Source organism: Pipra filicauda, unplaced genomic scaffold (assembly GCF_003945595.2).
Source record: "Pipra filicauda isolate LSUMZ 115617 unplaced genomic scaffold, ASM394559v2 scaffold174_size2080704_pilon, whole genome shotgun sequence".
NCBI classification, from domain to species: domain Eukaryota; kingdom Metazoa; phylum Chordata; class Aves; order Passeriformes; family Pipridae; genus Pipra; species Pipra filicauda.
The window spans coordinates 169,164-241,252 of record NW_024104262.1 but is presented as its reverse complement, the minus strand read 5'-3'; positions in this window follow the sequence as shown (position 1 = coordinate 241,252).

The following is a 72,089-nucleotide window of genomic DNA, read 5'->3' as shown; positions in this document are numbered from 1 at the left end:
TGCAGCACCTTCCTTACAAACACAGGCTGAGAAAGTTCAGATTGTTTAGCTTGAAGAAGAGAAGATTGTGTGGAAACCTCATAGCAACATTCCAGTATCTGAAGGGGGCCTACAAAGAAGCCAGAGAGGGACTCTTGGTCAGGCACTGTGGCAACAGGACAAGAAGTAATGGGTACAAATTGAATGAGTGGACGTTTAGGCTGGATATTAGGAAGAAATTTTTACTAGAACAGGTTGCCCAGGGAGGCTGTGGATGCTCCAACCCTGGCAGTGTTCAAGGCCAGGTTGGATAAAGCCTTGAGCAACCTGGTCTAGTAGGAGGTGCCCCTGCCCATGTCAGAGGGGGTTGGGACTAGATGATCTTTAAGGTCCCTTCCAACCCTTAACAGTCTATGATTCTATGATTCCTTCTTCATCATAGTGTGGGCAGCCATGTGTCACACCTGGAAGCACAAAAGTTTCACAGGTTTTGCTGCTGTTGGAATCACTTCAAAAACTCTGGTTAAGCTGAAGTTTTATACCTTCCATCTTGGAGGTTTGGTCTATACTGTTTCCACAAGTTAGTGGACTATGACTGCCAGACAATGAATGTGCAAAGATGATAGCTGCCAAAGAGAGGAATTTTACAAGAGACAATAGCTGCAAAATGGCTCTTTAGCTTTGTCTGGTTACCTGTCCCGTCTCTGAGATGCTGTAGTTTGACCTAGTGGTGCTGTTCCCAGGATACATCAGGCCTTAGCATGAGCTGAGCGTAAGAACTTTGCAATTGCTTGTCTCAAACACTGTTAAGACCACAGAAGGAGTTTGCCATGAGAAAAGCACAGAATGGAGAGGCAGGATGGCGCTGGCTCCAAGCCTGGCAAGGTCTGGCTAGCACATCCTGGGTAATTCATCCAGACAAGAATTCCCACTGTGTCAAACTGTGTGGAGCAGCAATTGCTTATTTGTGTATCACTGGTATTACCCCAAGTTATGGGACAGATGGCATCTATGACCACTGAAGTTCCCCATCCCATCACCTCAAAGATGCCTCTCTGGATTCCTGGAATTTGGACTGTAAGTTAAATCACCTGATGGGAGCTTGAGATAAGGTGGTACTATTGTCTGAGCATTATCTCAGGCCTAGGGGGAGCACTGATAATGGGCACAAGGAATCCACAAGGAAAGTCAGCTTTGCAACTCTGCTGAAATCAGCCCTGAGTAGGTAAAAGGTAACTCCAGCAGGGGGAGATAGCTCACAGCCCACTGAATGAAAGAAACCCACCGACTTAAGAGAAAGGCTGAGCTTGGGACTAACTAGCATTAGATGTGAGGGAATCGTTTAACCAATAGAATTAGAGAACCGTGTAGCCAATGAGCATTAAGTCCTTTGTTTGCTAAAATGTATAAATAGTGAAAAGTTTTAAACGACCTCAGGAACCCCACCACCAAGAAGCCCAAGGTGAAGAAGGACCAATAGGATTCTGCTGCATGCATGGGTGGTGACTATCTTCTGTTTAAACTGTCTCTCTCATCTCTTTTCTATTTCTTTCTATCTCTCTACCTCATATTTTACTATTAAATAAAATCTGTACTTGCTGACTTCAGCAAATGGTCTCTTTTGCACCTTAATTCGGGTAGAGGTATCTCTCAATAAATCAGATAATAACACTGAGTTAGCCAAAATCTGAGCATGAGTTAAACGAACAGTCATAAACAGAAACTCTAATGTGCCTCATGTTCCCTCTGGTCAGTCTGTTTCTTACCACCTGTTTCAAACACTAATTAATTACTACTTCATCTTCTCCCCTTCATCTTCGAATGTTGCAACTGAATGTGAAGAAGGTCACAGTTAAGAGTATTTTTGCTTAACTGTAAATCTATAGGACTTTTTGTCTCCTGGAAGGAGAATATTGAGGTTATTTACCTAATTTGCATACTTTTCTTAGAGAAATCTCTATTAGCTTTCTCCTATTTCCTGAGAACTGGAAAAGATTAATATTTTCTAGTTTTCTTCCATAAATAGAACAGAATTTACCTAAACATAACAATTAAAATACTTTTCTTGTCTTATTTACAGCCTGGTTGGAAACAGGAAGTACCAAGAATCTGACAAGGCTTCCTGATCTTCTGGCACTTTATTTGTAATTCTGAAAAGATAAAACATTCAGTTAATTCTGATAAACATAAGAAATTGTTTGCAGTAAGCTCATGAAAATCTGGAGAGTCACCCACTATTTCTCATAAATGACTTTGATTTGTATGTTTGAACAAAAATTAAAAGTAATGTATTTAAATTTTAAAAATGCTTTCACTTCAAAGTGATTGATGAATTTGCCACAAAATTCCTCTTCAGGTGTTCCAAAGATCTTATTTACATAAAACTGTACTGTCTATGACTTCTTAGGTACTGTAACTTTATTTTTTTAAAGTTCACTGTCAAAGACAGAAAAATAATAATAAACATGTGCATATTAAAAAGTGTATTCACTTGCCTTTGCAAGTGTAAGGTTCAGTTTACTTCATGCAGTTTAAATTACAAACAAACACAGATCAGAGGCAACCAGCACTGCCTGTGCGTTTTTCTTAGCATGAGCTTTAGATTATGAATTTGCTGTTGGCAGGGTGAAAAAAAGCTGAGCTAACAAACAGATGGGATACAAAAGTCTATAGTTTATTTTAATAATTGGTACTATGCAACGTAATGTAGGCAAACATACTTACTAAACTAAGATTTGCCTATCCATTTCTTTACAGCTTACCACGTCCATTTTGTGATTATGAGCTGCAGTTTGGCAGACATAGGTAAAAGAAGGTTTTAAGTTACTGTGAGAAACGTCCTCTGAATGTGGATACTGAAAGTCAGATACTTAGGAAATGAAAAGAGAATCCATCCAGACATTGCATTCATAATGTGGAGAGAGAGGAAAAGAAAAAAGGAGAGGACCAAGAAGAGATTATTATAGCTATCATTAGAGGATAGATAAAGGGGTGAGTGATACAGCTTTGTATAAGAGAAAAAGAGAAAGATCCAATAAAGCGACAATATGACTGGAAATCTTAACAGTCCTTGTAAACAGAGTGAGGGAATAGTCCTTGCAAATAGAGTGAGAGCACATAGACACAGATAATTAGAGAGAAACATTGAAAGAAACAGGGGTCGTTAGGTTAGAGAAACCAGCATAAGATACAAACCAGAACAAAGAGACATGTTTTATAATGAGGAATAGATAGTTGGCTACAAGGAGATAGAAATGACTGGGAGGCAGAGGGGATAGTTAGGGCATTAGTGGACACAGAGAAGGGAAGAGGAGTAATAGTAGGAAGCCAAATAAGAGTTAAAATACATGGCATTTCTCTTAAGCTTTTATACCATCTTAAATACTCTCATGCTGTTGCCGTGGGATTTATGGTGTTTCAAAAAAATCTCCCGGAGCAGTTAATTAGGGGTGAGATAAGGAAAGGATTTATTATGCCAAGGTAAAAGATGTTACAAGATGCGCGCGCCCCTGTGCCCGAAATGTTACATTTTATAATACCATCCATCCAATCCCAGATGTATCCACCCTGTGGCCTTTACTCTGGACCGCCCCGGGTCCACCCCTGAGAAATGGGTCTGGGGTGTATTTTGGGACCCTCTATTCATCCAATCTTCATCTTCTTCAGAGCATAAAGGGTACCTAGTCACCCAGTTCTTGACTTCATTTTGTTGTTCAGGCCCTGATATGGCTGTTCCCTAAACAGTCTAGGCCTTGTCTTGACAAAAGACTAAACATTTCTACTGGATTCGGGGGTAGGAGTGATATAGGGAGCATAGAATGGGGTAAGAGGGTTAAGGAATGTGTAAACAAGGGTGCTACAGGGAAAGGGATGTAAGGGATGCTGCTTTTAGAGTCTACTTATAAAACTTACAAGACTTACAAATATTAGAAAAATAAAAACCATTAGGGGCTTAAGGCATCATGCCTTACTTAACAGAAGAAAATATATTTTTTAATTAATTTAAACTTTTGTCATGGTTTGAGATAGCCCCAACATCTAATTCCCTAGCTCCATTCCCCCTCCCACATCTCAACCTAATGTGAGATGGGTTTTTCCAGACAAAACACACCAGACTCAAAGTGGGGAAAAGGGAATATATTACAATGACTGTACAAATAAATACCATATCACATTATACACATGATCACAAACTATCTCTACCATGACATATGTATTTACAATGGATCAGATCTCTTCTCCCCTCCAAATAAAAGTCCAGGAGGGAAAGAAGGACAGATCCCTTCCAGTCTCTTAACAGCAGCATCTTCTGAAGCAGCAGGTTTCTTCTTCTCATGCATGCAGCAGCTGTGGCTGGCTTTTCTGCCAGCATCCACGAGGGAGGTATTCAAGCCTCTCTCTCGGCCCCATCGCCTCACAACCGAGGGGTCTTCCGTGGCCTTCGTAACCCCAGACAAGGTCGTTTCACCACGTCATATCACGAAGACACAGGGGGGTCTTCGTGACGGTCTGGTATCTCTTGCAGGGCCTCTGTGCCCTGTCTCTCAGGCTGCCACCGTGGCAGCAGTGCGAGGGGGGGGGAAGCCAAGGTCAACTCCCCCTGCATTCCTCTCGGAGCTCTCTAGCTCCTTTCTACAGTGCATGTCGCACTTCAAGGCTCTTTCAAGTAAGAGTCCATCATCTTCCTCCTTCCAGGAGGTCTCAAAGGAGTTTTGGGGATCTGGTATCAGTCTTACCCCCAAGAACTCTGTAGCTCTCAGCTGCTGGCTCTCCTTTCCTCGACTCTCCTTCCAGGAGTCTCCTCTGCAGTGCTGCATGTTGCTTCTGCTGCTTCTTCAGTTCAGGTTCTTATCTCTGGCTCTCTGCCACTGTTTCTCTGGTCAGCGTCGGCTGCTGCTCTGTGCCCATGGAGAAAACATCTCCCGGCATACTACAGGCACCTAGCCCAGCTTTATGCTGTTCCAGGTCCCTGCAGCCCCCAGCCAGGGGCTGGGAGGGGGCCAGAGGCCCCCAGGGGCTCAGAGCCCCTTCCTCGTGGCTCTACAACATGGCCACCTCTCCTACAACAACCAAACTACAACTCTTCTTTTCCGGTCTGGTTGTGATATGTTTACATTTCTGCAGGAGCGCCCATTGGGCAGAACTTCAAAACTTCCAGGGGTTTCCACCCCTTGGGGTCTACCACTTCTCTTAGCCTCTGGGGAAAACAAGGTTCAAACCACTACAAGGTATGTAGTATTTTTTTGAGAAGTCAGGTAAAAACTTTCTGTGTTTTTGTTTACCTTTGCTAAAATGGTGACTAGTGGTCACCTACCTTCTAAGGCTGTTTTAGATCTACAATATTTCTTAGAGGTTTGAGTTAATTCTGCCCAACAAAAGTAACTGTAGGTTAGTGAAAAATTTGAGAAAGATTGACTTGCCTTCAGCTATAAATATTAATGTTTGACTGAAAATTACAGTCTTGTTAAATTATTTCAAATGCTATGACTACTTGTTACAAATGCTGAATTTACATTATTGTTGTTCTTCATTTCCTGACAGAAAAGCGAAAGTTTATCTACGCTGAATGTAAAAGTAACCTTTACCTAAGTGGCTCATGCAGTTTAATTCATTTGGAAGAATCTTTGACAGTATTACCTACAGAACATCCTTACTTAAATGTAACTACACATTAAACAAAGTGTACAAAGCAATCAAACTGACTAACTCTGGAACAAATTAATGTTACTGGGGTTACCTAGTCATCAGTACTCTTAGGGGCCAAGTAACATTACTTAATCTTTGTTTTCTAATGAGATAGATACAGTTATCATAGCTGGGCAAAAAGCTATAAGTCCCTAGGGTATGAATTTCTTGGAATGCATGGTAATAGGATTAAGAACAAATGAGTAATGATGAAATTAAATGAACAAGAAATTATTTTATATATGTCAAATTTTCTTCTCATTGTTCAGCCTAAGATATAATCCTTTGAAAAAATTAGTTTTCTGTAAGATCTGACTAAGAATTGAATTTTCTCATCACATTCACAGCATTCTCCACATTAGTAATTGCTTACATTTTAAAAAATATTTTGGGTTCCTTTGATATTGGTTCAATATAGCTTTAAGCTAATTGTTTTGTCTTCTAACTATAAAGCAGAAATACTTTGTCTTTTTTCCTCATATGAGAGCTGATGTAATCATAGGACTTCAGAAGACCAGCAGAAAGAACACTAGTGTCATGAACTTTAGGGACCATATTGTCCTTTTAAGCATCATGTAAATTTTCTTGTTCTGCAACTCCATCTGACATATTCTTTATATGATCTTTATTGTAGAAGTGGATAAAGGATAAGGACAGATAAAGGATAGAACAAGCTTAATTCTCTTTTATACTTTATCAGACAATGGTTTTACAGTTCTGTTACAGAACCTAATTCTAGACTTCAAATGATTCTATAATTTTAATGTGTTACTGTCATGGAGATTGAACTAAAGCTTCCATAGACTTCAGTATTAGCCACACAAACATCCCAGCTGATACTACAACTGAGTTTCATCTGGCTGTCTCTTTGCTGATACTTTGATCAGTCAGAAGTCATTAATGTAATTATAACTGAGAAATAAAAAAACAACTGGAAGTATTCATTACATTTTGGCGTTTATCTTTTCCAGACACTGCTGATAGAATACAAATGTCCCTCGCAAGAAATTGAAAACAATGCAAACACTGTTTTATAACCTTGTGTAGCCACTTAATGAGGAGTTGTTTGCAAAAAAATGTAGTGACAAATCTCAGTAATTTAAAAAATACTATTGTAGATCTGCTCTTGTTGTCAGATAATATCTCAAAGACTATAACACTTCAGAAAAGAAAAGAACATTTTTCTGTCATACTGGCTGACATTCTACATTGAATTAATGAAATTCTGAATTAGTTACAAGGTAAAGGAAATTTAACATCTAAGTATTTAAGAAAGCAAAGGTACTAGAATGCTTCAAGTATGTTGCTTTTAGTAAAAAAATCTGCTTTCAGTCTTGTAGCAAAGACCTGATCTTTGTGAACTCCAGAATTCACATTTAGGAATTTTCCTTCCCTTGTATTCCCACTATGCCCACAAATCATAAATGTTGAACTGTACATGACTTTTTCTTCCTTTTTTTTTTATTCTATTTTTTCTTGTTTCTTTTCTTCTTTCCTTCTCTTTTCTTTCATTTGCATTTTGTCTGTTTCCCTTTTTTCCTTTTGTCTTTTCATTTTTTTTCTTTGTATTTTAATTTTTTTCTTTTCTCCTCTCTCTCTCTTTTTTTTTTTTTTTTTTTTTTTTTAGATAGGTTTCTTTTACCTTTTCAAGCACAGGTAAAAGAGAATTTAAGTACAATAGTTCTCAGACTTTAATATTTTCTGAAGAAACTTAGAGGATTAGTTTAGATTTGATATATTATGGTGTCATAGGTTTGAAAAGAGATGAAATTTTTTCCCAATGTCACCGCCCCCCTCTTCTGTTTCTTCCGGCATGGGGGGGGGGACGGAGCGAAGCCACACGCGCTGGGCAGTGCGGGAGCGGGGGGAGGGTGGGCTTTCTCGGGAACCGCAGTTGCCGCAGGGACAGCTGGGGAGACTTTTGTTAGGGGGTTTTTGGGTTTGGTCCGCGGACCGGAGAGAGGGGCGAGCCCGGTTTTGGCCACCCCTTTTTCTTTTCCTGAGAGGCATTTCCCCCCACCCCCGGGACACCTCACGGAGGACGACTGAGAGACCGACCCATCTCAGAGCGAGGTATTCTGCTTTCGGGACTGCCTGTGGGGAAAAGGACTCCTTCATCGCTGGCTGTGAAGCCATCGCCTGCTGGCTGCTGCTGGCGCATGTGTCCGCGAGCAGCTGTTGAACTGCCGGAACAGTCCTGCCTTCCTCCCTCCTTTTTAGCCCACCTCCCCTTCTTCCCCCTCTCCTCCCCCGCCCCGGGTTGCCGCGGGTTTCTTCCACCCCCCACCTGGGGAATTGGGACTTTGTGTTGTTTCTTCTGAAAGTTTTTGATTGCACCATTTGTTGTTTATTCAGATTTTGTTAATAAAAAGCTGTTCTTTTCCATACTTCCACCTGAGGTTTCTAAGTTGTAATCTTGTTAAACTAAGACATAAGGGTAAAAAAACCAAGATAAAATATTGTATTTTAACACCAGTTCATTCTACTTAAAATATTTCCTGCTCCACACATCTCATATGATGCATGACCTTCTGCTTTGACTTTGGCCAAGCATGAGGAAAAAAAGTATTTCTTGGGACAACTATCTGGCTTTAGTATATACACTGATGTTTTACAAAGAAAGGACATGGGGACAAAGGACAAAATAAATGACCTTTACTTTTAGCACTGTAAGAGCAACATCTGAAAAGCATCTGATCTTCCTTTTTGTATAAACCACATGCAACTCCTATTAGCAAATGAAGTCTGAGAACATCTAAAAACATGTCCACATGATTGTCTTCTGGACAAGAGAAAATGAGACAAAAGCAAGTTGAATCAAACAATTGTTCCTTGGATTGCCAGAAAAAAAAAATCACTTGATTTTTAACTAATTTGCCATCATGCTTCTGAAGGCAACATTCTTGTTTCAGCTGCTAAGTTTATTAGTTGGATAATGATTTTTCTTTCTTGATTCATACTCATTGATGCACTCATTGACACTGACTAATTAAAGAGTTTCATCTCACTGATTGAGATAGTGTTCTGTGACTCATAGTACAAATGGATGTGTATCAGATGTATGGATATGCATCAGATGTATGGATGTGCATGTGTATCAGCCTTTGTACATACTTTTTCAATTCAGTGGACCCAATTCAGGTTCAAGACTTATACTTTATAAAATCATAGAATGGTTTGGGTTGGAAGGGCCCTTAAAGATTACCTAGTTCCAATCCTTTTAGCAGAAGAGACACCTTCTGCTAGACCAGATTGCTCAGAGCTCCATCCAACCTGGCCTTGAACACTTCTGGGGATGGGGCAGCCACAGCTTCTCTGGGTCTCACCACCCTCACGGTAATGAATTTCTTCATTAATATCTAATCTAAACCTAGTCTCAGCCATTCATCTTTGTCCTGTCATTACATACTCTTGTAAATAATCTCTCTCCATCTTTCTTGCAGGCCCTCTTCAGGTACTAGAAGGCTGCAATTAGGTCACCCCTAAGCCTTCCATTTTCCCAATTGGCTGAACAAACTTCTTCCAACCTATTCTGAGGTGCTCCATCCCTTTAATCAACTTGGTGGCCCTCCTCTGACTCGCTCCAGCAGGTCGATGTCTTTCCTGTGCTGGGAATCCCAGAGCTAGATGCAGTACTCCAGGTGGGTTCCCATCAGAGCAGAGTAGACGGGAAGAATCACCTTACTCGACCTGCTGGCCACTCTTCTTTTGGTATAGCCCAGAATACAATTGGCTTTCTGGGCTGTGAGCGCACATTGCTGGCTCATGTCCAGCCTCTCACCAGCACCCCCAAGTCCTTCTCGGCAGGGCTGCTCTCCATGTATTCATCCCCCAGCCTGTATTGATACCAGGAGTTGCCCTGATCCACATGTAGCATCTTGCACTTGGTCTTGTTAAACCTTATGAAGTTCCTGTGGGCCCACTTCTTGATTGGTCGTTTTGTATGACCGGGAAGGCCAATGAAGAGAAGTTTCTTCCCTTTCACAGAATCATAGAATCAATAAGGCTAGAAAAGACGTCCAAGATAACTGAGTCCAGCCTTTGACTGAACACTATCATGACAACTAAACCATAGCACTAACTGTCACATCCAGTAATTTGTTGAACACTTGCAGGGATGGCGACTCCACCACCTCTCTTGGGAGCCCATTCCAATGGTTAACCACCCTCTCAGTGTAAAAATTCTTCCTGATGTCCTACCTGAACCTTCCCTGGTGCAACTTGAGGCCATTTCCTCTTGTATTGTCACAAGCTGCCTAGGAGAAGAGGCTGACTCCCACTTTGCTACAACCTCCTTTCAGGTAGTTGTAGAGAGCCATAAGGTCTCCCCTGAGCCTCTTCTTCTCCAGACTAAACAATCACAGCTGCTGCAGCAGCTGCTCATATTACGTACTCTCTAGACCAAAAGCAAAAGTAGAATGGTGGTTGCAATTCCACCTTGAATCCCAAGAGGAATACTTCTAGTGGTGAAAAACATACCAAAGATAGTTGAAGTACTGAAAAATTTCATTGATGGAGAAAGTAGAAATGTTATATTCTTACAGATTTTCATATTTTTGGCAATATTTCATGTAGCTTTATGAATATGTTACATCTGTAGCCCAACTTCTGTCCCTCCCTAGCCTTAAATTGATATTTTAAAACATTTGGTAAAGTTTTAGGAAGTCAGGGTTGGTGCACATTCAAAACCTGGGATAACCACCATTTCAGCAAAGACTCTGAGGACAACTGCAGAGACAGAAGTGCTCTTGAGCCAAGAATCATGCAGGGGGAGTGAAGTGAGCTTTCCTACCGGCAAGAGCTCAAAACTAGAACAGAGTCCCAGTCCCCTCCTTCCAAGCAGGAAGCAGTGCAGCCATGACTCAGAGGCAGTTCTGACTCACTGTGGGCGGCACCAGGAGGGACAGCCCCATCCCCATCCGTAGATAAACTGCCCCCAGGGCGTGGCAGCCAGGGCGTGGCAGTTTGATTCTCATGGAAGTTTGAGCAGAAATGGGCACAGTTAGTCACTCGTCATCTCAAGAGGTGAGCTTAGCAATGATGTTTACTGGCCAAGGAGATGTATCCTTTGCACATGCCAGAAAGAATGTGGCAACACAAACTGACCTGCCAAGGATCCAGGTCTCAGGCTCCAGAAGTGCCAGAGCCTGTAACTGGTATCAGAAGGCAGAAGAGACAATACCTGTGTAAGCAGGTCAATGACCTGCTCAGCCTGGAGGTAAAACTTTAAAAGGAATGGGAAAAATTAAGCAGTATCAGGGTGTCTGAAGAGGAAATTGACTGACGGAACTGCCCTCTACCAACGCTGAGGCAGGGTACCAGCCAACTCCATCTCAGGAAACCAAGGATGCCCTACCCTCTCCCTAACATGCAGGGGGTAACCTAAGAGTCTGGGGGGGAAATGGAGTCAGGTCTCTGCTTGGGGTGGCTGGTGAATCTTCTCCTGGCCTTCCTCCCCTTCTCAGGGGCCCCTACAAAGCAGTTTGGAGGCTCTGGAAACTGAAGGCCAGGAAAATTATGAGGTAAATGAAGGACCATCCTTGGGGGTTGCCTAGGGTGAGTCAGCCAACTCCACTTACTAGAACTAGCTCCACAAAGTAAAAAAGAAGGTGACTCCCTTCTGAGGGGAACGGAGAGCCCAATATGCTGACTGGACCCATCCCACAAGGAAGTCTGCTGTCTGCCTGAGGCCCAGGTAAGGGACATTAACAGGAAACTCCCTGATCTGGTACAGCTCTCTGACTATTACCCTCTATTATTTGTCCAGGTTGATAGTGATGAAATTGAAGGAAGAAGTCCTAGGGCAATGAAAAGGGGCTTCAGGATACTGGGGCATTTGGTCAAGAGTCAGTTGCACAGGTTGTATTCTCCTCAATTCTTTCAGTACGAGGGACAAATACTGAAAGGAACAGGAAAACTAGCCTGATAATTACATGGCTTAGAGGCTAGTATCATAGGTGGAATTTTCTTTTTTTTTTTGACCATGGGGCAGTTTACATGCCGTTAGGCCTGCCGACAACAGGCCTGTTGGGGGTCCACCTATCAGAGGGATTATGGCCCATGAGGGATTATGGTCATTGAGAGAGTCCCTTAGGAGGCAGTCCTGAGGGCCAAAGGAGCCCAGGAACGCTGAATGTGCTTTAAGAAGGAAATCCCAAAGATACATTAGCAGGCTGTCCCCACCTGTTGTAAGACAAGCCGGTAGGGAAAAAAAACTGGTCTGGTTAAACAGGAAGCTTAGGCTGGAACTCAGGAAAAAAAAAGTTCCTTCCTTCCTCTGAAGGAGGAGCAGGTAAGTTGAGGGAACTACAGGGATGTTGTGAGGTTATGTAGGGAGAAAATAAGAAGGGCCAAAGCCAAACAAGGACTTAATTTGACCACTGTGCTTAAAGACAACAAAAAAGGTTTCTATAAATACATTGGCAGCAAAAGGAGGGCTAAGGACAGCCTCCATCCTTTGCAGGATGCAGGGGGTAGCATAGTGTTCAGGGATGAGGCTGTGGTACTCAATGCCTTCTTCGTCTCAGTTTTTAGTTGTCCTTAGGATACTCAGTTCCCAGTAGCTGGGAGCTGAGCAAAGCCCCCATAATCCAGGATATGTGGTTAATGACCTCACTATGCCAATTAGACATATAAAATGTAGGGGTCCATATGGGATTCACCTGACAATATTGAGGGAACTGGTAAAAGAGCTTGTCAAGCCACTTTCAATCATTTACCATCATTCCTGGTTAACTGGAAGAGTCCCAATTAGCTGTAGATTAGCAAAAGTGATGCTTATCTACAGGAAGGGTCAGAAGGATGATCAGGGGTACTACAGGCCTGTCAGCCTGACCTTGTATCGTGGTAAAGGAAGTTTTGTATTTTATACCCTTTTTCCAACATTGTTTTTGAGGAATTGTGTCTTTAAGAATGAACATAATACTCCCCCCACTGCCTTTGCCAGAGCCAGGGAGTGTTGAGAGGGGAACAGAAGAAGCGTGCTGGTAGTCCAGGCAGAAGTGGAACCACCTTCGTGTTTGACCGCATTTTTGGTTGGAGAAGCACACAGAGGGGTGGAAGCCACTGCCCTGCCCTCTCAGGGGTTGTGAGAGGTCATAACTGTTACTAAAACCAGCAAACTGTAACTGTTGCCAGATTTGTGAGAGGGTCTGAGCTGCCCAGGAAGCAGCTGCTGCACTTGGACCCACCAACTACAGTCGCTGCTTGTGGCAGGCTGCTCCAAGACTTCTACAGTCACTAACCACTTTTTGCTAGCTGCTGCTGGGTGCATGCAGTGCCATTTTCCACAGGAGCCAAATGGGGCCAAGTTGGAGCAGAGCCAAGCCAAGCTGGAATGGGGCTGAACCCAACCAAGCTGCAAGCTAACTTTCCTGGCTGCCACACTGGCTTTGCAGTCCCTGCCGCTGTCCTGTCTCCTTGAAGCTAAATGAGACCTGAGCCTAACTGGGTGATGTGAACTGAGAAGTTTAATAGTACAAATTAAAATTTTTGTGTGGACAAATGGTCTTTCCTAGGTTTTGCTTTTTGTCCCTGAAATTCTGGTCGGAGAAGGGAGAGAGACTAGAGGCAATCTCTGTCTGTTGTTGGTTTGAAATGTTCTGTTTGTATTGTTGTTGCTGCTGCTATATTTCTTGTGAGTAAACTGTTATTTTTTTCACTTATATCTCCTTGAATTTTGTAACTCTGTATTGGTGAAAACAGGAGGGAGTTCATTTGTTGGAATCTCTGCCCCAGCATTTGTCTTAAACCAAGACACCTCGATACCTGGGAAGGTTGGGGAGCAGATCATTTTGAGTACCAACACACGGCACATGCAGGACAACCAGGGAATAAGCCCCAGCCAACATGGATATACAAAAGGAAGGTCCTGCTTGACCAACCCAATCTCCTGTGACAAAGTGACTCACCTCATCCTTAGTGAATGAGGAAAAAGCTGCAGATATTGTCTACCTAGACTTCAGTAAAGCATTTTACACAGTCTCCCACAGTTTTACCTGATGTTGAAATTTTTACTACTAAGAATTTTTGATGACTGACCAAGGCAGTTGTTTATAGTGAAACAGCGTTATTAAGACTGGAAATCTCTGGGCCAGGAATTGATTTTTAATGAGAATTATAAGAGAGAGAAGTCTTTACTAATATATTTCACTAAAAGTAAGGAGAAAACTCCGCAAAGAAGCACAGTATAATATTTGACTGTGTCATACAGTGTATGAGCTCTACCAGCAAAACCTGTCTACATTGCTATTTTACTTCTCATGGCATGCCCTATATGTGCATTGGAGATCTTCATTGACACACATACCTGTGTGGCTATGGCACTGTAAATTTTGTTGCATAAACAAGGTAATAGGAGGCTTAAATCTCAGATTTTCTTGCACATACACACAGACACATTCACGGCAACATTGGAATGCCAATGACATGGATATTTTAAAAATTAACTGTCTTTGAATATTGATAGATTTTTAAACTTTGGATGTTTTAGTTTTAAACTGAATATTGTATTTAGTGCAGATGCTGCAATTACATCCACACTAAGATGCAAAGAAATCTGGCTAAAATCCAATAAAGCTTCCCTTCTGTCTGCTGCAGACTCATGGAGTCACAAAAAGCCTTTGGGATTGGGCCACAGGTGGAAAGAGAACCATTATCCAGTCTTTCCAACACTACATTTTAAAGGCTGATAACTCTCCTGTAAGTATAGAAGAATCTTTCCTGAAGATTTAATCTGAGGAGGCAAGAAATTTATGTCACTCAAGAAAGCTTTTGCTGCCTGGGAAAGAACATCTTCTCATAGACAGTGTGTTGATTTTTTTTCTCCTGCATTACAGAGAGTTTACCTCTCTGAAAAAATAAAATTCTTACAGACAACCTGTAGACACAAGGCAGGGTCAGGCAAGCCATTAAAGAGACCCAGAAAGGGAAAAGCAGCACATCTTTTTCATGCCCAGTGCTCAGTGCCATAAAGTTAGTGTTCTTGGCTTTCAGAAATAAATTTTCTTGATTCTTTCCACTACTTGGTATCTGGTGATGCCTGTGCGTAATTTTTCTTCACAACTCCTGATATCTAAAATCTTTATCTATGGTTGACTCCATTGTTGAAGACAAGTCTTTTACAGCACTGGAATTCTTACAAGAAAATTTAACAATTAAAGTTAAAATTTCTATAAGCTGAATATACTTATCCTGGTATGCTAAACATGTAATAAGCATGTATTTCGAAAACGTGATGTACTCTTGTTGAAGACTGCTAGATGACTGGCAAGATCATCTTTAGTTCTGAATATTCTTTCTTTAAGTTGCAAATAGTATTTGATTACACAAAAAAGTATTGTTTTCTTCAAAGTGTATCAGAATTAGTTACTAGGGATAACATTACCCAATTTTTTTGACTCATGCATTATTGCTTATTTTTTAATCTTCTCAGCAGTTCTGTTTTTAAAATATCTTATGGACAGCTGAAAGTTTAGTTTCTTTCAAAATTTCACTTACCTACTCATTATTCTCCATCATTCACTCAAATAACAAAATAGCAGTATATGTTTTGGATTTTCATTGATAATGTTAAATTGATATCTTTAGAAATCCAGCAATTGTTTTTGTATAGGTACACTCAAAGTTGCACAAAATTCTTGTCAGAACACTTAAAGTGGGCTACATGATGCAATGCATGTTTAATGAAAAAAAGTATTAAAAAAATATACTCAAGAGGCCTAATTAATTTCTTGAAAGACTTAATTTATTGGAAAGTATAGTCTTAATATATTAAGGAACATACACATTTCATTGACATGTTACCCAGATTGAAAAAGATGAATAAATGCAATCAGCATATTTTCTTTCAGTAAGAGTTCAGTTGACAGACCATTTAAGAAAGGACATATTCACACACTACAAAAATGGAGAAAATAATGGAAGCTATGTCAAAGCGATTCAGGTACCTGGCAATACAATACCAGGATGACACTGCATTAAGAAGGAAAGTTTAGTAACCCTTTTCACTGCCCTGATGGGGCTATACTACGCTCAAGATTAAGCTGAGAGCTTTCCACAGCATTTGAATGCAGTTGCATACTCAAGACTGAGTGGTTCTAACACGTGTGGTCTATGATTTATAGTACAATGAAATACACACTCCCTCCTTCCCACAAGACAAAGTCAATTATTTAAATTAACATCTGGCTACAATTTCATACTTCCTCTGTCACAGGGCAGCTGAACTTAGAGGGGCTTTTCTCTCTCCCCCTTTCCCTTTTTCTGTATTACTTCCTGACCCTGAAACTTCAGCAGGGGTTCAGCCACTCACAGAAATGACAGATTTGCATCCAAATCTTGAATCTCCGAGGGTCTATTTCTCAGTAAAATAAATGTTTGCAACAGCCTTCCTAAACAACACAAACCTTTTTTAGACTTTGTTGGAAACAGTTCTCATCTCGTCATTAATCCTTCTGTTTCAGATGGAAAGGAGCTGAGGATTAGGTACATCTGGATCTGACTCTATTAAAGAAGTTTGTCACTTGTCAGTTGGTTTAACAAGCAGTGAAAAGACTGAGCAGCTAAGCAAGTTCATTGGATCGATTTGTTTGTCAGCAGTGAATGAGAAGGAAGAAATAAGAGAAACCAGTCCCTGTGATTATTTTTCAATGTTAAAAGAATTTTAAAGAGTAAAAGGCTGAAGACAGGATAAGTTCTCAGAGTTGCGTTGAGCTCAAAAATGTTTAAGTTTGTCATCAACTCACATTCCTGTGGTCTAGAAGGGATTAATTATTTTAAGAATGGAAAGTATTTAAGTGATCGCTTAAATTACCAAACACTTCTGCAATCTTATCACATTAATAAACACACAGTCTCAGACCTTCTGCTGATATAGAAATATATATATGCTTAATAGTATTACATTCCCTAGTGCATTTATGTTGTTATTTAGATAAATAAATTTTTATAAGTGGCTTGAAGACCTTTGGGTTTTTATTAGAAAGGATTTTGCAAAAATAAGAAGATTCATCTAGTCTCTTTTTTTTATGCTTAAAAGCAACTAAGACACTTTAGAAATTTCCCTAATCAGCTATTATTATTTTCTCTCTATTCTAATAACACCAAGGTTATGTGTTCGGTCCCTGTATGGGCCATTCACTTAAGAGTTGGACTCGATGATTCTTGTCGGTCCCTTTCAACTAAGAATATTCTGTGAAATATTCTGCAAAATATTTGTGAAACAGTTTATTTTATTTTATATTTGGTTGCTATTATACATATTTTACATCAGCTATTATTATATTATCAGTGTAGTACTGGTCCTAATGAATACTGAAGTCAAGCCACTCTCCTCCTTCGGCTTTCTAACTGTAAGAACGAAAAAATCATAGGGTTTTTTTTTGTAAATACACTGTTTTTTTTAAACTACAAATTATCAGTGAGGTACAAAGTTAAAGCTTTAATATTTCATGGAGATCTATATAATTGCACATACAGAAACTGTGCATGTAGCACACTGTACTGGGAAAACAGAGGTGGGGCAGGATGGGCATGCTGAGAAAGAAAAAAATGGCAAGAAGGGAGGGCAGATGGGAAACCCCTTTGTAGGGCAAAGGAGTGATAGGCAGCAAGGCCCCAAATGAGAATGGTCAGAGCGAATCACGCACTCCAAAGGATTTGTGAAAACACTCCTCAATTTGGAAGTTAGTGACTGTTTCTGAGTTTAATGACTGAGACCAAAATATCCCAAGACACAATGGATAGGCATAAGATTTGAACCAAATTCAGATGTTATGTTTAGCTTAGCATTCTGTTCCTGCTAGTAGCCAATACTTAGAGACAGCATGTAGAGAATAGAGAATTTTCACAGTATTGATCATAGAAACAAATCCCAATCCTATATTCTGGTAGTTAACTGTTTGTTACATTGACTTTTTTACATACCGTCCTCAGGTTGGATACTGAAATATGTTCATGTTTCACAGGCAAGAAGTGTTCAGGAGAGATACTGTGTGCAAAAAGTAACAAAACTAAAACGAGATATTCAGTGATCTGCTTTCGGTGCAAACCCAGACATACACTGAACAACAAACAAATCTTTTATTTATCATTAGTACTTTTTAAATCTTACTCGAAGTTGGAAGTTGCCTCAGGTAACCTAAAGATAAGAATGCAGTGTTACTGAAGGCTTCTCCTAATCTGCTGACCACCAACATGAAGTTGTCCATAAGAAAATACATTTACCATTTTGCTTTTCATCATCTTGCTAAATGGAAGGTGGAATGATGTATCTAAGAGAACCAACACTCTGTCTGTACATTAAGGTCATTATTGAAACTTTTCCATTATGCTGATATTTTACTTGACATAAACTGAAATTGACTTTTTAAAAGGTTTATTTTTTCTCTTTTGTTCTCAGAGCCATAAAACCAAAGTACGGTTTTAAGAGTATTTTTTGTCTCTCAAAATTGCTGTTGTCATGCTAGTAATAATGAAGGAATAATGTCAGAGTCTAACATTTAATATTATTGGACTTGAAACTCTCTGTTAAAATATTGACTTATGATATACAGTATAATGGTTTTATATCATTGGGCAATTATTAACACTAAGCAAAACATGTGATATCAGCTACTTTGGGCCTCTGATTATAGCAGCATATAGGTAAACTATAATGAATTTGCTCCCTGTTTGAAGGATAAAATGAAACAATTCTCCATGTATCCTTCTCTTGAATTATGGTTTCTTACATGCTATGAAAAATCTCCCTGAGTATATATTTGGGTTTATATTAAACCTACACGTAAAATTGTTTCTTAATCAACAAAAAAGCCAATCTTCTAGATGTACATTTTGTTTTCTTCTTTCTCTGAAAAACATGTAATCAATACACTGATCCTGTCAGAACACAAAATGACAAAAGGGACTGATGGGAAAGTGCATATAGGGACAAAAATGCAGAGCATATCGCAAAGGCTGCGAAGTTAATACCTATTTCAGTGTTTAAAAACTACCAATTGCCAAGTTGAATGAATCATCGTTTCTGTTGATCTATTTCTGTTTTCACATTAAGTCGCATAAGCCCAGTAGTTACAGTATTTCAGTTCTTTCCCTCTTGCTTGAATCTTCTAGTGATATTCTGTTAGCAGAACAAACGCATCCAGTTGTTCTATTTCATGCCCAAAGAAAACTATCTGGAATTCTGATCATACAAGCTGAGGGAGAGCATATTACATATGTTCTTGCTTATTTGGTTTCTTAAAGAGTTAGGAATCTGATGAGGAAATCCACTGCTTTCTGGCAAAGCTTTTAAGACTAATTTCTCTTTCCATTTTTGGTATAGAAATTATAAAGCTTCTCCATTTCAAATACTTTTATTGTGAAGAAGTTTTGGTATTTTGAAAATATGCAATTGAACTTATGAAGAATTTATGGCAACTTGGAGACAACTGATTTTTTTCATATTTAACAAATTATGTGTTCACCTCTGAAGGCCTCCTTCATTTAAAATTGTGGTTGTTTACTTTGGCTGAACACCAGGTATCTAAGGAGACTGCGCCCAGTTCCCCAGAGAGAAGAGGAAGGGGGGGGGAAGGGAAAACGAGGAAAAGAAAAACAAAAAACTACTCTGGGGCTGCTAAGAAAAATTATTTATATTTACACAAAGATAGGAAAAAAAACTATAAGCAATATGTGTACAAAGAAGAACTAAAAATAAAGATACTTCCCACACAACCAACACTTTTCTTCCCCCCAAAGGAACTGACCCGAAGCCGCTTTCCTCAGTGCCCAGAAGAGAAGAGAGAGAGCTCTCTTCCTTTCATCTGTTTATATGTCTGGGCTGACATAACGTGGTATGGAATATCCTGTTCCTCCCGGGAAAAGGAAGTGTCATTTAGCTACACAAAACCACTACAAAAGTGGACATTTTTTTGACAAAAACTTCTTTCCCGTCCCATTGTCAGTAGAAATGTTTTTCAAGCAAGGTTCATATATGTTAGTTTCTTTCAATAGGGAAGAGACAGTGTTAGAACTGAGAAGAGCAAATAGCAAGACTGTGGTTGGAACAACTTATGCAGCCCAGATCACTTTTCTAATCAGACTAAACCTTGAAATTTAGATGAGGTTCCTAAATACCAAATTATAGATTCAATTTCAAATGGGCCATATTTCTGTGATATGCAGTCCTGAGATCAAATCCCTGAAATAAACACAGTGATTTTCTTCTTAAAATGTGATTTTTCTTAAACTGATTTTTCTTTTGCTGCTCCAGTCCCATAACTAAACTAAATGACATTGTAAAGACAGCTGCCCTTGGGCCTTGCCTGGACTGAAAACTCAGCTTGTGTACGTTACATATGAGTTAATCAAAGAAAGCAAAAATATGCTTACTCATCACTGTTAAGCCTTGATCAAGGTGTGTACTGAATTTTTAAATTAGTTGAAAATGTCCTAACATGGTCTAGGAATCCCAAACTCACAGCTCTGGCAGACGTGAACTGACAAGCATGAAGGAATCTTGTCCTCAGTATTGGGATTCAACAGGCTTGGAGAATCTCTTCCTATGTCAGTAGCACTTTCCTGTGGTAATTTCCTGCAGTAATTTCCTGCTCCTTCAAGTCACCTAAAATGTATGAACTACAGGAGTATTAGAAAAATTCCTGGGGCATATAGCAAGTTTTTTACATGACATGATTATCCAAGTGATAGAAACTTGATTGCCTTTCAGACTTTTTAGGTTCTATCTCCCCTTTTAGGTTCTTCTTCCCTTGTGTTCTTACGACACTACATACAAGTCATCACCATCATGGCTGGGCTTTGCGAACGAAGATTTGGGAAGGGCTCTACCCACGTTTGTTGCAAACGCGTTGGTGGGTAAAAAGGCCACTACAAGATAGGCATGTCCGGTTGCAAAAGGCACAGCAGAAAGACTCTTTAGGAGGTATATTCTGCAAGGCACGATTCTTTCTGCGTTGTCTTTTCTCCTCAAGAGTGATCCTGCATGATTTCTCAAAAGCATCAGCAGCGTTATAGATGGTGTGTCTCCAGACCTCCCGATTAGAGGCCAGAGTAGACCAGTTATGGTGGTCAATATGGCCAAGGCTGAGATGTTGTTTCAGGGAGTCCTTGTATCTTCTCTTCGGGGCTCCTCTCTTGCAGCAGCCAGTGGCAAGTTCACCATAAAGCAAGATCTTAGGGAGGCGGTGGTCCTTCATCCTGGAGATGTGCCCTGCCCAACACAGCTGTGTTCTCAGCAACATGGCCTCAATACTTGTGACTGCTGCTTGTTCTAGAACAGATGTATTGGTCACATAATCTGACCAGTGGATGTTTAGGATTGAACAGAGGCAGTGTTGATGGAAGCATTCTATGAGTCGCAGGTGGTGGCGGTAGATGACCCATGATTCAGATCCGTATAAGAGAGTAGACAGCACTATGACTCTGTAAACACTGATCTTGGTACTTTTCTTCAAGTGTTTATTACGCCATACTCTTTTATGGAGTTTTCCGAAAGCACTACACGCCTTTGCTAACCTGTTGTCTATCTCTCCGTCAATCTTACCATCCGAGGAGATGAGGCTGCCTAGGTAATTAAACTGCTGGACTGATTTGAGCTCTGATTGGCCATTGGTGATGTGGGGATAATGGAAAACTTCCTGAGGTGCAAGTTGATAGAGAACCTCTGTCTTCTTTAAGCTGACTTCCAACCCAAAGAGCTCAGCAGCATCTACAAAGCAGGATGTTAAACGCTGCAGAGCTGCTTCTGTGTGGGCAACAAGGGCGACGTCATCAGCATAAAGCAGCTCCCGGACATGATGGTTTAAGGTCTTGGTGTGGGCCTTCAGTCACCTTAGGTTGAAAAGGCTTCCCATCAGTATGATATCGAATGTAGATACCATCCTGATCATCAAGGTCTGCCATGACCCTTTGAAGCACCATGCTGAAAACGTCTGTGAATAGGGTAGGAGCGAGAATACAGCCTTGTTTCACACCATTCTTTATTAGAAAGGGCTCAGAAAGTGTGTTGCTATATCTGACTTGGCTGTGCTGATCCTCATGGAGTGAGATGATCATTTTAAGGACTTGGGGGGACAACCTATGCGTTCCAAAATCTGCCACAGACCTTTTCTGCTCACAGTATCAAAAGCCTTGGTGAGGTCGACAAAGGTTACATAGAGACCTTTGTTCTGTTCCCTACACTTCTCTTGCAGTTGTCTGAGAACAAATACCATGTCTGTGGTACTCCTGTTGGCTCTGAAACCACATACAAGTAAGCATATATAGAATTGCAGTTTGATGAACAGGTTTCTTACAGAATGTCCTTCACAGATTTTTAAATTATTTTTAATAATTTTCTGCTCTGAAATTCTCTTATTTCTGTTGCTGCAATGTTAAAAGATTTCATCCTTATCCTCCATCTGGCGTTTTTTGTGTATATTTGGCAGTAGCTTGTTTACATTCTTTCACCTAAATAGTTACTCAGATTTCCACTTCCTTTTTGTATAATTTGTTCTTTTGTCTGACATGCTAATAAGAAAATTTAATTCTAAAAATATGTAGGGACTAACCAGGGGTAGGCACAGCATATATTTCAGTAATACAAAACCCACTTAGACATTGAAAAATACTTTTTCTCATACTCTTTGATGTATTAATTTACCAAGATGTTTTTTCTGCTCTTCTCAGAGTATTTCTACATGATCTAAATTAATATTGCTTGAAAGTCATCATCTTTTCTTTACCTTCCTTAGACTGTGTAGCAGTGGTATGATGCAGCAGTTGAAACCAAGACACTTTAAGCTGTTACTGTTTTGTTCTAGAGGCCATGTGAATGGGTCAATGCAGTTCACATTTGAATTGGTTCTGTTGTAGGTTGCATTTGTTAGTAAGAGCAGTTGTAATAGGACTTCTATGCGACACTAATATTGCCATGACATAATGAAGAATGTCCTGTAATTTAAATGTGGAAATATTCAATAATGTGAATCTCAAAAGCAGAAAAGGTCTACTTTTAGTTTTCAGGACTGTAGAGTTCATTCCTCTAGATGTGAAGAAAGAATCATGTAAACAAAGATCTTTCAAGCAGTTAGGGGCCCCTGCTACACACTGAGTCGATGATTACCACCAACTGATCTGTGGTTCCGCCCAAACAAGCGAATATGATAATATATTATTGAACACTTATGTTTCATGTAAACCTCCATAAAACAAATAGATGTATTAAAAGAACAAACAATACCATTTTCTGTGTTGCAAATTAAAACAGAAAAGAGATATAATGACAGAAAGTTTTAAGGGAAAGAAGTTTGAACAGCAGAGAAACTCAAGGAATATTTGCTTGAGATATTAATAATTTCTGAGATATTCTTATTCTTGTCTCAAAATTTCTATCCAAAATTAATTTCAAAGTGTGACGGTTGACCCCTGCCCAGCCACCTTCTCAATACTCCCTTTCAGTGAGATTGGAGGAAAAAATAAGACAAAAAATTTTGTGGGTTGGAGTAGAAACAGGGATATCACTTACCAATTACCATCATGGGCAAACCAAACTCAGTTTGGGGAATATTAATTTAATTTGGGGAATATTAATTTAATTTATTTCCTATTAAAATAGATCTGGATGGTGAAAAACAAAAACTAAAACACTTTCCTCCCATCCACTCCCCATCTTTTCCTCAGCCTCATCCCTCTTTCATTCTCAAGTTTTGTACCTCCTCTCCACCTCTGCCCCAAGCAGCCCAAGGGGATGGGAGCTGGAGGGCCAGGGGGTGGTGTGTGGAGGGGGTTGATTTGTGGAGGGGGGCGGGTGGTGCTGTGCTCAGTCTGTAATCACGCTGGGAGCCCCTCCTGAACCTCCCCTCAGGGCTGGCAGTGCCTTTTTTACCCCCTTATCTGCTCACACCGGGTCCCCTGGTGGTCTAGTGGTTAGGATGCGGCGCTCTCACTGCCGTGGCCCGGGTTTGATTCCCGGTCAGGGACCCCGGAGATGGAGCTCGTCAGCCCTGTAAGGCCATCCATCTAAGAGAAAGTCACTCTAAACAAACCTACGTCCCGAGGACCTCGCTGCTACTGTCCGAGCTTCACTCGGCCCCGGTAGTTGAACCTCAGGATTAAAGGGTGGGCTCAGTTCAGCGCACACTGTGTCTCACCTAAAAAAAATCCACTGCGCAGGCTCGAAAGGTAATGACCTTTCCCAAATCTTCATTCGCGAAGACTGACCATACATACATCTGCTCACACCTCCCTGCTGAGCAGCTGCTCTGCCCTTTCCCAGTTGGGCTTCTCCCTGCCGGGGCTCCAGGGCTGAGGGTCTGTAGGGCTGTGGGGCTGAGGGGCAGTGATACTGAGGGGCAATGATGCTGAGGGGCAGTGGGGTTAAGGGGCACTGGGGTTGAGGTTCAGTGGGGCTAGGGGGCATTGGGGCTGAGGGGCTGTGGGACTGAGGGGCTAAAGAGCAGTGGGGCTGCACTGTGCTCACATGCTGGAGCCATCCAGAACCACCTGTGCCCCGCTCAGGCTGGACTGAGCCTCTTTCTTCACAGACACCGCAGAGGCAGCAGATCCCTGCCAGAGGCTGGTACAACAAAGAACAGTAGATGAACTTAGAATAATAATAAAAGTGGTTACAAATCCAACTGTTAAATGTTTCATACCTTTGCTTTTGTTTTTTATTTATGAAACTGCAATGAATATTAATTGAAATTTAATCATTAGTCAGTCACTGGTAATCTACCAAAAGTTGAAGATAAGTGGTAAGAAAAAATAGCTGAATTAAAATGTGTGTTTAATTTCTGATGGTGCTGTATTTCCCAACATACTTTTCCATCAGAAAATGCTCATTTGATGTATTTTTTCCCCAGTAAATATTACTGAATACTTTTGACAGTGTTTTATTTAGTACGAATTTGAAATCTTGTCTGGTTTTAATGTTATTTTACTTTTGCATTCCTGAAATAATTGTTTCTGATTTGTGAAATACCTTGGTTTTGCCTTTAGACTAAAAAAAAATATTAGAAGAGAAATTCTGAGTTTCACTTACCTCTAACTTTCAGTGTCAGTCCGTGGGTAAATCAGGACATGCAGCTCCAGGTTCACAAGAGGCCCAGGATGTCCTGACCTAATTGTAATCAATTGACACAGCTTTGTCATTCATCCTCATAATCTGTGTAAAATGAAGTACTCTGACTCTGAAATCCACCAGTTTCTCTGAGTGAACATCTGCATGCTCTGTGCAAACCCAGCAGATTGGTCCCACTGTAGATTAACACCCTTTTTTTTTTTTCCCAAGAGAATTCCTCAGAGGCACAACTTTGGTATATAGAGTCCTGCTCTACTCTGCACTGCAGTTTTGGTCACTGCAATATAAGAAAGACACTAAGCTGTTAGAGAGTGTCCAAAGGAGAGCAACGAAGATGGTGAAGGGACTTGAGGGGAAGCCATATGAGGAGAAGCTGAGGGCACTTGGTCTGTTCAGCCTGGACAAGAGGAGACTGAGGGGAGATCTCATTGCAGTCTACAACTTCCTCTAGGGAAGAGGAGGGACAGGCACTGGATCTCTTCTCTGTGGTGACCACTGACAGGACCCAAGGGAATGGCTTGAAGTTGTGTCAGGGGAGGTTTAGGTTAGATATTAGAAAAACGTTCTTCACTCAGGGGGTGGTTGGGCATTGGAACAGGCTCCCCAGGAAAGTCGTCCCAGCACCAAGCCTCCCAGAATTCAAGAAGCATTTGGACAATGCTCTCAGGAATATAGTGTGACTCTTGCAGATGGTCCTGTGTATGGCTAAGAGTTGGATCCAATGATGCCTATGGGTCCCTTCCAACTCAGCATATTCTGTGATGCTGTGATATATGGATAGCTTGTATTCACAACTACGTACACTCTAGGTTAATCTTAGTTCATGGTGGTAGAACATGAAGCCTGTTTGCTTCTGTGTGTTTTATTCAGATAAAAGACATTCCTTTTCACGCTGTGTTCAGTTAGATACTTAATATTAGGCACCCAATTAAATCACTAGGTAAATTAGAAGTAGAAATGTAATTTATAACTGCTAATTCAAACATAATTACTTTACATGAACACTAATGAATCACATCATTTTAGTCTCATTTTTTGTAGTACCATGTCATCTACTGTGAAGAAAATGTGATTGAAGTCTTGGTATAATTCTAGAATACTATAACGTTAAAAATCTCATGTAAAAATAATTTTGCTAAAGAGATCTTCAAAACTGTAGAGAAAAGCTTAAAAATATATGTTTCAATGGAGATGGGCATGGAATTAATTCTTAACAATAACCACAACTTTAAGGAAATAATTTTCTCATCCTAAAATTTACATTTTCCAGCGCTATTATAATAGTGCCCAGAAACAGTACTTTTGTCTAGAATTCTGTTCATATATATAGACATAGACCTTGACCACTTCTCTCCTTTGAGAACTACTGCAAGGCATATGGAAAACAGATGTCTAAATGTTAGGGATTACAACGGAAAGCAAATCAAGGCATTCCAGTGTAATACTATAAACCAAATACTGAAACTGGCAAGAAAAAAAACTGTACTAAAGGATCTTCCAAGATAGGATAGTTTTGTTCTATAATAATCTGTTTCTATTTATAGTATCACATTGACCTTCCAGGAAATTTTGATAGCATTGGCCAAACTTGAAAATTCATCGCATTTTTTTCAACTAACCATGATAAATCTGATATCACAAGGCTTCAAAGGAACCACAATTTGCTGTTATGTAAGAGAGTAATTTTTAGAAGTGGGAGTGTGCATCAGCTCCCAGCTACTTCATTTTGGGAAGTTTATATTTTTGCATGTTGTTTTGGCTATTGATTTCTCGCAGTACTTCAGTTAATCAGTTTACCCTTTAACAATTCCACCGTATAGCTGCACAACTGAGATATAATAAGCCTTGCAAACCTAATTCTTGTATGGAAAATTTGTCTGTTAGACATTTCTTGTAGAATAAATTTTTGCAGATAGTACGTACTACAAGAAGAAATAAGAGAAAAAGACGTGGTGCAAAGAAGAGAAGGGAATGTGGACCAAAGATCTGAGAGGAATGGCAGAACTTCTAACAGCTGCTATACAACAAGGGTCCATTGCAGCATTGTGGTCTGCGTATATTAAAGGCATGGCCATGATGCCATGAAATTAATCCTGTAACTCATTTGCATTCATTGGTTACTTTTATTTATATTTATATTTAGTAAATTAAAGTTGAGTGGACTGTTTTCTGACATGGGGGCCCATGTCTATATTGTAAGAACTCTTAGCTTCCAAAACAGGCTGGCTATATGCAAACTAGCGATTTGGAATACTTCATATCTGCCACATGACTGCTTGCATTTTTTTGGAAAAATGCTAGTTGGCACAAAATCATGCAAGGGATTGTTCATACAATAAATGACCAAGAAGATATTAATTCATAATTAACAGCCTGTCTAGATGATTTTTTTGTAGAGATTTAGTAAGTTTGAATGATGTTTGAATTAGTAGACTGCAGAAACTTATGTAATAAGAAATATGTACTGCACATTAGACAAGGCCAAGGACGGCTGTCTTCAAATGGACTAGGTTCCTAGATACCACTTTTAAGTACAGTTCAACACCTGCTCAGCTCAGCTACAGTTTAACAAGTTGAGTCAACTAGGCATCCTGATTTCAGCTTTGAGTAAATTGAGAACCACCAAATTGGTCAGTGGAGGTGCAAATTGCTTCACATAAAAAGAAGACATCAAATTTGTGTTTTGACATCCCTGTACTGTACCTTTTTTAAAAAAGTCTGGACCTTGAGAGTCCCAGGGGAATACTCTAGCAGCTAGGTCATGCATTCATTTTAATTCCTTTTATAAATTAGGAAATATGCCATTATTTTATACAAAATTGAATTTCCTCAGTAACAAGACTGTTTATAAAAGACCCATGATTCTCACGTTTGTGACCAACAAACATTAAAGAAGACAGAAGAAGGATTTTAGATCTTATATATCATATTTCATGCACACAGTATGCGAAGCACACTGACACTGAGTGTAAAGTGGGACTAAATAAAGAGCACCGGTTTCTCTCTTCAGGTTGTTTGTTTTCTTGAACTAGGGTAAATATAATTTTAATACATGTTTAAGATTGTGTATTCTGCAGGTATGAAGGTGGAGTGGTTGTCAGAAGTTGCTGGCTACTTCAGCTATAGACTTTGCACGCAGCGTAACTGGACTTTGTGAATTCCATTCTCTGACTCCCAGCTGATCTTTCATATTTTGTAAAGAATCCAGACACCTGACTTTGGGCTTTATTTTCCAGTACAACAAATTGGTTACAAGTTAGGTGTTCCAATACTCTACATAATTCCTATTTTATTGATTTAATCTTAGATCACTAAAAATAATGTTTTCAAATTTTGTACAACTTAGTATAAATGATTCATATTTGCACATAACCTTCCTCATATTTACCCATTATTGTAATCACCTTGAACCTTATTCATAGACTTATCTAGCAGTTTCTAATGCTGAAGAGGTTTGATGCTGAACTAGAACAGAAATTAACGTGAGTATACTCTAAGTGAAGCTGTAGACTTATTTAAAAATACCCCTTAATACTAATTTTGCAAGATTACAACACTGTCATTTTATTGATACATTTTATGTGTCTAGAAGACCTATCTTTATGAAATTGATTGCAAGCTTCTTTCAGGTACTGGAACATCTGACTTAATTAATAAAACATGTGAAGAAAGTAGATGGTAGAATTATTTTAAGAACAGCATACCCTTAGCACTTAGATAATGACCTCCTAAGCTTTGTGTGCTTACAGAAAAGTTAAATGGAAGCATAAAATTGTAGATACTGAGGATATAATTTTATTTATTCCATCCTTTTTTTTCTTACGGGAAATTACAATTTTCAGTCTTGTAACTTCACCTTGTAATTATTACACATACAAGGACATACAAATGTATTATGAATGCAGTAAATAAGACAAAAATAGTAAACTCATGTGTGTTCACTCTGAGTAAGCAATCATAATAATGTGAATTTAATACAAGGTTTAATTTTAAATTATTTGAATACCACTATGGTGAATGTGTGGTAGATATGCTGAGCTCTGTTGGGAATGCGTGTACAAAAATTCTGGCTGCAGACAGACTTTATTGGACTTTGGGACAAGGATTTTTTTTTTTCTTAGAAGGTTTTGGAAACAGAAATCATTTAGCATGACGGCAGCTTTATTATTATTCTGGCATAATTCAAAATATGTGTATTTTGCTAGTTTTTAAATAGAAGTAGCACAGATTTCTATAGGAAGTTGTGGACTCTGAAGTGTTTATTCATTGATCAAAATGCATATTTAGCTGATCACTTTTCCCCTAGATATGGTAATGATCCATTTCATATCTGCCTACTCTAGGGTAATATTTGATTATCAGTTTTCAAAGACCACAGTAGATACTATTTTTGTTTTCTCTGTAGGCTGCTTGATGACTGCAGCTTAGAAGGTTTTTCTCAGACACCACTGCTAGATCAAGTGGTAGATACATACAAGGATTAAAGATCCTCAAATGTTTTCTCAAAGTTTTTGGAACTCCTCTCATAAACGGAGTAATGCAGAGAATAGAAAATTCTTCTGGTTTGTTCCAAACATCATAAAATTCCTTACTTATTCAGCCACGGCAGATGTTCTTTTAGAGAAGAATGCTTGAGTAATACTCCATCACTGGTGCTCTCTGACCTTTCTTGAGCGTGGATAAATGGTAACTGATATTAAGCTGTTCTAAATATGTCATAAAAAATAGTAAGATTTCAAAATTTAGATTCCAGCAGTCCCCATCCAGATTTCTGAGCATCTTTGAAATAAATTGCAAGAAGGAATGCTAGTAAAAGCAATAAAAATAGTTGTGGGGGGTTTTTTCTGCTGTTTTAATGTTTGAATCTAATCCATCATCCCAGTAGTACCAACTTAATATAATCTGAAAACTGTCATTTAATGTTATCTTCTAATATAATGTTAATCTAACTGCATCAGTGTGTCTTCACAATGTGGAGACACTGGGACACAACGGAAGTGTAACAAAATAAAACCATAATGAAATAAATCATTAAGTTTCAACACCAAGATTAAATGTTTGACTGGGCAGGGAATTTAGTTGCTAAAACAGTTGTTTGTGAAAGAATTAACTGAGCAATACCCAGCATCCAAGCAGCTCTCTTTTAAGAGAGAACAGGAATGCAATAAGAGATTTTATTATTTCTTCTGGCACGTTTCTTGTCTCATTGCAATGAACTGTTTGTCAGTACATGCTCTAACACTACATCTTGTTATGAAGATCTATACCACAAAGCATGATCAGTCTGGTTTTCACCATAGGCACACGACTATTTAGATCATGGTCTTACAATGACATAGATTCACACTACGGTGCCTAGATGCTTACAATAGATTTAAACAGACCCATTAATATACTGAAAAAGACTAGCCTAGGTGTGCTGTGTTTGTTAATGGTTTTCTTTTGAGAAACACGTCAACATCCCACAACATCATACTAAGTCACCCAAGCTGCTTTCTTACGTTGTCTCAGATAGCCTTATATTTACAACACAGTTCTGTCTAGCTGTATCTCCTGGTTGTTACTTGGAGTGCTATGGTTAATGAGTTTTTATTTAATCTATTTTCACCATTGAGAACTCACACTAGTCATTCTTTTTTTCTTTTTTTTTTAATAATTCTCTCCTATTCTAATTTCTTCATACCTTGAAACTTTCTCTACACACAGTAATATTCCATTAATATTCAGTAGATTTTTCTTTAGGTGTGTTGGCCTAGATCTAACCTGTGGACCAGTTTTGATATACTGTTTTCAGTAATGGGATTACAGTTGGCCTTGTCTGTACTCTGATCTATGACTCACAGCACTGAAAGTGTTGGCTCATATTGGTGATCTCATTGTAGGACTGTGCAGTCAATGTGAGACAGGCTTTGACAGGGAGGAGCAATTGTTTTTGCAAGTAAAGCTTGTGACCTGAGGCTTCTAGAAGACACTGCTCTCTTCTCTGGAGTCCTGTGACATTGTGTACTTTGTCATGCATGCTTACGCTAAATAAAACAAATTAATGACATTGATTTAATACTATTTCAGATCTTTTGTGATTTTTCCAGTTGTTTCTGACATTTTGTTAGTTTGTTCCAAATATGGGGAAATCTGCTTGCACATGCTGGGATAATCATGAATTTCTCTCCAAGATTAAGTGTATTTTGGTCTATTAAGGAAAGCTGTCTCTTGTAATAATGGGTGTGTCTTCCATTTATGCTATCCTTAAAACCAGATATTCCCAGATATGTTTCTAATTTACATTTGTCTGCTTTTCCCTCCTGACTTCCCAGAATGATCTCACTGGGTGGTCTCATCAGCTCAAAGCAATTGTTAATGGGGAAAGGAAAAACATAGTATAGCCATACAAATTATCCTGGTTTGTGGATATTTATTTTAGTTTTTATGTTAAATTATTAGCTATCTTCAGCAGTTCCTGGGCAAGCCCGCAAAAACATCTTTGTTGATCATTTTGTTGACCAAAAATAAGCATGTAAAACTGTAAGTGCTTTATTCTGAAATTTGCAATATAATATTATTACTGTGATTTTTTCCCTGTATCTGGATAGAGGTTTCAGTTACAGTGTTTAAAGTAGATACATATTTAAAGATTATTTAGTTCTTTTCCATTATCTTTGGAAAGGAATATATGGGAATGATTTAACTGATTTTTAAATTAAAAGGTTGAGGACAGCATCTCTAGAGAAATATATCTGTTTATTCTCTGTGGGAGTCAGATGCCTAACTTATGGAAATTAACAGTGAAATGCTGCATATTTACACCATCTAAGAACATGTCTTTTTACTTTCTGTAGACCACAAATAATGCCCAAATAGCCCAATTAAGCCACTTAGTTTACAGAATATAGTCTCTGTACTGTATTGATCATGATCTTAAGTACTGTTTCCGTTGTACTAAATACTTCATTTTCATTATTTTGGTGCTTTTTACAACCTGCCAAACTCTACTAAATAAACATTTCTTATGATCCTGAAATGCAACTACTTTTGCCAAGAAAACCTAAAAGTACGTTTCCTCTTATCTCGGTTTTTTTAACTAGGAGACTCCTATTTATAGAGACAATTTTTTGCTTTTCTAATTAATGGATACTTTATTTTAGTTACAGAATTAATTTTTAATTCTGTTTCTAGACATTCTCAAATATCAGCCTGTATTCCAGGTTTTTCTATTCTTTTTATTTTGAAAAAAAAAATCTTGCAACAGTGTCTGTTATTTGTTATATGTGAAACCTTGTATACACCCATAAACTGAAGGGGATTTTCATTAGGAAATAATAATATTTTTCTAATCATATGCATTATGTACCTAATTTTAATCAAGGCCATATATGACTACTGAAAGTATCTTTCAGACTATTTGCAGAAGAAAATGTTAGACATTCTCTCCAGCATTGTAAAAGGAAAAAAAGAGGTGTAGAATTTGAGTCTGAACTTTGGTGAACCATGCAAGTACAGGTTGTGAAGGGATTGGAAGAAGTCTGAGCTAGCAGATATGCTAAAGTGAACAAATCTCTTTGATTAAAAAGTAAAATATTTGGGAGTGTTATTAATAAAGGTGGAAATGTTTAATTTATGGAAGATCGTTCACCATCAATAAGACAAAGTACCCACAGCGTATTACAAGTTATGCCTTTAAGAAACTTAGAATGTGTTGAAAACCAATTTCTAATCTTGCTTACTATGTAAGGTTATCAAGAAGCTGACTTGAAAAACATTTTTTACTTCCTACAGCAACTCTTATGCCTTTTCACTTAATTTCAGACTTGTTCATACTGTGGGAGGCAGCAACCATGGAGCTGATGGACAGCAAGCTGCTGAGAGAGTTCAGATTAGGATATTAATACTGTTACATCCATCTGTAAACACTCTGCAGCCTTTGCATTCATTGACTATGATGCTGTTAAGACTTCAGAGAAAAGCTGATCGCTTAATATTTGCATAGTTAAAGAAAATAATTTACATTAAATAAACTCCCTTTTGAAGGTACTTTGAAAATAAATAGTTACTTTTACAAAGTTATTGTCAAGCTATGGCTGTACTTTTAGTATCAGTGGAATATTAGAACAAATAAATATTTATTTCAGAATTATCTTGCTGGCCTTAGAACAGAAAACAGTATGTAGTTCTCCTTGAAATAAGTATCTAGATGACAGAGATATCCAGTTGTTATTATGACATGGACATAGCGTTGTAGAAATGTGACTAAAGAGGTACCTCTTGTTTCAAATAAGAGGAGACACAGACCAAAATTTCCACAAACATTGAACAAAATTCTTTTCTGAGAGCCAAAAACTTACACATTTATAATTTTTTTCAGTGTCATTGCACCTTATTGACATATGGAGCTGGTAGAGAAAATGTGTGAAGAAAGTAAAAATATGTGTGTTTTACTTGTATGTTATCCAAAGTTTATTTTTCTATTACTTTTTTCTAGTTTTTGTAGAAAGCCAGTTGGGACAAATTCTGACTACTAAGTTGAACTACTACTGTGATCTTTTTAAGGTCTGTCTACCACAAATTTTGTTTCAAGACTGCTTGAAAGGTGTGTATATTTAAGCATGTAGGTTTTTATAAACTCATTCTAATGGTTTTGATGCTATTTCCATGACTTTCAGAGTGGTTATAGAGTCATAGAATAATTTATATTGGAAAAGACCTCTAATACCCTCACATCTAACCATTAATCTAACATTGTCAATTCCACCACTAAACCATGACCCTAAACACTACATCTACACATCTTTTAAATATCTTCAGAGATAGTGACCCAACCAGTTCACTGGGCAGCCTGTTCCAATGCTTGATAACCCTTTCTGTGAAGGGATTTTTACTAATATACAGTCTAAACCTCCCCTGGTGCAACGTGATGCCATTTCCTCTTGTTCTGTGGCTTGTTATTGCGAGAAGAGACTGACATCCTCCTCACTACAACTTCCTTCCAGATAGTTGTAGAGAGTGATAAGTCCCTCTGAGGCTCCTTTTGTCCAGGCTAAAAACTCTCAGTTGCTCCTCATCAGACTTGTGCTCCAGACCCTTCATCAACTTTGTTGGCTTCTCTGGACAACTTGAGCACCTCAATATATTTCTTATAGTGAAGGGCTCAAAACTGAACACAGGATTGAAGGTGCAGCAACACCAGGGACGATTACAGAGGGACAATCACTTCCCTGGTCCTGCTGGCCACTCTGTTTCTGATACAGGCCAGGATGCCATTGGCCCTCTTGGCCACCTGGGCACACTCTTGGCTTGCATTCAGCTGGCTGCTGACCAACATCCTCAGGTCTTTTCCAACCAGGCAGTTTCCAGCCGTTCTGTCCCAAGTCTGTAGTGCTGCAAGAGGTTGTTGTGAGGCAAGTGCAAGACCCAGCACTTGGCCTTGTTGACCCTCATACAATTGGCCTTGGCCCATGGATCCTGCCTGTCCAAATCCCTCTGCAGAGCCTTCCTGCTCTCAAGTGTATCAACAGTCCTACCCAACTAGTTGTTGTCTGCAAACTGACTGAGGCTGCAGTCAATCCTCTCATCCAGATCACCGATAAAGCTATTAAACAGGCCTGGCTCCAATACTGAGTCCTGGGGAACACCATTTGTGACTGGCTGCCAGTTGGATTCAACTCCATTCACTACCACTCTCTGGGCATGGCCATCCGTCCATTTTTTTACCCAGTGAACAATGTACCTATCAAAGTCATGAGCAGCCAGTTTCTCCAGGAGAATGGTGGGGGAGACTGTGTCAAATGCTTTACTAAAGCATCTGTCTAGATAGACAACATCCACAGCCTTTCCCTCATCTGTAAGTGGGACGTCTTGTCATAGAGGAAGATCAGCTTGGTCAAGCAGGATCTGCTGTCTAGGCCTGACACCCTGGTTGTTCTGTACATGTCATGTAATGGCACTCAAAATGATCCACTCCATAACCTTCCCTGGCACCAAGGTCAGGCTGACAGGCCTGTAGTTACCTGGATCATCCTTCTGACCTTTCTTGTAGATGGACATCACACTGGTAAACTTCCAGTCAATGGAGATCCCCCCGGTTTGCCAATACTGCTGGTAAACGATTGAAAGTGGTTTGGTGAAGTCTTCTGACAGTTTCCTCAGTGCCCTTCCATGGATCCCATCTGACCCCATATACTCATATATGTCTAAGTGGTGTAACAGGCTGCTGACCATTTCCACTTGGGTTATGAGGGTTTTATTCTGCTCTCCATCCCTGTCTTCAAGTTCAGTACATTGTACTTAAATCTGTAGGTATAGAACAGTTGTTGAGGAGAGGGCATCATTAATGCAAGAGTGATGAAGATTATTTTAATTATTTACTTATTTTAAACTGAAAAAATGACCCATTGTTGTGTTAAAATATTATGTTACATGGAGGGAAAGGAAAACCACACAGCTTTAACTTTGTTTAATATTCAAGATTGAACAGTTTAAAATAATTATTTCAGGAACCTCAGACCCTGAGACTAGATAGTTGATTAGAGCACAGTGCTAATAATGTCAAGGTTCTAGGTTTGATCCCCATAGGGACCATTTGCTTACAAGTTGGATCTGATGATCCTTGTGGGTCCCTTCGAACTCAGAGTATTCTGTGATTCTATGAATTATGTTTAGGATTAGGGTTCAGACCCCTTTACAAATTTTGCAATAAAACCTACTAATGGGTACATCTAACAGTGAATGTTCAAGGAATTTATCTCTAGATGTTGCAACCTTCTGTACATAAAATTTAATTCTTATTTTTCTCTTTTTTTTTTGTATAATTCTTCTCTCCAGCTGCAGGAGGAGTGTGTAGTTTGGAGTTTCCTTGGGAGCACTAAATTGGGGAATGCCATTCCTGAACAATGACATGCACTTTCATGGAATAAATGGTAACCATTAGTACATCAATTTTGTAATGTTAGTTGCTGTAGATCCTAGTACGTTTTAGAAAAATATTAGAAAAATATTGCCACCTTTTATTTGTGAAATATGACAGCTGAAACACAAACAGAACAAGAAACTCTACTGTCCAAGTTAGAACCACCTATGATGTACTACTGAGAAATAAGTAAACAGTATCAAAGGGTTCTTTAGCAATTAATTCTTCCAGTCTCTGGATTACTTTTACAGTGTAAGACTTTTCTTCCAGTTATTTTATCACAAGAGAAACTATCTTTAGTGTGCTAATGTATCTATGTATGCATTTTTGTTTGCTTGTTTTTAGCAGAGCTGACTTGTGAAGATATGCTCAGCTTGGGCAGTCTAATATAAACTATGGAAAATAGTTCATGTATGTCTGTTGTAGGATTCTGTTTGGATACTCCTATGGTATCTACGTAAAAGTATAAAATTAACACCACTGTTTGCAGAATTTATACTGTGAATGGTTTACTATGTCATTTTCAAAAAAGGAAACTTCTTGTTATAATTTATCACTAGGCATCAGAATAAAAAAGGGAACTATGGATATCTCCACTTTGGATATGTAATTTCAGCTTTCTTGAATAGTCTGCTTTGCTCAGAAAGGCGTAATTGACCTTCTACTAGTGCAAATTCCTTTGTTGATATTCTAAATTGAGCACCAGAATGTTAAGAAAATACATGCTTCTAATCAGTTTTAAAAATCCTGATCCAAATAATTTGTTTGATGATACAGGGTTTGAGTTTTTTTGTCATGATCATAACATACATATTCCCATAATGTAAGGAAAAAAATTAGTAATCTATGTAAACCAAATGTAAACAAGTAGTTAGACAGACAAAAATACAAACTTTAACACTTAGAATGCATAAAATAAATTTTTAAAAAATTAGATAACCCAGTAAACTGGACCCACATGCACAGTGGAACCAAGAGAATTTTCAAAGCCAGGTCCAAGGTGAGACGTTTCTGTGTTAATGAGAAGAAAGGAAAGTAATGCTAAAAATTTCATGAGGAATTCTGTATGAAACTCTGTTGAATTTCTGGAGTTAAGAAAGAATATGTGTAGAGTAGAAGACAACAAGTTAACAACACATGCAACATGTTCATGGTTGAGGGGAGAAGTCTGAGGATAACACAGAGAAGAATGTAACATAAACAAATGTGATACTCCATCATAAGGTTAACACAACATGATGCAAAAAGGTATAGAAATGAAGATTTCACTTTTGGGTGTTTATAGAGCTTATATACTGTAGTGTACTACACTATAGTGTAGTATGACTGTCAAGTGAACAGATAGATGTGAACAAGTTTGGAAATAGTTAGCTACACTGATATGATACAGCCTTTCTACTTAGCTACAAGAACTGTAACCCTCGAATAGATTTTAGTGCTGTTGGAAGGTTTCCCCTGGTATGCCTATCTAGTCTGAATTGTGCTTTTGAGTTACAGCAAAAGATGCCACTCTTGGTTATAACTTAGACCATGACATACTGATATGTGCACACACTGAGAAAGGTGGCAAATGTCTTGTTCTAAACTTGAGCCACAATCTTCTTTGCCTTTCTGTGACATGGCAAAGGACTTTGGGTTTTTTGATTTGTTCTGTAGTGTAGGGAAAAACACCATTAAGGTCAGATTGATTTAACTATCATTTTTTTGTGATCTCCAACTGTATAAATATTGGATAAGTTTAATTACAATGAGAGACTTCACTGCATTTCCACCATTCATTTTCATTTGCATATGTTTTATGTTTTAACGAACCCTGTTACCACTTCAGAAATATGGCAGAGTAAATAGCAAGCAAACATGTTCAAAGAACATTCCACCACTGGTGGAATTTCATTTTTTCTGACCATGGGGCAAATTCCATTGTACCTAGTCTCTTCAAATCAGATAGGCTTCATCTATCTAGGAAGGCCAAAAGGACTCTAGCCCATAAGTTGGCGGGGCTGATCAGGAGGGGTCTAAACTAGGTTCGAAGGGGGAAGGGATTGAAATGGGGTTCTCCGGAGAGGAACGTAAGGGTGGAAAGCCCAAGTTAAGGGTGAAATCAGCAGCCCAGCTGAAATGCATGTACACCAATGCACGCAGGAGGGGTGACAAACGAGAGGAACTGGAAGCCATCATGCAGCAGGAAAACTATGATGTAGTCACCATCACAGAAACATGGTGGGATGACTCGCATGACTGGAGTGCTACCATGGGTGGCTACAAGCTCTTCAGAAGGGACAGGCAAGGTAGGAGAGGTGGAGGGGTGGCTCTATATGTTAGAGAGTCTCTTGACTCTGTAGAACTTGAAGTCAGTAAAAATAAGGTTGAGTGCCTATGAATCAAAATCAGGGGGAAGGCCAACAAGGCTGACATCCTGGTGGGAGTCTGTTACAGACCACCCAATCAGGATGATGAGGGTGATGAATTATTCTACAAGCAGCTGGCAGATGTCTCAAAATTGCCAGCCCTTTTTCTTCTGGGTGACTTTAATCTGCTGAATGTCTACTGGGAGCTCTACACAGCAGAGAAGAGGCAGTCTAGGAGATTCCTAGAGTGTATAGAGGATAATTTCCTGCTCCAGCTGGTAAATGAGCCTACCAGGGATGGAGCCCCGCTAGACCTGCTGTTCACAAACAGAGAGGGGTTGGTGGGAGATGTGGTGGTCAGAGGCCGTCTGGGGCACAGTGACCATGAAATAATAGAGTTTTCAATACTCAGGGGTGCAAGGAGGGCCATCAATAAAACCTCTACGCTGGACTTCCGGAGGGCAGATTTTGGCCTATTCAGAAGACTGGTTCAGAAGGTACCTTGGGAAAAAGCCCTTGAAAACAAAGGGGTCCAGCAGGGATGGACACCCTTCAAGAAGGACATCTTGAAAGCACAGGAGCAGGCTGTCCCAGTGTGCCGAAAGGCCAGCCGGCGAGGAAGACGACCAGTCTGGCTGAACAGGGAGATTTTGAAGGAAATTAGGGTAAAAAAGAGATCCTACTGATTATGGAAAAAAGGCTGGCTACTCACAAAGAGTTTAGGAATATAGTTAGGTCATGTAGGAAGAAAATTAGAGACACAGAGGCACAACTTGAACTTAATCTCACCACTTCTGTGAAGGATAACAAAAAGTCCTTCTACAGATACATCAATAGCAAAAGAAGGGGCAAGGAAAACCTCCATTCTTTGTTGGACATGGGGGGGAACATAGTCATCAAAGATGAGGAAAAGGCTGAGGTATTTAACACCTTCTTTGCCTCAGTTTTCAACAGGAAGACAGGTTGTCTTGAGGACAGTTGGCTTCTGGAGCTTGTAGACAGAGATAAGAATCTGAACAGCCCTTCTGTAATCCAGAAGGAAACAGTTAGTGACCTGCTGAGCCACTTGGATCCTCAGAAGTCTTTGGGACCAGATGGGATCCACCCAAGGGCGATGAGGGAGCTGGTGGAAGAGCTGACCAACCCACTCTCCATCATCTACCAACAGTCCTGGCTCACTGGGGAGGTCCCAGATGATTGGAAGTTGGCAAATGTCACGCCAATCCACAAAAGGACCGGAAGGAGGACCCAGGAAACTACAGGCCCATCAGCCTGACCTCAGTGCCTGGCAAGGTTATGGAGCAGATCATCCTAAGTGCAATCACACAGCATCTACAGGATGGACAAGGGATCGGACCCAGCCAGCACGGGTTTAGGAAGGGCAGGTCCTGTCTGACCAACCTGATTTCCTTTTATGTCCAGGTGACCCACCTGGTGGATGAGGGGAAGGCTGTGGATGTGGTCTACCTGGACTTCAGCAAAGCCTTTGACACCATCTCCCGCAGCATTCTCCTGAAAAAGCTGTCAACCCACGGCTTGGACAGGGGCACTCTGTGCTGGGTTAGGAACTGGCTGGATGGTCAGGCCCAGAGAGTGGTGGTGAACGGTCCTGCATCCAGTTGGCGGCCGGTCATTAGTGGTGTCCCCCAGGGATCAGTGTTGGGCCCAGTTCTGTTTAATAGCTTTATTGATGATTTAGATGAGGGGATTGAGTCCACCATCAGCAAATTTGCAGATGACACTAAGCTGGGGGGAGTGTCAATCAGCTGGAAGGCAGGAGGGCTCTGCAGAGGGACCTAGACAGGCTGGAGAGTTGGGCTGATTCCAGCGGGATGAGGTTCAACAGGGCCAAGTGCCAGGTCCTGCACTTTGGCCACAACAACCCCAGGCAGGGCTACAGGCTGGGCACAGAGTGGCTGGAGAGCAGCCAGGCAGAAAGGGACCTGGGAGTTTGGATTGACAAGAAGCTGAACATGAGCCAGCAGTGTGCCCAGGTGGCCAAGAAGGCCAGTGGCATCCTGGCCTGGATCAGGAACAGTGTGGCCAGCAGGACCAGGGCAGTGATTCTTCCCCTGTACTCAGCACTGGTGAGGCCACACTTGGAGTGCTGTGTCCAGTTCTGGGCCCCTCAGTTCAGGAAGGACATTGAGGTGCTGGAGCAGGTCCAGAGGAGGGCAACAAGGCTGGTGAAGGGACTCAAACACAAGTCCTATGAGGAGAGGCTGAAGGAGCTGGAGTTGTTCAACCTGGAGAAGAGGAGGCTCAGGGGAGACCTCATCACTCTCCACAACTCCCTGAAAGGAGGCTGTAGCCAGGTGGGGGTTGGTCTCTTTTCCCAGGCAACTAGCAGCAAGACAAGAGGGCATGGTCTCAAGTTGTGCCAGGGGAGGTTTAGGTTAGACATTAGAAAGAATTTCTTTACAGAGAGGGTGGTCAGACATTGGAATGGGCTGCCTAGGGAAGTGGTGGATTCTCCGTCCCTGGAGATTTTTAAAAAGAGACTGAATGCGGCACTTAGTGCCATGGTCTAGTAACCACAGCAGTAGTGGATCAAGGGTTGGACTTGATGATCTCAGATTTCTTTTCCAACGCAGCTGAATCTATGATTCTATGATTCTATGAACTCATACTGGATTCTAAAGGGGTTTGCGGTTTGGTTGTGCTTGGGGTTTTCTCCATTAAACCCAGATGGCCTAGAGAAGATCTTTAGAATGAGCTCTAGGCTCAGGTTTTTGAAAAGTACAGGCATAGCTTTTAATGAGTCAAATGGTGTTCTTATTTCTACTGCTAATGAACAGATGCTTCAAAATACCTGGTGGAATAACTTATGGAATTGACTGCTTGTAAAAGAGAAAAGGGATATGCAGTTCAGTGCTTTACAAGTAGTCTCAATGGTTATTGTTTCTGTGCTACTAAGCTCCAGGGACCCCAGAAGCCCCCGTGGCACGCCTGTGGAGCTCTGGGGACCCCAGCCCCCAGGTGTGGTCATGATCGACCCCTGCTCTGGCCCCGGCAGGAGAAAGGAGAGAGAGGGGGAGCCTCACCGGTGGGTACTGCGCCCCCGTGGAAAAGGAGAGGGGAGCTTCGGAGCACACAGAGGTTTGCTGTTCCAGGTTTGGGGGAGGGGAAGGGTGTCCAGCGGGCCATGGGGGTCCTCAGACTGGCGGGAGGGCAAGCAGAGCAATCCTGTACAAAATGTGGCAGGTGAGCAGTGCACCTGAAGATATGTGGTAACACAGTGGGGGAAGGATAAGGTCAGGGTGGATAGTGGGTTCTCTTAGAGTGATGGGGGTCACGGCCTGGCAGGGGCCTTGAAAGGCACCGCAGCCTCGAATGGGTACGGGGACCAGAACAGTTTGTCTGTTTTTGGCTCACCTGCAGCTACTGCCCAGGTTCAGTATGTTCTAGATATATTTGCTTTGCTTTGTTACATCCTGAAAGGGTGGTCAGGACAAAGGGGTGTTCCTGGGTATGTCCTTGAGATTGTATATAGATAGGTGATAGTAAAGTAAAGTGGGAAATGAAAGACTTGCCCAAAACATTCTAATAGGAATGAAGCCTGTGTGCCCCTATGTCGTTGTGAGCTATGCTGGCGATAGTACATGCCTTCAGTAGGGTTGCCAATGCCAGACAGGTCAAAACCATAGGGCCAGATACACTACATTCTTGGGCAGGAGGAGCTCGTTAGCCTTCTGACAGTCATCCTAGGAGAAGGACAACTCTAATCCCAAACCCGGGCAGATGGAGCTCGCTTAGCCCTGTAAGGCCATCCATCTAAGAGAAGGTCATTCTAATTAGACCTGTGTACTGAGGATCTTGCTGCCACCGTCCAAACTTGCTCGGCCCTGGCAAATGAACCTTAGGATTAAAGGGTGGGTTCAGTTCTGTGCATACTGCATCTCACCTTAAAAAAATCCACTGCGCAGGCTTGAAGGCTTTACCCACATTCACAAAGCCCTGTAGTGATGAGCGAGGGTCAAAATGGCAGGTGAAAGGTGCACTGGAAGCCACAGACCCAACCCTGCATACAGGCGGTTCAGGATATTGGTCATTTGAGACTGACTGGAGATGACAGTCTCTTGGGGCAGCACCCTGAACGACCAAGTAGCCTTTTCAAGGACAGCACTGCTTGCTCCACTTGGAGAGGGGACTAGAAAAGGTGGCCTAAACAAAGCTCATCTCCACCTTCACCCGGTTGGTTAACTGCAGGCCAACGGGCATCTTCTTCCAATGTGGTCGCACAAAGATCAAAAGACAAAGGTATGCACCTGCCTCCAAAGGTGTACCTAAATTAACTCTAGCATGTTGGAATATCAGAACCACGCTCGATTCTGCGGATAGCGGATGTCCTTAGCATTGTTCTGCCCTAATTGCCCATGAACTGGCTCGTCTCAACATCGACATTGCTGCTCTCAGTGAAGTTCACCTTCACGAGGAAGGCAGCCTCAGAGAACATGGTGATGGTTACACACTCTTTTGGTCAGGTAAGCCCAGAACTAAAAAACATCTCTCAGGAGTCAGCTTCATGATCAAAAACTCTATTGCTCCTAAACTCGAAAATCTGCCGGCAGATCACTCTGACCGCATTATCTCCCTATGTCTTCCACTACACAACAAGCAACACGTTGTCCTCTTTAGTATATATGCCCCAACTCTCCAAGCTGACCCTGCTGAAAAAGATAAATTTTACACTGACCTGCGCCGCCTTACCCAAAAGGTGCCTGCAGATGATAAGATCATTATCCTTGGTGATTTCAACGCCAGAGTAGGTAAGAATTTTGAAGCCTGGAAAGGAATATTAGGCAAGCATGGTGTTGGAAACTGCAACGATAATGGTCGACTTCTGCTAGAATTCTGTGCGGAGCAACAACTCACCATCACTAATACTATCTTTCAGTAGAAAAATAGTCTGAAGACAACCTGGATGCATCCCAGATATAAGCATTGGCACCTCCATCGATTATGTCTTGCAACGGAGAAATGTCTGAGATGTCCACCATACTCGCGTGATACCCAGTGCAGAATGCCAAACAGACCATCGGCTTGTGCGCTGCAAACTTAACTTCAGTCTTAAATTCAAACCTAAAAGGGGCAGTATCCCAAGGAGAAGACTCCAAGTTAACAATCTCCAATCAGCCACAGTGAGAGACAGATTCCAGGCAAATCTTCAAACTAGGCTCAGAAACCATTCCATAGATTCTACAGATTCCTCTCCTGAAACAATTTGGCAGCATATTAAAAAGACCATCCTGCAGTCCTCTGAAGAATCTTTAGGGTTCTCCTTCAAGAAGAACAAGGACTGGTTTGATGAAAACAAACAAGAGATCCAAGAATTTTTGGGGAAGAAGAGAACCGCTCACCAAACACACCTTGCACTGCCATCCTGTCACGCAAGAAAAACAGCCTTTCGTCTTGCATGCAGCAAGCTCCAACAGAAACTCTGTGACATCCAGAACAAGTGGTGGATCGATCTAGCTGAAAAAACTCAATTATGCGCAGATACGCATGATCATAAAGTATTCTATGAGGCCTTGAAAACAGCATATGGGCCTACATACCAAGTCCAAAGCCCTCTACTCAGCGCTGATGGTCAAACGCTTCTAACAGATAAAACCTTCATTCTGAATCGATGGTCTGAACACTTTCAGACTCTTTTGAGTACCAACCGTGTAGTCCAAGACTCAACAATTCAGTCCATCACACAACAACCAGTGAAGTATGAATTGGATGCTGCCCCCAGTTTGGGAGAAATCCTCAAGGCCATACAGCAGGTGAAAATTGGCAAGGCAGCTGGGGTTGATGGAATTCCACCTGAAATCTGGAAACATGGGGGCCTTGCACTCCATGCTAAATTTCACGAGTTTGTGGTGCGCTGTTGGGAACTGGGCGAACTATCATCTGACCTTCATGATGCAGTCAACATCACTTTGTACAGGAAAAAAGGAATTAAATCAGACTGCTCAAATTACCGTGGTATTACTCTGCTCTCCATTGCTGGCAAAATCCTGGCAAGAATACTTTAAAACAGACTAATACCCACTATAGCAGAAGGAATTCTACCTGAAAGTCAGTGTGGTTTCAGAGCAACAGGAGCACCACAGACATATTTGTTCTCAGACAACTGCAAGAGAAGTGTAGGGAACAGAACAAAGGTCCCTATGTAACCTTTGTCGACCTCACCAAGGCTTTTGATACTGTGAGCAGAAAAGGTCTGTGGCAGATTTTGGAACGCATAGGTTGTCCCCCCAAGTTCCTTAAAATGATCATCTCACTCCATGAGGATCAGCACAGCCAAGTCAGATATGGCAACACGCTTTCTGAGTCCTTTCTAATAAAGAATGGTATGAAACAAGGCTGTATTCTTGCTCCTACCCTATTCACAGACGTTTTCAGCATGGTGCTTCAAAGGGTCATGGCAGACCTTGATGATCAGGATGGTATCTACATTCGATATCATACTGATGGGAAGTCTTTTCAACCTAAGGCAACTGAAGGCCCACACTAAGACCTTAAACCATCATGTCCGGGAGCTGCTTTATGCTGATGACGTCGCCCTTGTTGCCCACACAGAAGCAGCTCTGCAGCGTTTAACATCCTGCTTTGTAGATGCTGCTGAGCTCTTTGGGTTGGAAGTCAGCTTAAAGAAGACAGAGGTTCTCTATCAACTTGCACCTCAGGAAGTTTTCCATTATCCCCACATCACCAATGGCCAATCAGAGCTCAAATCAGTCCAGCAGTTTAATTACCTAGGCAGCCTCATCTCCTCGGATGGTAAGATTGACGGAGAGATAGACAACAGGTTAGCAAAGGCGTGTAGTGCTTTCGGAAAACTCCATAAAAGAGTATGGCATAATAAACACTTGAAGAAAAGTACCAAGATCAGTGTTTACAGAGTCATAGTGCTGTCTACTCTCTTATACGGATCTGAATCATGGGTCATCTACCGCCACCACCTGCGACTCATAGAATGCTTCCATCAACGCTGTCTCCGCACAATCCTAAACATCCACTGGTCAGATTATGTGACCAATACATCTGTTCTAGAACAAGCAGCAGTCACAAGTATTGAGGCCATGTTGCTGAGAACACAGCTGCGTTGGGCAGGGCACATCTCCAGGATGAAGGACCACCGCCTCCCTAAGATCTTGCTTTATGGTGAACTTGTCACTGGCTGCTGCAAGAGAGGAGCCCCGAAGAGAAGATACAACATCTCAGCCTTGGCCATATTGACCACCATAACTGGTCTACTCTGGCCTCCAATCAGGAGGTCTGGAGACACACTATCTTCAATGCTGCTGATGCTTTTGAGAAATCATGCAGGATCACTCTTGAGGAGAAAAGACAACGCAGAAAGGATCGTGCCTTGCAGAATATACCTCCTAAAGAGTCTTCCTGTTGTGCCTTTTGCAACCGGACATGCCTATCTCGTAGTGGCCTTTTTAGCCACTAACGCTCTTGCAACAAACGTGGGTAGTGCTCTTCCCAAACCTTCATTCGCGAAGCCTAGCCATGATGGTGATGACTAAGCAATCTGTTAAAATAAGTTTCATTGACCCATAATTCTGATAATCAGCCTAGATTTCTTGTAGGTTTATGTCTGAAATGTTGGGGTTTGGGATATTTTACTGGAATTATTTATGTTAATTTTGCTTCGCAGTTGAAGTTTCATACACTATAAATTAATATTTCTAGGAGAGTTTGGCCTGTAGTAACCAGAAAATATCTTTTTCCTAGTTGTTTGTCTAAACATGAGGCAGTAGTAAGCCTCAGTAAATGAACTGTCAATAAATTGTATGATTTACTGAGAGCAACCATCCAGCCTAATCGCTATGGTAAATTAACCAAACTCGGTGCTTTTTTTCTGTGCAGACACTAAACATGACAGAAGGAAAATAATAAAACCTCTTCACACTGAGTTAGTGGGCTGTGTATCAGTACACCAAAGAAATATGCTAGTGACCCTCATGATCCCAAGTGAGGTTGATCATGTCTTATGTGAAACCTCTTAGCACCAAGGAAAGCAGCACTTGATTGCAAACTGCCTTTTGACTGGCTAGCTTTTTGTTTCAGAAGGCTGTGGAAAGGGAAGGCAAGGAAAAATGACATTGAGGTTAGAACTCTACAAAAGATCCCTTTTTAAAATGGCAGTAAATTAGTCACTCTTTGAATTTAAAGCTTAATGTGACTTTTGCTTGTGCAGATGTGTACCAGCCCTTAATGGAAAATACGGAAAAATTGGAACGTGTTGGCTTACAGTGAAATTACTCTTTGGTTGAAATCAGTGTTCATAATCATTTGCATTTGGGTAGTAGGGATGTAAAAGTGCAAGTGAGTGGTTCTTCTACTGCAGCACAGTTATTATGAGAGAAAACAGTGTGGCAGATACAGAGTTTTTTACAGTTTGTTCTCACTTTGTGGACTAGGACATGTCTGAGCACAGTGTGCCTTCCACATTTTCCGTGGGCTATGCAACAATATAAACCAGTGTTCTATACCAGCAACGGGCTTGTTACTAAAAAATATTGCCAAGCCAATGGAAGCTACACTCAACTTAGCTAAAAATAAATTTCTTTCTGTGGATGCTTCTGAAGTGATAGTCTTTGCTAGAACTAGAAGTTAAACAAAGGTTGAAAATTAAATTTAAAAAAATAAGTACTGGTGGAATAGAAGCATACAATAGCAATAAAACCATGTTGAAAAGTTATTTCTGGGTATAATGGGAACTCTAGTGTTATTTCATATTTGCAAGGAAGAAATTATTCTAGAACTGGGGATACCTGAAAATGTAACTTCTTCAACGTCCGTGCTATTCATGACTTCCTATTTCCATACAGTACTCATTTTATACATTCTAAGGTCTCTGATGCATATAATGACATCAGTAAGAGTTAAGTTACCTTTCTTTCTGTATATCTTGACCTGCTCCACATAGAAAATAATCTTCTGGGCCTGCTTTGAAACTGAACTAAGCATCTTCAGAGCTTTTTATGGTCAGCAATTTGCAGGAGGATGTAAGAGTCTTACACTGTTTGTTGTACATTGGTAGACACTCCCAGAAAGTTTTTTTTGCCACAGTTTGTATTTTGTTTTCCTAAACAGTTTGTATTTTGTTTTTCTAAATTTTGTACTATGTTAGGAGTAGTCTAAGTTCATGAAGAGGTTCTCCTTGGTTTCTTCATTGACCTTGAACTGGATGTCAGCATAATCAGGAGCAGATTAGTACCCTATTCTTAAACTGGCTCAACTCTTTTGAAACAATTAGATAGCAAACAACTTTTCTACGACACTTCATGTAGGGGATATGATGTATTCTGACATCACTGACTAAGTGACAGCTCAAGCCACTTTAATTGCGAGCCATAGCTGTGTTGAAATGGAGAATTATAACCAAATGAAATTTTGCTTTGTATTTGAATACTGATACATTCTAAATACAAAACTGATTTTAAAAAAATTAAAAAATCAAGGAAACTTTAACAAAATTCCGGACACTTTGGACTAGGTGTGTATGATCTCTAGAGTAAGGCACTCTCAGTACATTTTGTAGGATGGGTAATATTGTGAATCATGTATGTAAGCAGCAGTCTGAACTTTGTATAAAATATGGGACATTGTTTCTGATAACAGTTAAGAGGGAATTGTCTGAACTAGTAATATTGCTGTGTATCATGGTTTGGCTTAGGTTTTATTATTTTTAACTGTAATTTTCTTTAGGAACACTAGATGAAGCCCTGATGCTTCCACGCAATAGGAAGAAAAGAACTCAATGAGCTGTGTTGGGTTGTGTATATTGATATCCTGACTTCTGCTAAGCCGAAACAAGTAGAGAAGATTTTTTATTTTTGTGGTTTGCTCTTCTGTTGCACAGATGAGTCCCTCTAAGCTCAGAATTTTACCCAGTCAGGGTAACTGAATAACTAACTAAAGTAGGGGTCTTATGCTTCCGTTAATTTTTAAATTCTCTATCAAAATGTATTTCCTTGGTCTCTTTTTGTTTGTCTTTTCGAAAAGTTAAAAAAACCCCCTGTTATAAATATATTCCATAACCTACCTTAAAAACGGTGTGATTTACTGACCCTTGTGTCTCTGAGGCGTGTCTGATTTCAGTGGCTGAAAAAAAAATGAGAATTTGAATGTCCTTTTTTCCTATTTTCTCCTCCTCTGCTGCACACTAACATGGGTAAAATTGAAGAGAAAAGAAGGTATGAAAAAAATAGGGGGACAGTAATGAGGAACCAGAGGCAGAACTGACACTCTAGTCTCACAGACGATGAGGAAAAAGAATCAAGGTGATGAGTCTGTAGGAAATGTTTGGTTTTGTTTTTTTTTCATTAATAAAGCTCTACCACCTGTACTGTGATACTCTAAGGAGTTCTAATAGAATAAAGCAATTTGGTCTGCCTTCCAGTTGGGAAAAAAATCACAGCCCATAGAGGAGTTTCCATAAAGAGAACTTGTACTTAGAGGTGGATAATGTCAGAGGTTTACTTGTTCTAAAACAACTGAGTGGGGAATTTTTTCTTTCCCCTGCATCACTGTAAAAGAAAGATGTTGAATGAGGGAGGGGGAGGGTGGTTTGCCTAGGGTGATTGACACACACAAAAGAACTAACTAGCAGGCTTGCATTCCAGACTGATGGCTGTGGGAAGACTGGGGGGGGGGAGGTTTTTTTTCCTCTCCTCCGGAAACAGCAGGCACTTCACTTTTGCCCTGACTCAGGGAGGATATGTGTGTGTGTAGTTTCAAAGTTTGTTTTGTTTTTCAGCGGGATCATCTCACTGCTTCTGGCCCTGGTTCACCTCCATTCTCCTGCGCCCTGTTCTGCCCCCAGCCTGGACTTTTTCAGATTTCATCAGAGAGGCTTGACCCTTCTGTAGAAGAACCTTTGGGGGAGTCCTGGCCAGAGCCAGCTGCCGACAGCGTGAGTTCATGGGAAGAACCCCTTTTGCCCCTTTTCACCTTCCCCTTCTCGGTGGGGGGAGATCTCCATTTTCGGCTTCTCCCGCACACCAGGGCCCCGCAGCGACCGCCAGAGCCCAACAGCGCCCCCTGCTGGCCAGCACCGAGCACTGCAGGGTCTGCTCCTCCAGTGATCCAACAGCGCCCCCTGCTGGCCGTGGTTGGAATTGTGCCAAAAGGCAGAAAGTACTGAACTGTTTCCTTTTTGAAGGGGACTTTTGGGTACAGGATTATTGTTTAGTTGTTTTTGTGTTATATTGTTGTTCTGCCAATACACATATGTCCTTTAATAAAGGGCTGTTGTCTTTTTTTTCTCCATACTTGCTCAACTGGAGCCTCTTAATTTCAGATTTACAATTGCTTAGAGAGAGGAGTTTGGTCTACCTCATAACTCATCCTCCTTAGCAAAACACTTCAGTGTCATTAAACTGAGACAGTACTCAGTGGATTGCACACATTACAGAGAACACAAGCAAATGGATAATGTAATTGAAATATCATTGTTGGCTATAGCTTATGTCTAAGTATTATATAAGTATTTATTTTCTTCTTGGTTTATTGGACTTCAGTCTAAGTGTTTAAGTTCTTATCTAGCCGCAGATCCAAGATGAAGGGTAACAAACGCTTCCTAGTCTATTCTGAAGCTGCGTTGCAGGATAGAGGAACAGCATTGACATGGTAAAACATTGCCTCAAAGAGCTTTGAACTCAAAAAGCTCAAGACAGCCTCTTTGTAGCACGTGTACAGTTTCCTTATTTTAGAGAATTGAAAGAATCAGGTGAAACATAAAAATGACTGAATCTATCCTGGATTGAGAAATTCAAGAGGTAACAGGAACCTGTGTGTCCCGAGTCTCTGGCCTGCCTCTTGATCATTGAGACCCCAAAGCATCAGTTTTCCTACTGATGCATTTTCTTACTTACCTGCAGCAACTTGGAACTAGTCAGACATCAGAGTGCACTCTGAGTTCACAAAACCACTGCCTAAAAATAACTTTTAGCAAGAGAAAACCGCAGTTCTTTAGTAAAGGAATGCATTTTAAAGATCTAGAGTGGTTTCTGTAACAAGAGGTCCATGATGATAGTTGATCAGCTCGGACTGTAGCCCACCTTGTGTTTCTGACTGATGTTCAGAAGACTGAAGTTCATGTATGGCAGAATCAAGTGGTATTTTTCTAACATTAGGAGAGATGTCATTTCAAGGAAGAAATTCTTGGAATTAGTTATTCACAGCCTTCTTAGTTTTTGTTTGTAAGAAACAGGTAATTTTATGCCATCAGTATTTCAAGATTTTCCATTGTCAGAGAACTCTTTGGATGCATATAACTTTTGTCCTGAAAAGTGAAGAGACTGGCATCATAAGCAGGATAATCATCACGTACTTTGTATTATGCTCAAGGGAAGGATAAGAAGCAGCAGAGAGAGCATAATAATGGCTAAAGGAATGAAAACAGCCCTTTTCTTGTCATCGAAATAACTGTGAATGTATCAGCTCTCCTAGATATTATAAAATCAAATTCAGGATTCCACTTTTTCAGATATTTAGGAAATTGATTTTATAGAAGTGAAGTAGTTGAAAGCTAAAGAAAAGATATTGTGCTTCTGCTGCATTGATACAATTCATCTGTGTAGAGTTCTGAAACTGGGAATCTACATATTGTTTTGAAATGTACTTCCACAGGATTAAGGGTTATCACCCCTCAATATGTTCCAAAATGAACATACCTTTCTTTGGGTTTGTCTTTTATAACTGAAACAGCAAGATGTATGTATAATATGGTTTATCAGTTAAAACACTGATACCGTTTAATTCCTATTTTTTTCTTTATCCTTGGTTTATTTAGCTACTGGAAGCCAAAATGTGCCATATTTACACTGAAAAAAAGCTGTTTTTCTGTGTTTTCTTACCCTCATATTTTCTTACCCCTGGAACAATTTATTTATTTCAATGAGAAGATTAGTTCAGAGAAAAATCTGCAGAATCAATTGCTAGTAGAATCATGTAGGGCCAACTTTTTTACTTTTTCTGTAACAGGGTACTTAGTTACTGGTTTCTTGACCCACTGCCATGATACTAGCTCCACTTACCATAATTAATGATATCATGGTTTGGCTATTATCATTAAATTGTTCATGAGTCTCAACAACTCATTCAGCTGTTTAGGTCATAGATTTTGCAGTGTTTAATAGCTGTTTTCTATGTGGAATTGATTGACCATTACTAGTAAATTTAACCACCAGGTGACAGTATTGTTGCACTCTAATACAAAGATATTTTATCAGACAGAAAAAAGAATATTAACTCTCAGAGTGGGAAGTTTAACAAAATTAATAATTTAGATTTTCCGATTATGTTCTATCTGATTTTTTTCCCATATTTTTTCTAGTCCTGTCTTGAAGCTCAAGTAACTTGTTGCAACAAAGCTTAGATATATAAGAATTCTAAAACTGTATTACCTCATTTTAATTCCTCAAAGCAACTGCCAACCACCTCCCTCTCATCTCAGAAGGAATTTCTCTCAGCAACTTGCCTTTCAGCTTTCTTCTAGGCATGATGAGAGAATCATAAAATATGTTGAGTTGGATCATTAAGGATCATTAAGTCCCATCAGGATTATTAAGTCCATCTCCTGGCCCTGCACAGGACACCTCAAGAAGTACACCCTGAGATATTTTTTGTCTGATAAGATGACATGCAATTTTGTAATTTTTTTTTTTAATAATGTTATTTTTCTCATTGGTGGGTGGGTAACTGACATAAAGAGATCTGTCTCACTCCCTCAAGCAAAGCAATACAAACAATTGTGTGCCAGAAAAGAAAGAAGAAAGAAATAAAGTGCAGATTACATTTCCTCTCCACCATATAGTTTTGCCTATGGCAAATTCTGCTAAAAATCATAGATTCATAGAGTCATAGAACATCTCAAGTTGGAAGGGAACCATAAGGGTCATTGAGTCTAATACCTTACTCCTTGTAGGACTGCCTAAAACCAAACCATATAATTAAGAACATTGTCCAAATGCTCCTTGAACTCTGATAGGCTTGGGAGGTTGTTGCAGTGCCTGGCCACCTTTTCAGTCTTTTCCTAATGTCCAATCTGAACTTCCATTGATGCAATTTCACTCTATTTCCTCCTGTCCTATCACTTGTCTCCAAAGAGAGATCAGCATCTTCCCCTCTTCTGCGCCTCTTAAGGAATCTGTAGACTGCATTGAGGCCACCTCTCAGCCTTCTCCTCTCTAAGTTGAACAAACCATGTGACCTCAGACACTGCTCACAAGTCTTGCCCTCACGACCCTTAACCATACTGAGTCACCCTTGTTTGGTACTCTCTAATACCTTCATATCTTTCTTATATTGTGGTGCCCCAAACTGCGCGCAGTACTCGAGATGGGACTACTCCAGTACAGTGTAGTGTGGGACAATCACATTCTTCAACTGGCTAGTCATGTTGTGTTTGATACATCTCAAACATAGTACTTAAAGTGTCTCCTGAGTTTATTAAGGAGCTGGATGGGTAGTAAAACTTTTTTTAATTGGAATCAGTAAACCTTTACCTAAAGATATTACAAGTAATATGTGTAACACATATTCTGCTTCTGATATTAATTTACATGGCTCCAGTGCAATGGAAATATATATACATCTTGCACATACTTCATGTTGGTGGTTGTTCTGTAGCAGGTTCTTCTATGAGCTTCAGAATACAAGCCTGGATTCAGAGTTACCACTAGTTTTATCCTAATTTTCTGCTATGCACGACAAATCTAGCTTCTGTATGTGTTTCATTCTGCATCATAGTGTCAGGAAGATATGTGTGCACAACTGATAATGAAAAGTCAGTTGCAAGAAAAACCAATGGGAACTGGATTTGGGCATAAAATTACAGGATTTTTTATAAATATATATATATATTAATCTTTATTCCTGTGCATCAGTAAAATGGGAATAACAGTGCCTTCATTCACTGCAGTTCAGATGATTAATACTGGAGAAGCACTCAGTTGTTATATCCAGGCACTGTATAAAATCACTAAGAAGAGTTCTCTTAGACTCAAATGTTCTTTTCTAGTTCCAGTGTTCACTAAATAACATCTGGAAATGCATACTTAATAGTAAAGAAGCTATAATGAAATAGCTTTTCTCTGTCCTAGTTTCGGTCAAGGATGGGGTTAATTTTTTCACAGTAGCCAAGAAAGGGTGGAGCCTGGATCTGTGTGGGTGTGTCTAGGTTGTTATTCTGTACCCCCCATGTCATTGCTGGGGGGAAGAAGTAAGAGATTCTCACTTCTGAGAGCAAGGCTTTGGGTGGAAAAAAACAGGTGCCACATGGAGGTTCTGCTGCCATTTGTCCTTTTCTGGGAGAGTAGGTAGTGGTTAGAGCGGTGAGGTGGTGCTGATCCCAATTGGGGGATTTGACCACCATTGGTTTTTACATTGTCTCAGGCTTGGGAAAAAACTTGGTAGAGGGAACAGTGGGATGGTTCACGTCAGACTTGGTGAGCATTTTGCATGGAATCACCCTCTTTTATACACTGTTGTTATTTAGTATTGTTGCTGTTACTGTTTGTTTTCTTACCTCATTGTTCTTTCCAATAAATTGTTATCTCAACCCATTATCTCTGCATTTTGTCTCTCTCTGGAGTGGGTGGGGGGCAGAGGAGCAGATGCCTGGGGCTTAACTTCCATCTAGGCTTAAAACATGACATCTTCTAAGGAGTATGGTCCATCCTCAGACCCTGAATGAGTCCTTAGTGGTAAATTTTATGATCATGCAAGTAATGACTGCATCTTCCTGCATATGTACAACCAAGAACAAATTACACTATGTAAGCTTTTGTTCTGGAAATGATTGAACCAATCTAGTTGAAAAGTTTGTCCTGAATCAGGGAAATTTCACTTCAGGTGATAAATATTTGGCATCATTTTAAATAAGTCAAAAAACAGTGACTAATGATGGAAATTTGGGAGCAATCATAATAGACATTGCTATGTCTAACTAACAGTAAAATATTAGGGAATACTAGTCTGAAGAATTTTATTTAATAAAATCTAAGAAAAAAATTTCATCATTAAATGTGAAGTGTGTGGGTTTTTGTTTCATACTGTTTATGTTAGTAACAGATTTTGTCACAGTTCTTTCATATAGTAGACTTCTAAAATTTCTTATATGAGAAAAAGGAATTGACCTAGGATTAAAGAGATTCTTGTTTAGGTAAGTTACATATTTTCTTTGTTACTTGGATGAATTCATAATTTGATGAAAGTCAAATGCATTTTTATGTTATGATATTGTTCTGGCAATGAGGAAGTATGAAGTTCTATCAAATTGTGTATTCAGACACAACGATATCATTTAATTTACACTGGTTCAATTGCAATCATATATTGTAGAATAAAAAGTAAGGGTTAAGTACGTGCCACCAGAGGAAAACTTTAATTAGGAAAGATTGAGGTTGACTGGTAATTACAGAGGTAACAGTTCATGCTTCTGTAGTTAAAGATTGAGTCAGTGTTCCCTACATAAATTAGGCTTCTATTCACTTATTCAGAAACTGTGGTGTCATATCCTAAGGACAAATTTTTTTATTAGACTATAGATAAATTTTAGTTGTAGTAATGAAAAGAAATATACATTCAAGAAGCAGAGCTCTAATCTGCCAGAAACAGAAAAGATTTCTTAACTGATTGATATGAAATCTTTGGGCCTAAGTGCAAAAATACTGTTGCATGAGGAAATCTTTGCAAAGATAATAAAGTATGCAAAATAAATTTGTTTTAGTGGTATCACGTAATGTAAGTTATGCTGGTTAGTGCCAGCTCACCTGACTCTATTGCATTACCTTTTGATGTACTAATAGCATTGTGGTAACTCCTACTCTTAACTAGATTGTGATGTAGTTTGAAAACATATTTCTAACACAGCAGAATATTTCAGAATGAAGTGACTACCTTGATTTTAGCTAGATTATTCCATCTTAAAGTTGCCTCCATAACTTTTCTTCATTTATTTATGCCTTTATTTATGTGTGTATTAATTTTAAAGCAGTGATAAGGAAGGCTGGAGTATTTGAAATCTTACTCAGGCTCAAAAACCAGTCTGAAAGTTAGTATATGTTTGGTTTCATTCGAAAGTGTCAAGAATCTGAAAGTACTGTGTTTTCTTTGGTAGAGTGAAGATTCTTGGACTGTAATAGCTGCAGTTAGAATCACATGCATTCAGTGTCTTTTATGTTCTTATTCTGAGGGTTTTTTTTAATAACAAATGAAGCAATAGCTTCAATGTATATAAGAAGAACAATTGAAAGAGACTGTCTCAGAGGGGATGGTAACAATAATGTAAACAGACCAAACTTAAAACCTTAGCTAACACACAGAGAAATGAGATTTTTTTTTTATTTGAAAGACTCACAAATTTTAGTGGGAAGAATTAGAAAATTCTTAAATTTCAAATTTAATTCAAAACTTAATTAGGAAAGTAATTACTAGAGTTGTTTATTGTTCAGTATTTTGTGGCAGTTGTTGTATTAATTAAGTTTTCAACTCTTCTCATAACTGTTGTAATCCCTTTATAGAACAGGAGCTCTGAGTAACCCGATCTAGAGAAAGGGGTTCCTGCCCATGGCAGGGGGTTGGAACCAGATGATCTTTAAGGTCCCTTCCAACCCAGACCACCCCATGATTCTGTGATATTACCCTACCTCAAATTCTTTTTCTAATTTTGGATATGATTCAATGAATAAAAATAATTAACTGTACTGAAGTGATGAAGGTGAAAAGAACAGGGCTGGCAGCAATATGTGTCCAGGCAATGATTTGGTTTTGATATTTAGAGACACAATGACTCATTTTAGATTTTTGGGCTTTATTGTTGAGTCACCTTGCACATTAGCTTAAGAAAGGAGATATTTGAATGAAAATATGAGAGACCTTGTAAGTCAGAAGGTGAAGTGAACTGATGCACCAGGATGCCAACAGAGACACAGTGAGTCTCTGGGAGAAATGGGAGATTAAAACACTGGCATGACTGTCAGAATGGATGACTGTCAAGACACTGAAATAGATGTATATTTGTGTTTATCACTGTACAAAAGGGGCCCGAGCTGTAAAATGCAGCTGATTTACCAGTGTGGTTAAGCATGTGCTTTTGTATTAAGGATGTGCAATTACAGACTATTTAACCTGTGTGTTTTAATTTATTAGCCTATGTGTTTTATCAAATATTAGCTCTTGGGTTTTCCTGTAAATTCTAAACATGTTATTTATGTTTCACTTACTCTGACTTTACCTCCCTTTCTTCTTTTTTATCTTGCTTCATTTACATTTTTCATGACTAAAATTTTGCTCATGAATGAAGAATACATGAATTTTATCCAGTATGCTGGTAGCTGTTTGTATATTTATATGTGTTCTTTATCTCTTTGAAATGTTCTCCCCTCTGCATTATAAATATATTTTTAATTGTCAGCTTATCCTTTTATCAATTAACCAACTCTCACTTCCAATTGAGAATGCCATAAACCTGCACATACTATTCAGTGTGGGAAATATTCCCTTAGTAAAGCCTGCAGAAAGGGGTGTGGAAAGGATGATAATGCCCAAAGCCCCTGTGGAATAGTTTGAGATGAGTCAGATTGTGCATGCTAGGGATGTGCACTCTGGAGCAGTGTCCTTACCACTCTTGAACAAAGATGCATCCTAGTTCCTCATCCAGGCTGTGTCACCTGCACAACAGAGGAAAGTGCAGCCTACTTTACTTCCTCATCAAAGCTGTGGCACTGGCATAGTGGAACAGACATTGAGGATCTGGGCCAACGCTCATTTAATCCACTTCAAGGCAAAAAGACAGAGATGAGTATTTAATCTCCTAAAGAAATCCAACAAAAAAAACCAAACAAAGGCATTTATATGATGTTATATTGATATAATTAAATTTATGTCTGTGTTTCTACAACCCATCAATAGGTGCCATGCAATTTTGAGGGTATTAAGTTTCTTATAGGTCATCATCCTTAATACAAGGCATCGATACAATACAGAAAACTGTCACTAACCAGGTTTAAAAGTGTAGAAAAGGATGATGAATATTACCAAGTGAAAATTCACCTCATATAAATATTTGATTATTTTTTTTTCAGTAACAGTAAGAAGACCATAGAAGCGTATATTCTTGTGTCTTGAGTGCGTAAGATGAACATAATTTACTTGAAATTTGTTGATGTCTAGATTTTGTTAATGGTTTTACACATAAAATTTAAATGTGTTGGTTAATCACTCTGGTAATTTTACACCTTAATAAATCATCATAAAGAAATCAGAAACTTTATCCGAACTGAGATCTCCCCAATGAATATTCAGATCAGTTCAGTTCCATTTGAGCCTTTTTTTCCCATTGTTGAATGAGTACATCCATTTCTTTACACATTAACTGAATGTGTTTATAAATAGTTATGGTGTGATTCCAGTATATTGTAAGACCCCCTTAATCTAGTGTGCCTGTGTAAAATATCTTTAAATTATGTACAAAAATTCAAAGCCTGGTTTCTTCATACTGGCACTACTTTTAAAGTGGTAGTGGTATTTGCAATCTGCATTCACAAATCAGAACACTATGTGAGTGAAAATTATATGGTGGGACCAAAAAATTGCATGCTGTTTTATTTTTTCTTAGAATCATAGAATTATAGAATCATTTAGGTTGGGAAAGACCTCTAAGATTGAGTCCAACCGTTAACCGAACACTGCTAAGTTCACCGATAAACCTTGTCCTTAAGTGCCACATCAACATTTTGATTTTACTTCTCTATGTTCAAGGTCACAACGTTCTTCTTGTCCAAGATGATTTGTTACTCTAGAGAACTGCATACTGGTGATTCGGCCTGGGTGATTAGGAACTGAGGGTTAAATTAAAGAGACACAGAATCGGTCTGCTGGTGAAAATGGAAGGACTAAAAACAGGTCTCCTGCGTGGCTGCTTTCTTCTGGGAAAAGCCAGAGCTATGGCTAGCTTTACCCCAGTGTAAACAGACTATATGCCCTTAGAGCTGTGGACGTAAGCCAGTGTTTGTATGATTGGAATTTGCTATTTTGACACTCAATGACATTCATGTGATTCAGTTAACATCGTATTTTTATTAACTACTTGCTAAAATGCAAGGCCTGTTGCATCAAAAACCTGCAGTAATTGCTATAAAATGATAACTGAAATGTAACATTTGTAATAGAAATTTGAAGTTTTGCTAACATTTTCACTTATATCAACAAGCATTTAGAGTTAATGAGAACTGCAGTATCAAAACCTACTTTTATAAGAGAAGACTCTTATTTCTGTCCATGTGATAATATGCCTTCCAGCCAGCAACTACCTGGACTGCGCCTTTCCACCTGAGCTGTGGGTTCTACAGTTCTCAAACTCTTCCTGTGTTATACTTTATCTTTTAGAATAATGTTTCTGTAAGTGGCTCTCCTAGTCTCAGAATATGATAAAATCAGTTTTTTTAGGGAGATGTAATATCTTCTGTTAGACCACGTGATTGCACCTGAGGAAAAAAGCAAAACTATTTTTTAATAACCCCTGTTTTTCTGCTGGTTTTTGTTCTTTTATTTCTTTTTAAATTAATTTCATACACATCTTCTTCAATTCTAAGGGAAGGAATCTGCAAAAAAGTGAGTACGAAAGTAAGCATTTTTTCCCTTGTAGTCCTTGCAACACCTTCTGTGGTACCACAGACAGCATTCACAGAATGCTGTTTGTGTTTCTTTTGAGTTTCCTCCTTGAGACCCACTCCATCTGTAGCTTGCAGCTGACATTAGTGAGCTGATCACATTAAACTGCTAGAGAAAAACAAAATGTCAGGCTTGTTTTATCCATTTGTATGCTTGCATGAACTATAAATCTGGCATATATATCGTGTGTAACATGGATCCCATATGATTGTATCAGTGTTCTTTGTTTTGCTTCTTGATTTTCTTTTCAGACTTCCACATTAAGACAGGATGTCTGAGCTAGAACATCAGCTAGGCTTCCTTGCTTCATTCTTTTTCCATTCGGTTTCATTCCAAGATTCATTTGTCTACGAATTGCAGTCTCCAATCTCTACAAACATAATTATAAACATAATTGTAAACATAATTGTAAACATAATTGTAAAGAATTTTCTGGCATAACCCAGTCTGTAGGGAAGTCTGATGTTTATACCAAGAAATAGTATTCTGTAGATAGGAAATTGAGAAGTGCCACAAGTAAAATCTTTCTTCATGTTGATACAGAATTTATTGCAAAGGTAGTTGTAATGAAACAACGGTTTTACAATACAATAACAAATTCCAAATCTAGTGGCCAATATAGATTCATAAACAGGCATAGGCGCATGCACTCAGTATCATGAAGTGCAAGCCAAGAAGGCATCTAAATGTTTGGCTCACTGCCGTGATACAGAGCAGAAGACAGGCTTCAAAGACATCATACATGATGTATAAACTGGTTCCCTGCTGACTCTCCTAAAAGTGATTTATCCAGAAATGCAACAAAAAACCATTTCTTGTATAGCAGAGAGCACACAGTAGGAACTGGAATTGGCTATCCTTTCTTCACCATGTGACTGGCAAATAAGGTTTGGAAGAGTTTATGAGTAACAATATCTGTGACTCCTAGATTTGGCCAATAGCCTCTTTACCTGGGAAAATCTGTACTGATATAGAAAACATTTCAGTGCTTGATGACATGGAAAAGCTGGCTACTTGCTACCCTTGTCAAATGAGGACAGGTGGAATTGGGGAGGGAGAATACTTAATGAACTCAACACCAAAAAAAAATTTAAAAAAATGCACATTAACATTTAATTGTCTACATGAATTGATTTAGAGGATAGAGGACATGTTAGAATATTTCTCAGTACCAATTTACTCTATGTGTCATAGTCATATATCACATATTTCAAACTTATGGGACAGATGAAGTTTTGCTAACTGACTTCTTCTGTCTAGCCATCTAGATTACATGGTTGAATTTTCTCAGCTCTCAATTTGAAAAGAATCTACAGCAGCTCACATTTTCATAGGGATCTGCAGAGTACTGAACACATGTAAAGACTTTCATTTGTGTACCTAAATACACAGGGATTAGTAAAAATCTGTAGGTATTTGTTTTTAACTCTGTCCCTCTTGTCACAGGAAACCAAGAAATCTTTCTGATAGAATTAGTCAGATTTCAGTTTGTAATGGCAACTTTTATCATTTAACTCTTCTGAGAAAGATTTCCAAAGATGTAAAGCAATTAAGTGCTTAACTCATACTGAGCTGGGAGGAAATAACAACCACAAGGTTTTAATATGAGACTTGTTTAATTATTCCAGGTTACATTGAGGTCTTTAGGTGAAAGGTACTGTAGTACATAGTGTAATAAATTGCTTTCTGCAGTCCAACAGAAATTGTTACATTTTGGTTTTTTGTTTGCATTACTTGGGTAAAGGTAATTAACACACAGAGAATACTTTTTTATATTGAAACTTGCTGCCTGTGAAAAAGGCTTCTGTTATGGAATAAATATTGATACCAGTTATATCTTGTTTATTGTTATTTTACGTACTTTGATGGAGGTTTGTAAAAACATTTTGATCCAGGAGCTGTCTAATTTTGCTTGCTCATATATGTAATCTTATTGCTGTGACTAAAAACTTTTCAGCAAGGCTCTCCATGAGAGGTTCATTGCACAGGAAGTGGAACAGTACTTTAGAAATCATGTCTGCTTGTAGACAAGTGATGTAACCTTTCAAATGAAACGGTAGAATCACAACAAACAAGCAAGGAGGGATCAAAATTTTACACTTCTATATGAAGTTGCATATGTACCTCCACACAAATGGATAGAACTGCCACCTGAAGTTTTTTTTGTCCTGTTACAGAAGGGCTAGTCCTGAATAGCAAACTCAGACATAGATGGAAAAGTTTAGCTTTAGCAAATAGGGAGTTTTGTGAACACTTCTTTCTGAAATGTTTCAGAAAACATACATGTGGAAGACCTGAGATTGCTCAGCCTTGACCTTCCTCCTGAGTCACCCATGTTTAGAGTGGCTTGGGGGATTTCACTGCAATTATGCATTGGTCTGTCACTACAGCAGCAATGGCAAATTTTATTAGTGATTCATAGTTTCTCATTTACACCCAGGCTTGCGTCATGTACTGTGCTGCAAACTTCCTCTCTTTTCAAGTATGCTTTTTTCGGGCTGGTTTATTGTTGACTGGGAAGTGGAACTGTTCCCAATCCATTCCTAAGGAAACATCCTGTACAGGAAGAGAGATTTGTTTTATTTTATATACAGCTGCCAATATACTTTGAAGTTGATGGTCTCCTCATGATTTTTTGGTTGGTTTTTTTTTTTTTTTTACCTCCTAGCCTAAATTGAAGTTTAGGCTCAGTTTGTAAGCCATGCCTGCTTAGAGAAGGTCAGTCGAGGCTCACAGAAATTACTATAAAGAGTTTTAAAATCTCAGAAAATCTCCTTAAGATCTCTTAATGAAGAGGTTCAAGGCGTCTATTTATTGATCTTTATGCAGTTAAACTGTTTTAAGGCCTCAAATACAAACTAACTATGCTCCTCTTATTTTGGTAATTTGAACTTTACAACATAAGAAGTCACCATGCAATTTAGAAGGTGACTTCCAAGGTCCCACAAGATTAAAACTCCTGGTTCCAGAGTTGTCACAGACAAGAGTTACTATTGACAAACAAAGCATAGGACTCACAAATGTATCACCACAATGTTACCAAACTGCTACTGTTGCAAAGAGGACACTTATAGTCTCTATCTCCTCCCAGCTGCTAAACGTCCTTCATGTCAATATGTAATTCTTTTCTTGCCATTCATGAGAACACAGTAAACTGAAGCTTATTTCTTTATCGTAAAACATAGTGAAAAAAGTAATATGTGGTTACTGATGTTGTACCTACTGTACCTAAAAACTTCTTTTGCTGTTACTGATATTATGTCTCTGAAAAAGGTATTCTTCTTTTGAGGAATACTGATTCTTCAGGATTATGTATCAGCAATTTAAAATTTGAGAGTGACTTTTCTAAAGAGACAATTTTTGAGGCAGAACAAGTACATCTTATCAGCAACATTGTTTTTTTCATGGCTAGGCTTTGCGAACAAAGATTTGGGAAGGGCTCTACCCACATTTGCTACAAGTGCGCTGGTGGCTAAAAAGGCCAATACGAGGCAGACAAGTCCAGTCGTAAAAGGCACAGCAGAAAGACTTGTTAGGTGGTATTGGCAAGACACGGTTCTTTCTGAGTCATCTTTTCTCCTCAGGAGTGATCCTGCGTGCTTTCTCAAAGGAAGATAATGAGGAGGCCAGAGTAGACCAGTTATGTTGATCAATATGATCAAGGCTGAGATGTTGTTTCAGGGAGTCCTTGTATCTTTTCTTTGGGGCTCCTCTCATGTGGCAGCTGGTGGTAAGTTCACCATAAAGCAGGGTCTTAGGGAGGCAGTAGTCCTTCATCCTGGAGACGTGTCCTGCATTCAATATTGTACTGATGGAAGCCTCTTCAACCTAAGGTGACTAAGGGCCCACACTAAGACCTTAAACCATCTTGTCCGGGAGCTGCTTTATGCTGATGATGCTGCTCTCATCGCCCACACAGAAGCAGCTCTGCAGCATTTAACATCCTGCTTTGCAGACGCTGCTGAGCTTTTTGGGATGGAAGTCAGCTTAAAGAAGACAGAAGTTCTCCATCAACCATCATCTCAGGAAGTCTGCCATCATCCCCACATCACCATTGGCGAATCAGAGCTCAAATCAGTCCAGCAGTTTAATTACTTAGGTAGCCTCATCTCCTTGGATGGTAAGATTGACGGAGAGATAGACAACAGGTTAGGAAAGGCATATAGTGCCTTCGGAAAGCTTTATAAAAGAGTTTGGCGAAATAAACACTTGTAGAAAAGTACAAAGATCAGTGTTTACAGAGCCATTGTGCTGTTTACTCTCTTATATGGATCTGAATCGTGGGTCATCTACCGCCACCACCTGTGACTCATAAAACACGTCCATCAATGCTGCCTCCGTACAATTCTAAACATCCACTGGTCAGATTATGTGACTAATGAGTCTGTTCTAGAACAGGTAGCAGTTACGAGTATTGAGGCCATGTTGCTGAGAACACAGCTGCGTTAGGTTGGGTTGAGCAACATTGTAATATGCCCACATTGCCCCAATACAGACCCTGTTTGTTAGAGTAGGGTTTAAATTCAGAATTTCCTGGACTTATTCAATCTTGTACACTTTCCTGAAACTGTGAACAAGAATACTGGTTATGACAGGGTGTTCTTTTTCTGGCTTGAACGTGTGTCCAATGGGAACTGAACTGGAGAGCATGCAAGTTAGTAGCTATCAGCTATTAGTCTCCAGAGCTGAATTTGTTCTTTCTCTTTTAACTAGTGCTTATATTTCTCAGTATTCCTTAGGCATAACATTCTTTCTGATTAACTGAAACTGTTGAAATTAAAAAGCCCTCTTTCCTGCAAATGTTTCATTTGACTTAAGTCAATCAGGATTACTGACCTAAAAAGAAATTAAAATAATTTTTATAAAGGTCTGTTTAGATATTTTTTCATTCTGCAGTTTTCTGTATGTCTTTGCACATTCATGGGTTTTTCAAGCAAACAAAAAAGCACTGTCCTCTGAAAATAATTTTAGAAGTGATTATGAACAATATTGTGTTTCCATGAAGCTTGCAAAGAACAGCTTTTATATCTGTGCAAAATGCTATACACAGTTATAATTTTCTTAGGATATTTTCTGGGTATAGTCTGTGCTATAAATATAGATGAACTAGTTGTCAAATTATATGCATTAGAAAACAGAAGAAAAGGAGTTTATAAGTATTTCTTTCCAGGCAATCTTATATGCATCTTAATGAAGCTCTTTCGGGGCCTACTAGTTTTTGTTTGTTTAAAGATGAGTCTTCTAAAGCCCCTACAGCACTACTTTTAATTAGAGATGATTATTTTCTGTCTCTCTCAAATTTTTTATCTACCATATTAATCTGTCATGTTACTCATGTGTGATTTAGTTCAAAATGAAACAACCAGTTATTATTACATGAATTGTTTCCTCTACATCATTACAGAAGACAGACCACAGCTATCGCCTGTGCATGCAAACTTTCAGAAAAATCCTTGAAAAAACATTTTTTCAGAAATCCAGAGAAAAAGCTTTGCTCAGAATAACTGACAAATGATCCAATAAACTTTATCTATGCCTCTTTGAAGTAGTGATTCTAAACTGAACTAATCTTCAGATTAATTTCAGGCTTTAAGTTATTTCAGTGCTATGTATTGAAGGCCTGTATTTTGTTGCTGGTGCAAGAACTACGAACTACAATTTCCAATGGCTTTTTCCCTCTTTAATTTGCTTCACTTGAGTGTGATTTTACCATCAGTTGCCATAGATAGTAAAAGGCTGTAGTATACTTGTTCCTTAGTGGAACAATGAACACGAGTAATTTAGACCTATGGTATCTTTCTGTGGTGATTTAACTTGAACTGAGACAGTAAGCTCAATCTATAAAGTGCAATTACCTTCCCTTGTCTGGCACAGGGAAGCGAAACAGATGAGAGAAAGGGTGTATTGTAATTGATTATAAATCTCTTAAGCAAAACACTCCCTGCAAAGTAGTTAGAGAATTAAGGGTCACAATGAAAGGCAAAAAGCTTACAGTAACTTGACAGGCATATGCTGTGTGTGGGGTTTGTTTTGTTTTTTTTTTTTAGTTACATGAGCTCAGTTGAGTTATCACAACACAGTTGAAAAACTCAGTTAATATACAGGCCAAAACGTGTGGCTGCGTTAGCTGTCTTTGATAAAAGTCTGAATTGCCTTTAGGCTATACACACCCTTGAGCAGGACTTTAGCAGTCATATGCAACTTCATTTTGGTTTTTCACAATGAGCTAACATAAGTTTTGGGGAAAAAATCTGGTTGTCTGTGAGCAAAGATAATTCATGATTGTCCCCTCTTTAAGTATTCTGAGAGACCTAGAATCTAAAAATTTCAGTATGCTTCTCCTGGGCAACAGATTTGGTCACATTCCATGATGCAGAGGGCTGCAAGGAGTAGTTTGATATATTGCCTGCACCCTAGTGCTCAACTGAATTTTGGATAAAGCAGAGAATGCCAGTTTGAAAATGGGAGCAAATAGATACAGTGGCTTATTGTCTGCGTAGTTTCCCTATCATGAGAGAGCATCACAACCACAAATACCACTTGTGCATGCTGTCTTATTGTCCTTCTGAGAAGGGGAGCATTCCTTTTCGGATGATCTCCATGCATGTGAGGACAAAGGGAAAACTGATACTAAGTACATGCTGTTCGTATCTGCTCCAAATGTGATAGCTATTCTCATATGCTGCAGCAACATACTTCCTTACTGAAAAATACAATGACTCATAAAAAGGAACAAAATATGATTCTGTAACTGAAACACACTATCAAGCAATTTATGAAGCTTGAAAGATCGTGACACTTCTTTCACAGGTGGACTAGTGGTTAACTTTGTGAACTAAATTAGGGAAACTTGCAGATTAGAGGTAATACTTTGCTCTCTGGACTATAGTTACTTAGACAAAGCATAAGAAGCAGAGGAACTGATCCCTACCTTTTTTTTCCTTAACTCCATGTTTACTTGGGGAAAGAAAATCCAGATAGCTTCAGCTACATGCACATTGTTAGAAAACCACTGTTTTCAGAGAACTGGTTGCTGAACTCAACGAATTAGCAAAGTACTGACAGGTAGTGCCTGTCACCACACAGCACACTCCCTATCTCAAGCCATTGCTCTCTCCTTTCAGACTGCTGCTCCAATACACATTGATGGGACACAGAACCAAGCCCTTGCATTGCTACTTTAGAGGCAGTGTTATTGGCTTGAACTGCTTTTGTGGTAGTATGACAAGGGTACAGTATGTACGTGTATTATTAGGTCTCTGACAATTCTGTGTGCTGCCAACAGCTGACACTGTTACTTCCCCCAGCTGTCTGCATTATGACATTCTGAACCAGGTATGTCTCATCCCATCACGAACCATAATACATCAGGCTGAAGAGTGCAGCAGCTGATTGACAAAAGGATCAGATATCCATGCCTCAGGGGCAGCCATCTCTCTCAGATGGGCGGAGCAGGTGGCTGGGAGCCATAAGTGTTTCAGACTTCTCTTTTAGTCTGTCACAGATTGTGTGACAAACTCCTTAAAGTATTGTAGTAGATGTTCCCTTCAGTGCAGGAAAATCAAAGTTTTAGTAAACTGAAATGTTTTGAAGTCCTGAACAGCAACATGCTACTAATTGACTTGTAAGATAGTGTATGAATATATAATTAATATTGCTTTTTTTTTCATGGTACAAGAAAGAGAGTTCTTGGCATAGCTGGGATTCTCCAACATCTCAAGAATTCATAGGATATCTTTCTGGAGTGCAATAAACAACTCCCTGTAGTTTCAAATTAAAATACTTAGCTTTGATGAATTGTGGTTTATTTTACTTTACTTATGTTAGTCTAGAATGGAACAATACAACACTGTAATCATTATGGTTATCTTTTTTCAAATCTTTCCTGTGCTGGTGTTGTAAGAAGGACTGTGTCAAGCTAGTGAATATAAAAAGCAAAAAAGCAAGCAGTCAACTTGGTTTATGATGCTTTGCTGAGGTAAATATTCCTCCATTTCTTGATACAGGGCAAAATACAAGCCATCAACACAGCCATTAAAAGAGTATTAGAGGATTGAGAGAATAAGTTCTACACAAAATGAAAACACTTGGTACTCACTTTGATTCAGATTTAATTTTAAAATCAAGAATTGAATTACAAGTGTTGTCTTGCTGTAGTTTTCTGATTTTTACCTAGGCCTGGTTCACCCAATTAGATTGTAAGGACTTGAATCACAAGTACTTCATGGTCATGAAGCAGAATGGTGTTTGTTACCAAAGTAAACTTTGCTTCACCTTAAGGCTTTAATTTGAATATCTTCTTTTTGAAATGTGAATACTCTGCCTATCAAAGGAGAAAAAGATGGTTCCTGTATCCCCAGATTGAAAGATTTTATACACTCACTAAGCAAATTACAAGCTTACTACATAGTATCCTTGGGCAAGAAAGTATTTAATCCTCTATAAAGACCAAGTACAAATGTTCATTCTCTTTTGCTTTAGAATTAATAGGAAAAATAATATAAAAATACGGTGATTGGTGCAGTAAGGTAGCAATCGGCATTAATATCATTAATAACCTCAACATAATTTGTTAACATCTGAGTAATTCACTCCCTAATTACATTACTATTCCCCAGTAGGTGTGTTGCTTCAGGAAGTTTAGTCAGAATTCATATGCCTCTGAAAATCAGTTTGGTAAAGAAAAATGTAATATAATATATTGGCTGGTATTAATTTTCTAGCTTTCTAAACCATCCTACTGTTATTCAAGAAATGACATTATATGCTTCTCATATTAATTGCAGTCAGATTATGTGGAAGAGCACTACCAGGTTCTCATTTGTGCAGGATGACAGTGATTTGTCATGAAGGACCTAATCAAACCATCTGTCAACCAAGCAAGAACTTTTCTAACTGGGTAATCAGTACAGCTGCAGTACGTACGGTACCTGTATTTCTGCATGACAGAAATGGCCTGCTGCGCATGGATTTTATAGACAATCACTTTGCAGTCAATCTCTACTTGTACATCAGTTCAAGAAGTTGTGGATTTATTACGTATGAGACAACTTACTGCATGAACATCTCCTGGAGACAAAATCCCCCCAAACTATGGATTTACATTTGTAGCAAAGAGAGCTTTACTTGTTCCATAGATGTCTATGCGATGGTTATGGTCACGTAATCCTCATTTCACTTATGTGAAAACTACATCTTCCTCACTATGAAGTAGGTTTAATGTGACTGGCAAACACTAGAGTCCATAGCAGAAACGAATAGGCACAGTTTTCCAGAAAAGAAGGAACTAAATACTTTTCACAAAGTAGAGCCTTATACTGCATAAAAGTAGCAGGAGCCGTTAATTAAAGGCCTATATTTTGTTCACCTCAGTATGAAATTATTTCTGCAGAATGTTTAGTGACCCATTCGTCAATCCCAAGCAGGTTACTTCAGCCTCCTGCCTATTATCCAGCATCCCATAAAAGCTAATCCATAAAAGCACTGACATATATTTTTCTATCTTTTAACCAAAATACATTGAGATTCTCCTGCAGACTCTGACTTGTTGTAAATTCATTGATGTGCATCACATGGATTAGCAAGTAATAATAACCAAGTTATTAAGAAAAATAAATTGTCACAAACAACAAGGCTTATCATGTGAGAGCAAAACATTGACACACAATATTTTTAATGATGCAATAATGAGCCTAAATATTTTTTAATTTTAAACATAATCCAACAGCTGAGAAAATCAAAGATGGCTTTACACTAATCTCTACAACTCTTATAGAATGTTGTGTATTTTGACAGACAGGAAGAGAAAATAGCAAAGTTCATGATAAGTATGATTGGCACACAAGAGGTTACCTTTCTACCTGAAGAGAAAAGATTTTGTTAAAATTTGTAAAATGGTAGTGTTAGACAGGGAGATAAAAAAATTACTCTTATTTCAACAGTTTTCCTCAGTTTAGACAAAGCTCTCATGGTAGAGTTTTGTCAGTTTGACTTGATCTTACTATTTGATGCAGAGGAATTTGTGTTTAAGTGCATTACATGATTTAGATTTTATTCCATTAAGTCTCTATTACTGTGAAATAAAAGATTGAGCTAGCACACAGAGAGTATCATGAAGCTTGATCTCTGAAGGTTCATAAATCCTCCAAGATGTGTTAGAAGCATACTTTATTTACTTCTTATCTATTTTTTGAAGTTACTCACTGCTTTTAAGTAATCAGTACTGAAACTGATATACTGACCTAATGTATTGCTGTTCAGCATGGAAGGAGTAGGTAACAAAAAATATGAATTTTGCCTTTGCCAGTATTCTATTTTTATTTTTTTTTTCTATTTTATATTTACAGGCCCTGAAGGAAAACTTTGGTTAATGTGCATGTATTAAATACCCACTCAGTAAATGCTTTGACATTACACAATGAGCTAACTTGTTTTGTTACTTGCGTCTATTCATTACAGACAATTTATCTTAAAGAAAATGCTTAAATGTGATCTTGTCATGTAGTAAAGGATTTGCAAAAAACATCTGTAAGTAATTCAGTTTCAATTCACAGCTTGCTACATGCTCCCACATATACATTTTATATGTTATGAGTTCAGGTATCTGAGGCTTAAATTGCATAATTGTTTCTGATCCTAATATTTGTGGGTTTGATATTGCCCAACTCATGGACAGGAAGCTTCTTGTACTGTGTATTTGAATAAGTTTTCTCAAGATCTGCTGCAAGTTACATTAGCAAACCTGTGTTTATATTTTCCAAACAAGAAGTCTATACAGTTACTTACTTGATTAAATTCGGCTTCCCACATGGAACAGTTCAATGTATTTGTTAGGCTGATTATTTGAGGGGTTGGAAATTACTTTTACAATATGAAAATAAAGTTAGTAGCCATTCACAGACTGATAGCTTTATTTCTGTCTCTATCCATGTTATAGTATTCGTATGTATAGAGTATATATATTTAGAGTATGAAGGTGAAGATATTTATATTACACAGGTGAAGGGCATCAATATTTATGGATTATATCTTGGGCCTTAGAAATCAGAAGCAAAAATCCTAAAATCTCGGAAGGGTTATGATTTCCCCCAGTGTTTTTCTGTGTGCATTAAAATATGTCTTTGTTTTGGTTGTACTTGAAGCTGGGTGAATTAAACTATGGTGTTATGTTGGCTATATATAAACCTTTATTGTATCTCCTTTCTTGGAAAACAAGACAAGAACTTCTCTTTAAGAGAATTTTAATTGTTTGCTGTGTATCTTGGTTTAGATTAAAATAGTTTAAAAGATAATTTCAATATTTCATCAAAGTTTTTACCAATGCAGTGTCTGAATATATTCAGAAATTTAAAAAAGAAAAAAAAGAAAAAGGATTTTTTCTTCCTAAAATGCATCAGAGTCTTACATTTTTATCTGGATAATGTTTTTAATTGATAACTATATCTGATTTTTTTGAGTGCAGATTGTAATATTTACAAATGTGCAATATAGTGATAAACAATTTGATTTAATTTTTTGTTTATTTATATTTTCAAGAGATTGGCTTCCATTGGTGTAATTTTGTATTCTTTCATTTTACAACCTTTTTTTTTTTAAAGAAATCATTTCCTTGATACGTTATACTGTAGTGAATTATATTATTTTGGTACTATTTTATTTCAAAAATTAATGTAATACATTTGCACTTTATAGTTCAGTTTGTATGTAGTCAGGCAGAGGCATAGCAAAACATTTTCCACTGACTTGAGTCTACAATGATGTAATGTTTTTTAATCTCATTTCAAGATTAGGTGGACACCATTTGCTACTCTTTATTTTCATTATATCTGCTACCATGAAAGTATGAAATGTTCTCACACCCAAGATGTCTTATCAAAACAGGCAATTGCTGAGAACACATACTGTAAGCAAAATAATCTCTGAGAAATAATCCAAAGACTTAATTTTTCTCTTTTTTTCCTGAATATAAATCAGTATCAACTTCACTGAAGTGGATACAGAATGGGAAGGATGAAACCCTAAGATTGAAAGTCTGTGAAAATAATGGAATGTTATTATCAGACACGGTGGATACACTTAATAAGGTTGAAATGTCTTAATAATTTCACAATTCTAATTTTTTGTCTATTTGGTATGAAATATAAACAAAGGGGGGAAAAGTGAAATAATAACCACTGAATTAAGAAGTTACAAACTAATGTCTGGTTAAGTCTGCCAAACAAGAAAAGGTAAACTAATGGGATTTTAGGACTAATATTAAGCTTTTTCCTTCTTAATCTAACCAGTGCAATAGCAACTTAGCTGATTTTGATCTTCCATTCCTTTTTAAATAATGATAAAATAAATTTAAATTAGAACATTTCAACACTTTTCCTACTAAAATATACCAGAGGTGATACAATAAGTTAAGTTGTACAGTCAGCCATAATTTCTTTATAGATTTTGACAGACTTTACCTTCAATAAATAAAGCTAAACCATGCCATACACTTAGGAAATACTCCTGGTTTTTGCACTAAGTGATCTCACTTGAGCTTAATGTCCTTCTTTTCAGTGAGAAGGAAACAAAGCATGGTGTTAGGTAACAAAGCCAAAATTTTTTTCCGATTTAAAATTTTCTAGTTCTGATCTTTCTAATTTACTTTTTTTTTTTTAAATCCAGTTCCATGTTCTTGTAAATTCCCTTTTTTTATTGTATGGGTTAATTTCTGAATGCAAGTGGGTTAACATGAAAAACAACATACAGACACTCATACTTTCCTTTCTGTAGAATGTGTTTCACTGGAGTTGCCAGCTCCAGCTATTCTCTTGATACAGCCTACTTATTTTTAGTTCACAGAATCACAGAATATACCATGGTATGGTATATTGGTATGGTCCAGCAAGATCGAGTCCAACTCCTGGCCCTGCACGGGGCACCCCAACAAACCTACCCTGTGCCCAAGAACATTGTCCAAGTGCTCCTTGAGCTCTGGCAGGTTTAGGGCCATGACCACTGCCCTGGGGAGCCTGTTACAGTGCCCAACCAAATAAAATGCAATCAATACAAATACTGGAGCTTGTATTAAACTTATTCCAGTGCTTGGAACACTGGGAAAGGAAACAGTTTATTTGTTCACTTGAATTGATAGCAGTCACTACCAAAACACATGACGACAAGCCAATGAGTTGATAACCATAACACATATTTTATCTACAGTTAAGTCCAAAACGATTCATTTCTTCCAAATCTTTATGAGTTCCCAGCAAAGACAGGAGTTTATTTCACATTATATTCAAAATATCAAATGGGAGTTTTCTATTTGCTTCCCTAATTTTGTCTCTCTAAATGTCTGCCATCACTTTGTTCAACACCAGGAGAAAAAACAACACAAGCAGAGGGAACTGGATACGAAATCGGATTTCTAAAGTATAAATGGGCTTTGAGTGACCTG